This window comes from Zingiber officinale, chromosome 9A (assembly GCF_018446385.1).
Source record: "Zingiber officinale cultivar Zhangliang chromosome 9A, Zo_v1.1, whole genome shotgun sequence".
Taxonomy (NCBI): domain Eukaryota; kingdom Viridiplantae; phylum Streptophyta; class Magnoliopsida; order Zingiberales; family Zingiberaceae; genus Zingiber; species Zingiber officinale.
The window spans coordinates 135,562,288-135,623,235 of record NC_056002.1 but is presented as its reverse complement, the minus strand read 5'-3'; the positions used below and the strand labels follow the sequence as shown (position 1 = coordinate 135,623,235).

Here is a 60,948-nt window from a genome sequence, read left to right as displayed (position 1 = left end):
ATTTATGAAACCTATAACTCTTCATCTTCCTAATTAATGAAGATCATAAATAATGAATTTATTAAGAACTTAACTCTTCGTATTCTTGGGAGGCTATAAGTAGTCATCCTCGAAAAGGTGCAAGTGTGGAATTCCTTATCTCGTTTTCTCCCTCGTCAGATTCTTCTTCGTGGACCTTCCACCGGAAGAGGTCGGTAGTGCTTCCAAGACTTTGTCGATTCAAGAGGCAAGCACCTAACGGATCGTATCAAATTTGTGATCTAGTGCGCATGGATACCACTAGAAAAGTCACACGTGGGACTCTTATCTGTCTGTGACACCTATCGAAGACTCGAAGTATGTTTTTATATTATTTTTATGTAAAACTATATATACCACGAAAGATCTATGATTCATTATATGTCTTTCGGTTCCGAACCCAACGTTGTCAACTATAAATTCGCAGCCACCTTATAGCTGAGAAAATAATTAAATTTCAAGAAAAAGAAAAGAAAGGAAAAGGAGATTCAAGAACAATTGTATTTGGAATTTTTTTAGACTCTTTTTCTTTAATAATTTAGTGATTTCTACAATATCCTCCCAAGCAGACTACAAGAGAAATCTACTGCTTTCCTGAATCAAAGAAACACAGTCAAAAAGGATCTTGGAGGGAAACAAAGAATGGAATGACAATGATAAAAGAAGGATCGTCACGCGGCGGCGGCGGCTAAGAGAGCAAGTTGGATGCACTCTCAGGGCTGGTTCGAGTTTGGTCTTGCACAGTGTGATGCTTCGTCATTTGGACATCTCGTGTGAAGCGCGACTTGGCATAGGGAGCTTCCCTGGCTACAAGAGAATGAGAGATGTTTCAAGTTACAGCAAGTTTACGAAAGGCAACTAGAGAGTAGCAATCCGTTAGACACTCACAAGCAGCAATCTTTTGAGCGCGAAGGATGTTCGCCCTTCTTTTCCACCAGATAAGAACACAAAGGAGGATTAGCAGCAGTCCGAACAAAGCCCCGAAAGCAATTCCAAGTTTAGCAGCGAGGGAAAGATGAGGGCCGCAGGCTCGTAACCCAGGAATCCCACATAAACCTGCATTGCCAGTGAAACTGTACATTCCATGGTAAGCATCCAATATTGAAAATTGCATACTGTATCAATTACCACACAAACATATCGACGACTATATATTTCTTCAAAAGCTATAAAGAGCCATGTGATAGGGAAATAGCATAAAAACCGAGGAACGGAAAAGGTAGTTCATACAATGAGACATTTCAATCTTTATTAGTCTAAAAAGTAGTCATAATTCGTGCCGACCATGGAATTGATTACACAGCTTGATTCTTGAGTATTTATGCAACTAGAAATTAAGTAATGGCATTAGATATTTCATCAGCTCTTTGTCCTTTTCCAAATGAATTTGTAGAACTTTTTACTGAGATGGATTTATTTGATGACAAAATTCACCATGCCACTACCACCATACCAAGTGACACTATGCTAACTTCTGCACGACCTCTTGTATTCTGGCCTCACTAACCACCAAATTATTTTTGAAGCATAACCTGATAGTAGTGACTATTTGTGTCTCCATCATCTTCCAATGGATATCGGCCCTATCTGATGGCTTACACTTTTCTCTGCTGATTTAGTATTAATGAGTTTAGAATATGAAATCACCTCATCGTAAAACTGCCTGACAAAAATCATCTCACCTTGTTCAACTGAGAAGCTCCACCAACATACCAAAATGATAAATAGCAATACGCAAGAAAAAGAACAAAAATGATAATCTGATTTTATGCATACTTATTCCACAAGAGAAGACAAGCTTGTATAACGTGCAAGAACAATTTCAGAAAAATGTGGACAGATAAATAGCTACAATATTGTGTGCAAAATATCTCTTTCTCCTTAACGTCTTCTCTTAACACCAACAGTAAACACAAAAAAATCACACCTCAAACACTCACTCACTCACATAAGAAGTTGTTCAAATAAAAAAAAAAGATCTTTCTACAAGTTTTACAATCTAACAAACTTTTCACACACCATAAGGCGTCATCATGATTCATGTTTATAAACGTTAATATTAACTCTCTCCAATAGTTGTCACCGTATTAAAGACAGAAAACAACCCAGAATAGGGTTCTGTCATGGATATGGATAGGTCATGCCCGCAGCTCCTTTGCCATGCACAAGCATGGGAATGGGCCAAATCCAACAGGTGTTGATTTAAGGCCACTAGAATCCAATCAAGTTCAATATGTTCACCCACAAATTGCTAGAAGGAGAGTGTTCAATATAAATATATAGATTTTTGCAATTGTTAACAAGTCACTCAAAAAACATGGTACCACCACGTTAGCGGCTCCCTCACGACTACCCCGTGCCATTGAGAGAGAGTTCAACAGAAACCCAAATTAACAAGTGCATGAGCAGAGGTCCATAAAGGTGATAAAATCCCCTGCCGAGTTTTGAACTACTACCGTCATTATCCCATGCACTTACCAACTGAGCCAGCCCTAGGGGTTGTTAACAAGTCACTCAAAAAAAAGATAGATCCGCTACCGTAGCGGCCCTCTAGTGTCGGCCCCACGGATATGGAGGGAGGTACATGCAGGTAGGCCATATGCGCATGGTGGGGTAAACCTCAAGTCGTCAGTTCCTGAGAATCGACCCCTGCCATTACGCCAGAGATGTCATGCGCCCACCGTCTGCGCTACGCCCTGGGGGTTGTTAACAAGTCACTCAAGCTTCTAGGACAAGTGAATCAAATTAAGCATAGTATGGCTGGTCTTACATGACCAAATAGGGGGCATCCTAGGTCTGCTTATATTAAGAGCGTGCCCCTCTGTACTCATTTAGGGATGGAATGGGCTCCATCTCACATGAATAAAAAGGGGATTACCTAGCAATTCCATACTGAAAATGCAGGTATTTTGCTGCAACCTATTAAAGCCAATATGCAGCAAAATATGTCTCTAGCTCAAAAGAAATCAAAAAACATTTTAGACAAATTGTTTCTGAAGAATCACCTAACAGCATAATAATAACTATAAAGCATCATAGATAGATAAACATCAGGAACTAATTTTCTCAAATGGAGTTATTACTTGAAGCTAGCCCTGTGAAGTGGCCGTCCTCCAAGATTTGCTGGAACTCTTCCAGATAAATGGTTTCCATTGAGATTCCTAGAAGAAAAATACAAATTTCGTATTTAATACATTGGTGATGAACCAACAAATTGAATTATTCTTATCTTTTTACAGTATTTGTAAAGACATCAGCCGGCCAAGGGTCTCAGGAATAGATGCATTGAGTTGGTTGTATGAAAGATCCCTGCAGACAATATTCACATAAATTGATTATCAATGAATTTGTTAACCAAGTCAAAGACTAAGAAAGACATAGGCTGCTATCCTGATTACATTCTAAAAATGTCTTTGTTTCAAAGATAAACCATTTAGCAATCATTATAAGAAACAAAAAAAACAGTTATCTCAAACAACTGTGTAAACTTCCCATATAGGAGGTATTGCTCTTAATTGTAGGCAAGGTTCTGCGGCAAGAGCATAAACTACAGGAATTTCAAGAAAGAAACTGATAAAATGGAGTACTAAAATCATCTCAACAGTTCACAAGGCTTGGTAAGCATACATGTAACTATTGTAGCAATAGTTACATACTGCATGTGGTTGCATTAATGAATATATGGAATCAATTAAAAGGATCAAACCTTGCTCTTAAAAAGGCCAACAAATGTTGATGAAATTCAGCTAAATTTTTTATATACTAACATTTTCATACAATTAATTTTGCAAATATTTACAATCTATACCTAACATTTTAGGGCACAAAAAAGTTTATGTTGCATGACTGTAGGAAAACAGGTATAGGAGTATAGGAGTGCAACTGAGCTAGAGGAGACAAACTATATAGATGAAGCGTGATGGATGACATGTGAAGCAAGCCAAGGGCTCGGGTTATCCAAGAGGCGAGTAGAGAAGATGGTCTTGTGGCAAAGGAGCTACAAGGTAAACACTTGACTTGAGAGACATGTATTGATACTTAGGCGAGGACTTGACCATTAGGATGGTCGTAGCCGACGATCCAATCAATTGAAGAGTGTCATCAATAGACTGGTGGTTGAGTCAACTAAGTAGTTGACTCAAGTAGATTAGCCCACAAATAGAATGTTTTTATTCATGTCTGAGTCGGTCAATTGATGACAGCATCCATTCCACTGATTGTGACTGAATCGATCAGGCAACCAACTCAAGAATAGTTGATGTACTTGAGTCGACAATGTCATTTTGTTCGTGGATGTGTAGATTGGAAAGTGGGATTAGTCAATTAATGACAAGAACCAGTTGAGTGATGGCAGTCGACTGATGGTAAGATTGAGTTAACCGATGCTATAGCAAAAAACCTAGAGAGTTGTTGATATGAAAGAACTATGTGACAACAGCCAAATGAACTAACAACTAATGTACATGAGTTGATTGAGGGTGCATTTCGGGCGATTGATTGACATTAGCACAACAAAACACTAAACAACAACTGAAGATGAATGAAGGCTATATAAAGGGGTCAAGGAGAACGTTTGAAGGCTATCGTTCTAAGACATATTTGTGGTTAATTTGAGCCTTATCGTACACTCTTCAACCTTGAACTTCACTGGTAATCAACCAAGAGCATGTAAGAGGTTCTTCCGCCTCATAATATTGTCCAAGGAGAAAACATAATGGTGCATTCGAGAGTGATCCACCAAAGTATCATAAAGCACAGAGAAGGAACGAAGGTTCTAAGCCACGTTAAATCCGAGTGTTAGCGTGTTTGTTTTTTGTCATTTCATTGTTCGCTGCTTATTTATATTGAATTGTCCTTACTAGGTCATTAGCAAGATTTTTTACATATCAATTGGTGAAACGTTCGCTAGTCACTCCCACACCCTCTATCCGTCCTAACCAGTGTCTCATATAGCTAGTTTATGGGTGTTTGTGCCTATTTACGTGAGTACATAGCTCCACTTACATGGATAGATATTAGATTAGACAAGTTCCCTGTAATTTGTGCAACAATATATTAGTTTAATTTTTTTTAAGTTATTGGCCACAAAATATAGCAAAAATTGACAAATTTCAGGAGAATCCTATTTATCTAACCATGAAAATTTCACATGCAGTTGTGTGGACTAACTTGAGTCTTAAAATAGTACTGATAATAAAGGAAGAATCACGTATTTAACAGAATACCAAACAAAATCCAAACCAGCAATGAGAAACTGCATACACCATAATAGAAAGCTTGCTAATTCTCACATAAACCAATAAACTAATTAAAATTACATAGACTAATAGGTATCCTGTGGCTAGTTTTTAGATTGCATGGCATTTAAATTGATTATTTGTTATTAAGCAATGTTGTTTGTTTAGTCCAAGATGGAAAAGGAAAATCATTATAACTGTATATGAAGTTGAATCGAGGTTTCAAGGTTCAAAATTTCGAGACGTGCCGTGTTTTGATTTATGACCGGGATGATACGATTTTGGTACCATATCATGTTTATGCCAATAAGGTTTTAATACCTTTTCAAATATAAAATATATATTTTTTCTATTTTTCCTATCAATCTGTCTCCTACAACTTTAAAGAGGTGCTTAATCTCTATTCACCGGAGGAAAAAAAATGGGGAAGGAAGGGGGAGGGAAAGAAATTAATGGTAAAAAAATAAAAAAAAAATAGAAATAAGAAAGAAAGAAAATAAAAATATGGCACAGCTTGTCGGACTCATGGCCGGGTGAGGCTGCCACAAGATCATTCGGCCTCACGAGGTCGTCACACCCATGCCAGTGTTGGTGTCCGTCGGCATGCGGAACACTAAACTCCGTCCATGCCAACCAACACGGCTCAGCATTTGATTCCATGGTTTACCGTAGTATCATCAATTGGAGAGAGGTCATAGACTGATGGAGAAATTGGTTCATTAATACATTTCTCTGAGCTGTGTTGCATTAGGCCATATCCTGTACATATCTTTTTAATGAAATATGGCATATCTTTTGCCTTCATTTTCCTCAAAATCTATATTATTCTAAGTTGTGACAAGTCTAGACTAGATGCAATCTACTTGGAGCATCTATTGGCTGGTTATAATTGCATTATTCAAGTTTGTGCCTCCTTGGATGATGACAAGAAGAAACCTTTGATCAGCGGTGATTATCACACCCCAGTTTGTCCCAAATGTGAACTGAATGGTAGTATTATTAAGCAAATCAACTCACTGGGTAACCCTTTAGGGAAGGAAAAAAATCACAATGTGACAGGGGAAACCAGCGCAAGTTTTTGTATAGATAGGTGCATTTATGTACCACGTTTTGCAATTCTGTTTGTCAATGTAGAGTTGTTATGAGATAAGCACAAATATGAAAGAAGAACTGCGAAAAAGGCAATATTATGTTAGAATAAGTGACAAAATAAGCATGAATTTAAGAATACTTCAACATTGTTTTGAATATTAAAAACTTGGAGTTGGTCAGCCTTCAAAATCAAGATTAAAGCAAACAATAGGATGGTAAGAACAAAAACAAATTCATGACTGTTAATAGTCCCATATAAATACAGGACATGTCTTATTTGGAGAATATGTTTAATGTAAAAAACTGATAAGAATAATTGTAACAGATAGATTTAACTTACAATGTTTGTAAACCAGCAATAGTGCCAATAGAGGAGGGGATTGCTCCATACAGGTTGTTGTTACTCAAATTTCTTCAGAAAATGAAGGGAAGAGGGAAACATTGTTTAGTTTAACATCAATAAAAAATAACGCAAAAGCAGATAAAAATATTCATCTAATTTACTGATTGCCAAAGCTAATGCTAAAATAAATCATTCAACATAATCATGTGATAATGTACAACAATGAAATGAATACAAAAATAATGATCTTGAAAAGTTATATATTGAGTTATTTGGAAACAGAATACCATATGATTATAGTAATCACAAGACTTTATACCATATCATCAAAGTAAATACAAGACTCTATATAATTGATGACCTACATGCTTTGCAAGTGCCGCAGCTTACTGATGCCATTTGGCAAGAAGCCCTTTAAACCCTGATTATCAAGACCTCTGCAGAAAAAGAGAATATATCTGTTAATCTTCTCTAAAGTGCTAAAAAACAGTTTCCCATTCATAAGTTAATGCACATCAAATACATGCTCAAGTTGACATAAGCAAAATAATAATAATAATTCTTGCAAGATACAAAGGCAAATCAAACGCAAGTTATGTAAGGTGTTCATGTATGGATTTGGTTGGCAGTGTCAAGTATTTGCGCAACAAAAATGTAAAATAAAAGAATAAGAATAAAGACAATGCTAAAACATAATTTTGATACGAAGACAAACCAGACATTAGTTTTGTAGGGTGCTCGTATGTGGATTTGGTTAGTTGTGTCAAGTATTTGTGCAGCAAAAGTGTAAGATATAACAATAAGAATAAAGACAATGTTAAAAATAGTTTTACATGGTTTTAAGCCCCCCTTCTACTCTATGTAAAATTGATTCGTCAAGGTGAATCACTTCTATAAATCCTATATGAATGTCTCCTTTATCAGAGGTAAAACAAACCTCATACAAGTATTTCTTCCCTCAAAATGAAATGATCAATTAGCCCTGCCGTGCTAAACCACTTAAATTCTTATGTAGAACCGATTCTAATAGCTCTATTCATATCCAATTGACTAGTACAAGCTCGAGTCAACTGTTTAGGCAATTCTAGCCATTGAGCAACCAATGACTTTCTGGACAATCAACTAGAGAACAAGTCCAGTCTCAACCTGATCAACTGGATTCAATTCCAATCGACCAATGTCCAAACATAAACATTATTTTCTATGAACTCTGTGTTCAATCGACTATACACTCCAAGCGACGGAGACTCACCTCCAATCGGTTAAATCTGTTGAGAGATCCTAACATCACTTGGCCTATACCCTTATATCTATTCAAAGCTACATGATATAATTTAACCATCAACTACAACTCAAGCCCTATTGTCTTTTGGTCAAAGGTTCGCTCATGCCACTAGGTAGTCTATCCCTACCTAGCTAACCACATCATCCCTCGATGATGTTGCCCAAAGACTCAAATCCAAGATTAGATTCCAGTTGTAATCTCTCATCGCTCTCTTACATTTGGTCTTCAACCTTATCAATTATTTTCGTTGCCCTCGAGTTCAACTTGCATAAGGTCCTCAGTGCCTCGGATGCACCAAACCCTCCAAGCTTGCTCCACATGTCATCCTTCATTGTTCATCTACTGACTCGGCCTTTTGTCGAGTTGCCTAAGAATTCACCTCGCTAAGAATTTTTGATCCCTCGGATGCTACAAACCATCCTTCACCAATCACCTTCAAGTTTACCTCATTGCAAGCTTCTGAGCCATAGAAGACAATCCATTCAACTTGACAGTGTCCAAGTCAACCATGACAACTCCATGAGTCCTGCGAGCTACATATGCACTCTATCAAGTTTCTATGCACTTAGATGCACACATTAGTGCAACAAACAATCATAACTTAAAAATCTTTGTTAAACACATTAAAACAACCTGGCCAAACCCAACCACTTGGGAGCAATTGCACCAACACATACAAAATGGTCGCCCTCTATATTTATCCTCCTCATCAAATAAAGCATTCTATTGAGACCTCTAAGTCATCAAACACCCTATAAATAAAGGTAGGATCCTACCTTAAGAAGGAAACTTATTGACAACAAACATTTTCTAAAATCCTTGTGTCTCACTCTTTACATCATTGCTAAAAACATGGTAGTCAAAATTGCAATCCAGGCCTTAGGATCTTACTTCCTATGATCCAAATTAACTTCAACGATCATGATTTCAAAGAGGATCTAAATTAGAGTACAATCTTATAAACCTACAATTTGACCCTACATCTGGTTATCATTCCTACATAGGATTTCAATCCAAATAACCTTAGTTAGAATATATTTTCATTTAATAATTATCCACATTTATTACAATAAATATCTTTTGTGTGTTATCATTTTATAAAGTTTTTAATTTACAAGATTCTTTTTAACTCCTATGTACAAGAATCCTTATTAACTATTATTAAGCCATCTCTAACTAGTATTATCTTATAATTATCATTAATCTTATCAAAGATGCTAAGTTTCTAGTTAATATGTAAAGATAAAATGCTTTAAGAATTTATAATTATTTTATATCAACAATTTTATATTTTTATGCTTTATGATATTGGAATGTCTGGAAGTTGAAACATTCAATAAGTTACAAATGCCAAATATTTAAAATATTCTAATTAAATTAGAGGATCTTACGGTACCCTTCAATCCTACCATAAAAATCTATAGACCACTCCTCTCCTAGGTAGGATCTCTGAAAACCTTGGCTCTAAAACAAAACATATGAAATTTAAGGAAAATTCTAATGGAAAGAAGGAGAAATTATTAATCTCCAAATCCTCAATCGCCTAGTAAGTTGACTCCGAGAATTCAATTCAAATTGATTATTCAATATTGAATAAACCAAGCCACATAAGGCCTCAATGATCATTGCTTAGATAAAGGGAAAAATATGTAGATAGCAAGGAGATCGATCACCTTCCTTCTCCAAAAAGAAGATTGATTTCTTTATAGCCCGTAGAGGAATAGGAGGGAATTTCCAAACCTAAGAGAGGCATCAGCAAGACTTCCAAATAGAGAGGTGATTCCTCTTCAAATAGAAAGAGGAAGATAAGGAAAATGTTTGTTTCAAACGGCGAGAGACAAAGAGAGATTGATTTCTTTCTACATTGAGAGCAATGGAGAGCGAGAAATAAATTACTTTCTCAATAGAGAGAGAGAGGAAGAGAGACTGTTTTCTATCCAAATTGAGAGAGGAAGAGAGAAAATTTATTTTCTTTCTAAAGAAAGGGAGAGTGAGAATTTATATTATACTTAGTCTTACTTAGAAGAACCATAATATAAAAATATAACACCATAAATGTTCAAATCAATTGACTAATACTTTGTTGTCCCCCAATGTCCCACTAACCTTTACTCCTTCCACTTTATTAGAGTCATCCCTTCTAACTATATGCACAAAAATCTATTGCATTACATCTCAAGTAGATATGATTCCTACTCCTAACAAAAAAGAATTTTTTACTTTCAATTCTTATCCTGCAAGATCTCGAGCATCTACCTAAATCAACAATTTAAAAAAAATAAGAAAATAAGAAAGACAAGGATTCTTTTTCATAATAAAATATTACCTTCTTCATCTATACAACAGTATATTTCTCAAATAAATTAATTCATATGCTAAATAAAATGTTGTCAACCTTTCAAAATTTATATCAGCATAAACTATTTTGACAGACTGGTATATGTTTTCTTTGGTACATGAATTAGTTTATTTGAGGTAGAAACTCTTGTACAGATGAAAAAGGCAAGACTTTAATTTTTGAATCCTTTTCATTCTTATTTTTCCTTTTGAAGAGATGTTTTGGACAAACTCTCAAGGTCTTTCTGGAAAGAATTGAAAGAAGAAAATATTTTTTTATCAACAATATTATATTCTACTAGAGATATAAAGCAATAGATATTTGTATAATTTTTTCAACTGGCAATCATCAAAATAAGTTTTTATCCTCCTGCACTGTTATATTACCGCTTGACTGATCCTTTTGTCAATTTTAATCTATGCTAAAACCTATACACTTAATCACAAATTGATCAATCAAAAAATGTCATATATTAATTAAGGATTTTGATTTTTTTTTTTTTTTTGTTTCTAATGATTCTGTTAAATAGGGTTAAGTATTTGAGAAGTAGACCCAACATTATTATACTTTAGCTATTCTGCACAAATCTTCATAATAATTTTATGTTAGTTTAAAACCACTTTTGTCACATATTATTTTCATCATTTCATATCTAGGGATAGAACCCTTTATGTCAAATAATCTTACTCTTTAGATGGAGAATCTTCTTTCAGTCGCTTGGATGAAATGACCAAGGATGGAAGAAAAAAGATAGATTATTTTGGTTTTTTGAATATTATGATTGGTTAACTCAACAATAACTAATAATTTTATTTAAAAAATCAGAGAAGCTATGACTTTGACAGTCAACTGAGAAAAGATGGGAAAAATTATTTTGACTCTTCTATGTAGATTCTGCATTAATTATTAACAATTTATTAACATGGATAAGCTTTTATATATATTGTGTGATGCACAGGTAGGCTATCTAGTTTGTTCATTGCTAGCATTACTGACAGATATTACCTACTGAAAGGATGTCAGCTTGCATATGGTATTAACATAAAATGTGTGCTTCAAATTACTGGGCCGCATTCTTTATCAAAACTTTTAAAGACAACTATTTACGGCAATTATTTTAATTTTTTACATTATGCACAAAGTAAACACTTTAAAGCTACATGGAAACTTCATAAGGTTGAGAAAATACAGTCCATCTATGACCCAATGGCCACTTTTTCTGTCATATTGGCAATCGACTCCACTCCATGGATGTTGTTGAGGAACACATGGATCACCATTCCAGCCCAAACGGTGTGGTAATCCCAGAGAAGTCTTCAAAATTTCCAAAGCTTGCACTACAAATTGCCATAGGAAGAAAATTAGATTAACAATGAAAAACAAATATAATAGTGTATGACAACAATCAAACAATGAGTTCCACTTGGAGTCAACTACATCAATCTAACCCTGCCATTAAATTATAGATCACTAGAAATATCCAAATCTTTTAAACCACTAATTGTGTTAAGTAGGAGTTTCATTGGTCTTCATCTATTCAATACTTCTGACCCTAATTATTACAACTTGTCTAACTATAAAGTTTATTGGTTTTTTGAAAACTTAATCTATTTTGACTCATTTCATCATCTATTTAAAACTATACATAATTGTTTAGTATAATAATATTTTTTCTTGTTACCTGACAGATATAAGCATTCTCATCTCCACTATATTAAGTTACTACGAGTGTTTACTTCATAGTTGCCCAATATTTTGAAGTATAAAACAATCTTACCATGGTCTTTATTTTTGATAGGAGGACCACAATTGATCGCACAAACTTTGAAATCTCCTCCCCATTTTAACCACCCAGTCATTATTGTATTAATTATATCTTCATCAATGTTTCTTAGTAATATATTCAAAATATTTGATCCTCTCACTTGTAGGGATTTCGTACCCAGCTAACATAACTATCCTATCACTTTTTTAAGTTGAAGTTGTGTCATATATTCAACTTTAGTTCAACTTAGTTTAAAACATTTAGTTTCCAAAGTTTCTTTCCACAATTCAAGATTTATAGACTAACATCAATTAAGCATATAATATAACTGCCTCAAAATAACATACAATCAGGAGATTACTAAACAGGTGATTTCATGTAGTACTAATGGAAAAAGAAATGTTTAAAGTTGAATTTTTCATGTAAATCTTCTCAGCAACTCAAACAGTGTTTAGTCAAAAACCAAAAGTAATACTCGATAGAAGTAAAATGTTATCAGTCATTCAGATGCAATATAAAACTATTGAACCATGGCATCTCTGGCGTAATGGCCAAGGGTTGATTCTCAAGAACTGATGACCTGGGATTTACCCTACCATGCGCTTATGGCTTGTGTACTTGCATTTACCTCTCTCTATATCTGTGGGGCCGGCACTATTGGGCCGCTAAGATAACGGATCTACCTTTTTGAAAGAGAAAAGGTCACAATTGAACACAGTTTCCACAAATGAAGTCTTCTACGTAATGTCCTGTCACTGATCTTTATATCACTGTCGTCTAAAAAATCACTTAAGAACTTTTTTTGTTTTCAAAAAAAGATCATGTAAATATTGAAATAAAGAGGGGAAATATAGTTGGAAGAAAACTAGAAAAGCAATGCTGCAGGACTGATCAAAGGCTGGGAACATCCAGGAGATCTGAAATAACCCAAAAAAAGTATAGCATTGCCATTATTAAGTACTAAAGTTTACAGTATTAAAAAATTTCAGTTTATCCCTAATGTTTGCTTGTTTTGATAGTTTGCACCCTGAATTTTTCAATAAATACCATTTGATCCACATCATTTGCAAATTATTATCACCTTGGTTCATTGGCCTGGATTTTGATCATTAAATCAATGTTTAAAATCTCGACCCGTGCCGAGATTTCAATCGTGGACTGGAACAATATGGTTTTAATATCATATTGTACCGTGCCATGCCGACATGATTCCAATATTATATATATAAGGGTTTCATTAAGCCTATTTAAATTATCTCAACTATAGCTAGGAGTTGATTGAAATTATTAACGTAAGTTATTTAATTAAAAGCTAAGTTTCTTTTTCTTGTTTCGTTGTTCCGCAATCAGCCCGCGCGAGGGCTCTGCAGTAGCCGTGAGGCTTGCACAAGGGCTCCGCAGTAGCCGTGAGGGCTATGCGGTAGCAACGAGGCCCGCACGAGGGCTCTGCGGTGGTTGTGAGGCCTGCACGGCACCTTCGCGGCCCCGGTACATCAAGCATGCTGGTGCTAGTTTTTGTCGACGGGCAGAACAAAATGTTTCGCTCGTACCGAGCGAGACAACATGATATTTTAAATAATGCATTAAATGTCACTTGAACATTGAGACACCAATAGACCAATATGAGTGTCAAACTACCTTTGACCCAAAATTATTATAAGATCCTAATGCCTCTAAATGGAAATATGAAGAGTATTTGCAGACAAACAAAGAAAAAAATCACCTTTTTCAAATTGTCAAAATCATTAACTTTTATACTTTTTGAAACTTTTAAAAAGTTATTTTATTTCTTTGTGAAAGAGTTAGTCAAGTTTTATTAGGATAACTAGAGTTTTTTAGAAAAGGTCTTTATTGTATAAAGAATAGGTAATGTTTTCTAATTATAAAAAGGGGTAGGATCCCATGTAATGAACAAGTTTTTGAGTTAATACAGTTTCCAATTTTCTTTTGCTTGGATGAGGGTCGGTAACTTTGCTCTAGGTGAGGATCGTATCTTTATACTTCTGTTGTGTTGTGGCAATAGTTCTCACTATATCAAGATTGTTAATGGAACTTCAATTCCTATTGAAACCACATTGTTTTGTATATCACACTTCCCAATTTTTGCTTGTAGGTATCAATTTTGATATCACCTTGAAATCAATTGACCATTTGCTCCAATTAAAGATTTGATAGGCCAACCAATATTCCCAAAGGTTTGCTAAATTAACATTTTACTCTATTAACTACCTTGTGAAGTGAAAATATACCATTGGACATATATCTGACTATCTGTCTTATCTAAGGAGCCAAGGTCAATGTCTGACAAGTCCAATCATATATTAGCTAGAAGACAGATATTGTCAAAACACACACACACATTTGTGTCCTAGCACATCAGAGCTAGATTTGACTCAATTTCTTGTCTTTTACCTTCTGCTTTACTCAAGTTAGCTTACTAAATTTACAAAATAACACTAAAAAGAAAAAAGTCAGAAGCCTTCGTGCATTTGTATATTAAATTTAAGAGGTTACTACCATTTCATGCAAATAAAGGATGAACTTGACCAGCAGAAATTTAATTAACTCCTTGAAATTCAAATATTTATAGTGCATTAAAGCACCAAAAATCTGTGACACTTCATGTGAAGAAAAATATTACACAATTCAATAAAGCAAGGACTCAGAATAACCTAAAGCTCCATCAGAAAGCAACTGAAATAGATATAAACTTTAAACTTAACTTAATGGAGTTAAATACAACAGAAGCTCTCATGTATGGAAATGTGTCCATTACTACACTATTATTTTTTTGATAATCCAGGTGTCCAGGCTTCGCCTGACTAATCCTGGAGGTAGGCAGCCTTCCTCCTGGTTCACTTAGCAGATAAATCCGGACATAGCTTATGCACACTCAGTAGCCAACCTCTAGGGATATTCATCCCTTTTGAGATTCGAACCTTGTTCGTCTTATTGTTCCTCTAAGAGTTTTACCACTACACCACACCTGTGGGAGCCATTATTATATTATTATTTTATGGCAAAAGGTGATAACGCTCATTCCAGGCAGGCCAGTATCACCGGCCTCCCGATATTGGTATGAAGCATCACTTTTTAATGTATCAGTTCATGTTGACTTCTTGATTGAAAGACAAAATTGTTTAGGCCAAATCAAATTTGGTTGCGTGAAATTTCTTAAAGCATCCACAATAACACCAAATATTTCTCCTAAATATTTGTGGTCTCCACATCCACATCGTCAATCAAATACCTCACTCCTCAAACATCTCAAATCCCACAATCAAATATCCCACAAAATCAAATATTTATGGGGTCCACCTATCAAATATCCCAAATTCCACCATTAAATTTTTTTTTTATTTTTTACTTTTTTTGTTAAAAGAGAGAGAGCTATGCCCGGTGATTTCAAATCCCCTCAACAATATCCCATTCCAACACGGGAAATATCTCCACTGTGGATGCTCTTGCTCTTATACTTCTAATCGGGTCACGAGTAATCATTTGATCCTGAGCTTGACCTACTTCAACAGAAATAGGTACGATAGCAATTAGCATATGATAGTGAGTTGCTAACCATTATGTTTTAGGTTACCCAATAGTAACTTCTTAAGCAGTGGCGGAGGTAAGGGGGTGTGAGAGTGTGCGGAAGCACCCCCTTGCTCCCGAGCTACAGCCCGAGGGGCGAGGTAGTGGTGAGCAGATGAGGAAGACGAGCTCGAGCAGCACCATCCACCCGTCGTCCGGCGTCATAGACTCGCAATCGCACTCGCTGTCACCTGTCGACGTCGTGCACATTTTCTCCACTGCAATCTGCAAAAGAAATCAAAGAGTCGTAAAGAAGACGACTCTTTTGTTGTTTTTTTTAAATTTGTTTTTCTGTTTTTTTTTAAATTTGTTTTTCTGTTTTTTTTCCAATAACACTTGTGCTTAAGTTACGAAGGAAATAAAAAAAAAACGTTAATAACTTATAACCCTATTCAAACATTTGTTCAATTGCCCACCTCGACCGCCGCTACCGCAGTGCAGCCTACCGTAGTGTCGCTCGCCTCTGCCTGCCTATCTGCTCAGCGCCTGCTCGCCCGCTCGCCCGCTCACCTGCGGTCCGCCTGGAAGTGGTTCGCCTACCTGTCCGGTGCCCCCTCGCCCGCAGCTCACTTGCCGTAGGCTACAGTGCTCGCCTCGACTGCTATTGCCTATCGTAGCCTGTGTTGCTACGGTGCCGCCGCCGCCAGCCGACTTGCTGCCACAGCAAGTTAGCGCGCAGCCATCCCCCACTGAGCCTCTAAACTTAGCCCTTGCCCCTTCCTTAGAGTTGAAAAGTATTGATTTATCATTAATTTTATTTTATTGTGTGTTTGTGATGTTTTTTACACATAATACATATTATGTTTATTTATTTTATATATTATTTTTATTCAATAATTCAATAGTTTTGATGAATTGACATATATTATGGAGAAATTTTTAAAACAAAATGTTGAGTCTTCTAAGGAAGAAATAGTAAGAAAAAATATTCTCGCGTTGAATTCAACCCGAATGATGTTGTTAGTGATCCAGGGATACAAAAACCAATTAATGAATTTGATGTTTCAATTAGAGATCAGATTAGAAGAGAATATTTGATTAGAGGATCTTGTCAACCATTTGACCATAGTTATCCCCAAAGATATTTTGGTAAAGAGCATAGAAGTTTCCAAGTTACTTGGTTCAAAAAATTTCTATGGTTAGAGTACAGCATATCAAAAGATGCAGCTTTTTGTTTTTGGTGCTATCTCTTTAAAAATTCTCATAGAGGATGTCGAGCTGGAGATGAGGCATTTACTAATTCAGGGATGAATAATTGGAGAAAAGCAATGGAAGTATTTAATACGCATGTTGGTGGTGTAGCTAGTGCTCACAATGATGTAAGAATACAACTTGAGGCTTTTCAAAATCAACAACAAAGTGTGTCACGTTTGCTACAAGCACAGGGGCGTGGAATGGAGGTTGCATATCACACTCGATTAACGGCAACTTTGGATGTTACACGCTTTCTTTTGAAACAAGGTTTGTCATTCCGTGGACATGACGAATCATCAAGTTCCTCAAATAAAGTTAACTTTCTTGAATTGATTAAGTGGTATACCCAAAGAAATGACGAGGTTACCAAGACAATGAATGACCTGGAAACAATCAAATGAAGTCTCCAACAGTTTAAAAGGATTTAACATGAGCTTGTGTTGCTGAAGTCACAAATGTCATTCTTAATGATATAAAAGATAATATATTTTCTCTTATGGTTGATGAGTGTCGAGACATTTCGGTCAAAGAGCAAATGAGAGTTGTTTTAAGATACGTGAATAAACATGGATGTGTTATTGAAAGATTTCTAGCTATTGTGCATGTATCTGACACTTCTGCTATTTCTTTAAAGAAGGCTATTGATGAATTGTTTGCAAAACATAAGTTGTCATTATCGAGATTGAGAAGTCAAGGATATGATGGAGCTTCAAATATGCGAGGTGAGTATAATAGATTAAAAGCTCTCATATTGAAGGAAAATTCATCTACAATGTATGTTCATTGTTTTGCTCACCAACTTCAACTAGTTTTTGTTGCAGTTGCTAAAAGCTAAAAGCAATCGAATTGTGAGTGATTTCTTTCAATATGTTACTATGATTGTGAATATTACCGGTGCTTCATGTAAAAGAAAAGACACGTTTAAACAACTTGAACATGACAGACTTGTAGAATGTTTAGAGAAATGAGATATTGTTAGTGGTAAAGGAAAAAAATCAGGAAATCAGTTTAAAACGACCAGGAGATACTCGTTGGGGTTCACATTATATACTATTATCCGTTTGATTTAGCAAAGCTCATTCAGAGAATGGATAATTCTGAAAAGCATCAAAAGATCCAGGATAGTCAAATTGCCCAACTAGCTTCCTCATCATCCAGAGCACCAGGACAACTTCCAGGAAAACCAGATGTGAATCCTATGGAGCATTGCAATAGAATTGAGCTTAGGAGCGGACGGACCTTGGGAGACTCCCAAGTGACTGCTCCAAAAGGGATACAAAAAGAAGAAGAGCTCTCTCCTCTTATACCAAATCAGATTCAAGCTAATGAGGAGAGTACCATTGAGGTTGAAGAGACTCTTCCACCGAACCATCAGAGCAAAGCTGTCCCTTTTCCTCAGAGACTTACAATGCTCAAGAAAGATGAAGAATTTGGCAAGTTTTTAGAAAAAGTTAAGGAAATTTGTGTAGAGGTACCTCTTATTGATGCTATTCTTCAAATGCCTAGATTTGCCAAATTCCTGAAGGATCTCATGTCAAACAAGAGAAGAAGAGGAGAGGTTGAGACAATTGCGCTTAGTGAGGAATGTAGTGCTATTTTGGAGAAGAACACTTCCCCAAAACTAAAGGACCCAGGGAGCTTTTATATTCCTTGCAACATAGGAAAAGAATTTTTTGAAAAAGCTTTTTGTGATTTGGGGGCAAGTGTTAGCCTCATTCCCTATTCAATTTGTAATAAATTAGGTCTCAAAAACATTAAACTTACTACTATGGCACTTCAACTTGCCGATCATTCCTGCAGGTACCCTTTGGGTATTATAGAAGATGTGCCAGTAGAGGTGGATGGGAATGTTATTCCCACAAATTTTGTCGTGTTGGACATGGAAGAGGACCCCAGGATTCCTATCATATTAGGAAGACCTTTCCTTGCTACAGCTGGAGCTATAATTGATGTCAAAAATCATAAGCTTTCTTTGGTAATTGGTAAGGAAAGGTTGGAATATGATTTATCTAATATCTCTAACCATGTCTCGTCTCTTTTAAATGCTTGTAGCAGGACAAGCATTTATAAACTTGAGGAATGGAATTTCCATCCTTATGGAAGGCCACCAAACGAAGGAGACAATGTGGTGGAAGATGTTGGGAGAAGATCTCCCAACAAAAACGAAAAGTATATCTGTCCTCCAAGGGCGAGGAAAAGAAGTGAATGATCAAGTTTGGTCGAGCTAAAGACCTTAAACAAGCGCTTCTTGGGAGACAACCCAAGGGTTCTTTTAGTTAGTTTTAATTTGTATTTTAATTTCTTTTAGTTTGATGCATTCTTTTGATTTTGTTTTCAGGTTAGGTGCAAAACAGAGCCCGACCGTGTGCTATACACGGCCAGGCAAAGGTTGCAGAGAAGGGAAGTGCTTGGGCCGTGTCATCCAGACACGCCGTGTAAAGAATCCCGAGGAGAAAAAGGTCTAGGCCGTGTCCCAAACACGGCCGTGCAAAGAATTCCGAGAAGAAAGATGGAGAGGCCGTGTCCCAGACACGGCCGTGCGAAGAATCCAGAGAAGGAAGAGGGGGAGGCCGTGTGGATCTGCACGGCCCGTGTAGGAGAGTTATTAAAGTCTTCTTTCTACCTTACACGGCCAGATCTTGGACGTGTTCCGCACACCCCCAACTCTCCAAAACATCTCTTTCTCTCCCAATCTCTTAAAAACTCCTCTCTAATCTCTCAAGATCTCTTAAATCCGGATTCTCCTCCTCTCTAAGACTTGGACTTTTTGTTCTCCTAACCTAAGATCTTTGCTCTTTGAAGTTTTGTTCTTTGAGTTCCATTTTTCCAACCCTAGATAATTCTTCCCCTATCTAAACTCATCAAGATGTCCAACATTTTGAAGAAACTTTGCAAAGGAGGTGGTGGATCCAGTGGAGACAAAGAGAAGGAGTCATCAAGGGACAAAGGAAAACAACCAGTGAAGGGCAAAGGCAAAAGGACTTCACGTAACGAAGGTAATGACAATGAATTCAATATTGTGTTTAGAAATGATGATCAAGTAACTAGATTTGCAATTCTTGTCAATAGAAAGATAGTGTGTATTAGATATATGGACCCAACTGTTCTTGATATGCTTGGAATTAGGGAAGATGTAGATTTGATGATTGGGTTTTTGGATTGGAGTGATATTATGTACACACATTTGCCTACATATCCTCGTCTTGTTTTGGAATTTTTAAGTTCATTGGATGTCCATTTTACTAATGAAGATGATTATTTTGGAAAAATCTCATTTAGACTAATGAATCAAGAATTTCTATGGGCATTTAGTAACTTTAATTCTTGTTTTGGATTAACCACCGGTAGCCCTCGTAGGTTTGATCCAAGGTTTAATTGGAATCATTTTTGGAATGCAATAACTGGGTTAGATCAATCTTATGAGCCTTCAAGAGCTAAGGCCTCCCATATGCAAAACCCCATCTTTAGGTATCTACATAGAGTCATGAGTAAAACTATTTTTGGTAGGGGAGAGAGTGATGGGGTGGTTAAAAAGATAGAGCTTTATACTTTATGGGCTATGCTTTATAAGGTTGAATTTGATTCTGGTTTTCATTTTGTTCAAACCTTATTAAGATCTGCTAGGGCATCATCGGGATCAATTGTTTTTGGTGGTTTGATTACCCGAATAGCTTATAATTTAAATCTTGATGTTGATGGGTTGGAAATAATTCATAGTAATGACATGATTGACATTGATGCATGTCTTGCTATGAAAATGATCGTTCGGGATGAGAATGGTTTCGCGTTTCCTAGGAGGAGTGGTTCTCCTTTACCCCTTCCTTTTCCTGAACGAACTACTATTCGTAACCCGGCTAATTGGGTAATTTCTGAGTTAGATTTTGAGGATAACCCTTCTATACCTGGAGACACTGAGCCACATCATGAGCCCTCGTCATCTGGACACCCGCAGCCTTTTAGTTTTATGGAGCCTGCTAGGCCTTCTTTTGCATATGGCACGGGATCTTCTAGGTTTGATTTTTCAGATTTTCGTACGTCTCTAGAATCACTTCATGAGCAGCAAGATGCCCAACGAAAAATGTTGGAGGGGCGCTTCTCTTTATCTGATGATCAGTTTAGGGAGGTACAAAATCATTTTCAGTTTACGAGGAATTTTCAAGGTCAAGTGGCTGAGTTTGTGCAGGATTATGATACTAATCAGGCTAGGATGAGAGATTTTATGCAGAGCATGATGCTTACTAGCCAACAAGTAGATGCTTTATATGAGTATCATAGATCCTTGGGTGATATTCCAGGTTTTCCTAGTTTTCCTATTGGTCAACCACGTCGTAGACCTCCTTTCCCTCGTCCACCTCCACCTCCACCTCCTCCACCATATTGATTTCATCGGGACGATGAAAAGTTTAAGTCGGGGGGGTGTCATGTACTGTTTAGTTTGGTTTTCAGTTTTTAGTTTTTGTTAGTTTTTCATGTTGGTTCTTATTTTCATTGCTTGTTGCTTTATTTTGCTTGTTTTTGAAATAATCATGGCAAAAAAAAAAAAAAATTTGAGAACATCAAATCTTCACTTATATGCTTTCTTGGATTCAAGTGAAATGTTAGCACGATTATTGTCTTGATTCATGATGTTCGAATGATGCTAGTAGTAAACTTTGTGTAGTTCTTTTTTCTATCTTGGGAAGCATTAATAAGCTAAAAATCTTATGGTGATGAGTTTTAGTTTTGGTTCAACCTTAAGGATTTTATCTTCACTACACTTGTGCTTGATGCTTGAATAGTTGATGTCATTGAAATAGTCATGATTCATCTTGTTTGCTTAGTACTTGGTTTCCATGGTGATTTCTTAACTTTCATTTTGGTTATTGGATGAGGCTCAAATCATTAAAGCTCATTTGGAAAAATCAAAATATCCCAACATGTGTGCTAAAAGTACATTTGTGAATACGTTTTGCACAATGCAAAAACTTATAAAAATAAAAATTAAAAAAAAAATAAGGGATATAAAAAACAGTTGTCATGAGTGGAATCTAGCAAGTCACCCCTTTGAGACCGAGTTAGGTTACTGGGGAAATGACTGTCTAGCTTCCCTTGAGATTGAGAACACCTTTGAGACCTTGGGTTAGTTGAGAAATATGAACCAAGTGAATGGTGAGTAAGTGTCTATCACTGGTTACTTGTCTTTCACTGGAAACATTAGGAATTCAAATTTGATGACGACTTGACTAGGACATGGATTGAAACTTGAAGGGTGTTGAGTTACTTTTACACTGTGCACAAGATTCTTATGCTTGAACCATACTTTACTTGTTTCCATGATCACGCTTGTTAATGAAACTTTTTGATAGAGTTAGGAAAGTGCACTAGGTTTTATGAATGTGTTATAGAACATATGAATTTAGACTGCAGCATTTTGCTTGAGGACAAACAAAGGTTTAAGTCTGGGGGTGTGATGTGCGTAGATTTTATATACTTTTATGCATGTTTTGACGCACATTTACATACTTTGAGCATGCTTGATCTATGCACTTTTATACTTCCAACTTTCCTTTTAGCATATTTACTCTTTTGGTTCGGAGATCCGCTTTTTTCTTTTCACAGGAGTCGAAATTGGTGAAGATTATCGTCCTCGGGCAAGCTTGGAAGGAATTGAAGGGAGAGAGCATCAGGCGTGTACCACACACGGCCATTTAACAGGAAGGGAAGAGGACATGGCGTGTGAATCTCACACGGCCGTGTCTTGAGTGTAGATCTACACGGCCGTGTGAGGTTTCCAGAGGCCAAGCAGGTGGTAGTCGTGTGCACCACATGGCCGTGTAGCATTTCCAGAGAACAGAAGGGTCATGGCCGTTTGAGTCACACGGCCGTGTAGCTTTGGCAGAGAAGGAAGAGGACATGACCGTGTGAATCTCACACGGCCGTGTCACAGGGCCGTGTGGCGCCCGATTTCCTCCTCTATTTAAACCCTCCTTCATGAATTGAAAGGGGATCTCTCCCCCTTTGGGAGAAGGCAAGATTTGGTGGTATCCTCCCATTCTTGGGAGGATTTCTGGGCGATTCGAGGGGAGTTCTTGACGATTTCGACTCCGGAGCGAGGATTGGATCCGAAGACGAGGCTTCTTCGTAGATAAGTTTTCTCTTTTCCCCTTTTCTTGGTTTCTTGGATTGGGGATTTAAGAAATGCTTGTAATCTTTATTTCTTCGGGTATTCTTCCTCGATTCATGGAGTAGATCTTGTATTCTAGGATTAAGGGAGTATTTGTATGATGGATTGATGTAATCTCTTATGGATTTGCCAATTTCTTGTTTCAATGACATTGTCTTGCTTGTATCAATTAGATCTTGAATGATTAATGGTGATTTGTGCTTAATTCTCATTCTTGATTGATTGTTTGGATTTCTTGTGGACTTTGTAAAGATAAACTCTCACTCGATCATCCGAGGGATCCACGTGACAGGTGCAAGCCCGTGTAAGGACATTTGAGAGATAATCTTGAAGAGGAAATAGGAATATTCAAGAGAGTAGGATGGATCTTGTGATTAGTTTCTTGTATCTTGATAGATTAATAAGTTGTGGGCTTCTATGTTGATATCCGAGGAAGGCATAGTAATAGGTGCGCTTCTGTGTAAGGACAACGTAGGTTCACGTCTAATTGATCATATTTAGATACATTTCTCAGTCCTTAGCTGGTTATCTATTGCAAGAGAGAACCGGCAACTTTCTACAAGTGTTTGGCAATTGAGGGATAAGAATTGGTGAACCATTTACATTCAAGAAATCTTACAAAGAAACCGAAACTCCTGAATCTCCCTTTATCATAACCCAAAACACTAAACTCTTGTTTGTTGATCTTTAATATTAGATTTGTTTACCTTCACTTTGCATTTGAAACAATTGGATAGTTGTTTAGCTAATTCGCATTGAGACATTTCTAGTGCTTATTCCAGTCCCTGTGGATACGATAATCTTTTATATTACTTGCGACATTTCCGTACACTTGCGGAGCGTAACACTATCGTGTTGAAATTTTTTGCGAGGTATTATTTCTAAATATTTTATTGAATTTAATTTTCTAATAGTATTTTTTTATTCACTTTTTTATTGTTACAATATTAGGTTCTTGATATGATGGTTCAAGAGATGAATAATCATTTTTCATAATCAAGTACAGAGGTACTTAGTTGCATTGATTGCTTAGATCCAAAAGACTCTTTTTCTCAATTAACATTGGTAAGCTACTCCAGCTTGATGAACTTTATCCGGAGGACTTTTCATTGATTGGTCGTGTAATACTTGAGGGCCAACTTGAGACTTACATTCAAAATGTACGAGGTGAATTTTCTATGATTGAAGATTTGGGAAGTCTTGCTAAAAAAATGATTGAAACTGGCAAGAATACAATTTTATTATTGGTATATCGTTTAATCGAGTTAGTATTGATTTTACCAGTTGCAACTACTTCTGTTGAAAGGGTTTTTTCTGCGATGAAAATTATCAAGACTGAATTACATAATAGGATGGGGGATGAGTGGATGAATGACAGTTTAGTAGTATACATTGAGAAAGATATGTTTGCGATAATTGAAAATGAATAAAGTTTACAACATTTTCAATAGATGAATACTCGTAGGATACAATTGTCTCCTCTTGTTTGTATGTCCAGACCTAGTACTAGTAGTTGAAGTGTCAAGAAATAATTAATTTATTGGTATGCACATATTTTTATATCTATTTCATTATAGTTATCAATTCAATACTTTTATTTTTGATATATTTATTTGAAAGAAAAAAAATATTTTTTAGTTCATTTTTTGAGCACCTCATTATATTTGTATCTGGATCGTCACTATTCTTAAGTATGGGCTAAATGTGCCAGGAAAAAATTAGACAGGCATAATTAACTAAACATGTAATTCATAGCTTGTAGTGAGAATGAAAAACAAATGTCAAACAACCATAGTATCATTTACTAAGAAAAATTAAATGGGAAATAAGATGAAATGTTTAATCAGATCAACATGATTAGATGACACAAAGTAAGAATCAAGCAGCTAAAATTGAGTTTTCAGAAATTCAGTAAACACTACCTTCCTCCACTGAAGTTCTAGACTCAGCTAGAATCAGCTCAAAAATCTCAATGGCATTTATTAGCGCATGACTTCCATGTATAGTACGCAACGTGATTATTAAGGTCCTTCCAGTTACTTCAACAGTTTTGTTCAGCACAAGAGCTGCATAATTTCCTCCCGTCGTATGAAAAATGTCAACATTCTCAAATGCTATATCACCGTTTATTAATATGTCAAAAACCCTCTGCCCTCCACCAGTTATATTTGGATCAATTTCAGATAAATGAAACCAGATTGAATAATTTCTGTTCGGATTCACCTCCATTTGGAAAGACAAATCAGGCTGTTCATCATCGCCCACAATCGCTGACTGATAAAGTTTCTCTGAATAGAAGTTGGGAGAAATAGCTGTCTGACTAATGCTATGATTTGTTGATATAGGTTGACCAGAATCTGGAAAAGATGAAGTACCGAACCAGATTCTATTCCCACCCCATTGGCTGCTACCATATTCTTCATCAAATGCTGATTTACCAGAACCACACGTCAATCTTTTGGCTGTCCTAAGCACTGTCCATTTACCCCAGGGGGATGCAAAAGAGTATGCGTTGTCATCAACTTGAAGAATTTCAATTGAGAGAACAGATGGATCACCGTGACCAGTGCTATGGAAACAAGCAGCTAAGGATGAATCAGTAACAAATACGAACGCCTCCACAAATGACTGGTCATCAACATTGCTCCAGCCAGGCTTCAACGAATAAATTTGAGTTCCCTTAACAGAGATGTCAAAAATAGGTTCATTGCCAAAACCAGGATCTGCAATGAGTGCAAAGAATAGCCTCACTTGATAGTAACCTCGAGGGATCATGCTAACAGTATAACAATTCCCCAGTCCATCAGACAGAGGGAAATAGCGAAGCGTTTTCAGCAGAGGCTCAACGAAACTGGGGACTGTTGCATTAGTAAATTTTCCACCACTGTAACCAAAGTCCCTGTACCATAAAGTATCGGAAGGCTTAGTGGTGACATCCTCTCGAGCTCCGCAGCTTATGCGCATTGCATAGGGTTCTGCTTAGAAAAAGAGGCCCGTCAGAATAGTAATCACAACCATAACATGCATAATACTCTACTAAAGATAAAGCAAAATCAGCATCACCGTCCTCTTGCGACTAAAATACGAGATTAGGTTTTTCACTCCATTCAATTGGCAAACGAGAAATGGCATGTGCAGAACAACACCTGAAATCGCACAAATACGAGCAGGAAAAACAAAACCTAACGCCGAATTGGGGGAAAACAGGGGCATCAGAGACGGAGATGAAGAAAGATCACCGATATAAAAGGAGAAACAAAGATCGAAAAGAAAGAAGAAAAATCCTACTTCTCCTTTAACCAAAAACAAAAAAACAAAAGGAAAACAAAATCACTTGTTCGAGAATTCATCGTACCCTTGTCGTGCGCAGCCGCTAAAATCCCGAGTAACAGAATGCCGCAGAGAAGAAAAGGACGGTGATGGATTGGAAACGGCAGCATCATCCCGCTGGCTCACTCTCCTCTCTCAGGCCTCAGTTCTTCCTTCGACTCTCGCCCCCCTCTGGCCTATCTCCGACGCACCTGATCAGATCAGCAGCGCAGCGCTCTCTCATTCTCTCTCCTCGTCCTCCTCCACCTCTTCCTCCCGAAGCTGAAGAAGCCTAAGCACCTAATTAATTAAATCGGCGATAGAGATGTTCTGTGTAGCAGTAGTAGGTGGCGAGTGAGTGAGCCAGCAGAAGAAATTTTAAAAAATAATGCAAAAAATGAAAGCGCCTTTTTTTTATTAAAATTGTTAAAGGGCACCTTTTAATTAATTATTAAAAAAAATCTAATTATTTTTTAATCATTGGCAATTATGATTCATATTGATATAATATAATATAATATTAACTAATATTTATTTAAATTAAATAAGATTTCAATTATGTACGTATTATAGTAATTATTAGCAAATTGGTCCATATCATTGGCCCACGGTAAAATAAAAGATATTAAGAAGAAAATCATTTGTACTGGAATGAAATTGACCCCAAGAATATATTATATTAATTATTAATATTAGAAAAGAAGAATAATTGGGACTCATGAGGTTTTTAATAATTGGATAAAAATAAAAAAAATACTCCAAATTACACTCTATTAAAAAAATCCAAAAGTTCATTAGATATTTTATATCCAAAATACCTGAAATTCTAAGGTTGTTATTACAGTTATTTGGTAACGCCAGTAATAAGAAAAATTGACTATCTCATTTTTATCAAAATTATTATACACAAGATATTCTTCAACATTTTAATCAAAATTATTTTTTAAGTTGATCAAAATTATTTAAAATAATAATAACATGTACAAGCGTAATGCAGTTATATTTAAACTCTAAATTTTAAAATTTTAAATTTTAAATCATAAATACTAACACTATTATATAAAAAAATTCGTCAAGATAACAATATTTAAGTAGTTGCTGCGATATTACAACATTATTATATTAGTTTTTACACATTATAATAATTATTTTTTAACTATTATACATTGTAGCGGTTAATTATAGATAATATAATAGTACTAAAAATAAGGACAATGATAGATAGTAATTATTCCATAGTTATTTTAAGAGCATCCGTATTGGATGATTAATACCACGTTCTAACGTGGATGAGGATGTTAATATCAATGCACGAAGCTTTATAATATGCATGAGCCCAAAAAACATTGTATGCGTTCGATGAAATTAATACGTTTATTGATTTTTTTTTTTTTTGCACTTTTTTTATTCATGGTCCGTGCGTGCGGGTGGATACAAGGCTAGCCCACCCTCACATAGGTCAAAAACTTTTTTTTATTTAATATATATATATATATATATATATATATATATATATATATATATAAAGTTTTGATATCCTACGGACCTTTTTTCTACGGAACCATACGGACCAACTCACGTGGCATATTTATCTCGTTATTTTTTATCACGGCTTCCTAGTTTTCCTTATTTTCTTTTCCTCTCGTCACCGAAGCAAGCCGCGATCCTCTCTCTCGCCGAAGCCGCGATCCTCTCCTCTCGCCGAGGCCTCGCGATCCTCACCTCTCGCCGAAGCCTCGCGATCCTCTCCTCGCCGCCACAGCAGTCTGCGCCTGCTCTCTCTCTCGCCGCAGCGGAAAAAAACTCTACCCTAGCTCGCCACAAACACGACAGGCTCGCGGCATCGTGTGCCGCCCTCTTTCGAGGTCCTCCCGGTGCGCCAAGACTCGTGGCGACAAGCTAACAGAGTCGCCGACGAAGCTAGGGATCGCAGAATCACCTTGCCCTCTCCTGTTGGAGTTTTTGTGAACAATCAGAATATTGAATTAGGTTTGAGATTTTCTTTGTTGAACAATCTGAATATTGAATTAGGCATTCTGGATTTTCTTTGCTATTAGGATTTCTCAACACCACCAAGTTCCTTCTCATTTGATGCATACACATCTTTTTTTCCTTCCCAATATGCTATAATGAAGATTGATTGAAACAGAGACCCATGCTTGCTAACTTGTATATACTACATTGTTGCATTTAAATCTACTAGTACACGGATAGATATTCTAATAACATAGAGATATTTTTTTTTTCATGCTCTTTGTTGATATCTTTAGGCATATGGTTCCCATTTGTTGCATTTAAACATAGACCCATCTTTTTTTTTCACTATGCTAAGTGAAATGGTTTCCTGAAATTTGATTAATGTAAGCATATTATTTTGAAAATGCCTGATTGAAGTACAACTAAGGGGCCAACCATAATGATATTTGTAAAACATTTCCTTCTATATCATGGTCCACCAAGTTATTGTTATTACTATTTGATTTGGTCATCATTTTTCTAGAAGTCTGATAGTAGTACTGATTAGATATTTTTTATTGAAGCAGCTAAAAATTTGACAAATTATTAAATATTAGAAATTGAAATTGAAATAAGTTGTATTTTTTATCAAATGGTTCAATACTTGCAATTTTGAGTTTAAATTGAAATAAGATGTAGTTTTTATATATTTATCTACTTATCTGTTCTCAAATATAATGTGACATTCCCAGAACTCATTGATGGAAGAAAATAGAGTTGATGATCAAGAATATATTCCCCAAGTTGCAGATGATCGAAAACCAAAAGTTGGAATGGAATTCTCATCACTAGAGGAGGCATATTCGTTCTATAACCAATATGCACGAGAAACCGGATTTAGTTCACGGATAACACACAAGGAAGAAAAATAAGATAACAAATAAAGTGATGTGGAAACAAATTGTATGTTTTAAAGAAGGGCATACAAATCTAATACGCAATGTTAAACATACAAAATCTGATCAACTGATAAGGGAAAGAGCATGTGACACAGTTAGAACGGGTTGTAAATCAAATATTGCATTTGTCAAGAAACAGACATGACCTAATTGGGTTGTAAGTAACTTCGTAGAAACCCATAATCATCCACTCTCAACTCCATCAAAGGTGCATTTGCTACGCTCACATCGTAATGTCTCGGCAGCAAAGAGAACATTGACTAAACAATTTTCAGAGGCCAATGTAACAACTTGTCAACAAATACGAAGAAATTTTAAAAAATAATGCAAAAATTGAAAGCGCCTTTTTTTTTTTATTAAAATTGTTAAAGGGCACCTTTTCATTAATTATTAAAAAAATTCTAATTATTTTTTAATCATTGGCAATTATGATTCATATTGATATAATATAATATAATATTAACTAATATTTATTTAAATTAAATAAGATTTCAACGTATTATAGTAATTATTAGCAGACTGGTCCAGGATCATTGGCCGACGATAAAATAAAAGATATTAAGAAGAAAATCGTTTGTACTGGAATGGTATTAATTAACCCCAAGAATATATTATAGTAATTATGAATATTAGAAAAGAAGAATAATTGGGACTCATGAGGTTTTTAATAATTGGATAAAAATAAAAAAAAAATACTCCAAATTACACTCTATTAAAAAAATCCAAAAGTTCATTAGATATTTTATATCCAAAATACCTGAAATTCTAAGGTTGTTATTACAGTTATTTGGTAACGTCAGTAATAAGAAAAATTGACTATCTCATTTTTATCAAAACTATTATACACAAGATATTCTTCAACATTTTAATCAAAATTATTTTTTAAATTGATCAAAATTATTTAAAATAATAATAACATGTATAAGCGTAATGCAGTTATATTTAAACTCTAAATCTTAAAATTTTAAATTTTAAATCATAAATACTAACACTATTATATTAAAAAAATCATCAAGATAACAATATTTAAATAGTTGCTGCGATATTGTAACATTATTATATTAGTTTTTACACATTATAATAATTATTTTTTAACTATTATACATTGTAGCAGCTAGTTATAACTAATATAATAGTATAAAAATAAGGACAATGATAGATAGTAATTATTCCAAAGTTATTCTAAGAGCATCTGTATTGGATGATTAATATAACGTTCTAATGTGGATGAGGATGTTAAAATAAATGCATAAAGCTTTATAATATGCATTAGTCCAAAAAAACATTGTACGCGTTCAATGAAATTAATACGTTTATTGATTTTTTTTTACACTTTTTTGATTCATGGTTCGTGCGTGCACGTGGATACAAGGCTCGCCCACCCTCACATGGGTAAACTGAAAAAATCTTTTAAACATATAGTTTTTAATCTTTCAATGGATAATTTTAATTTTTCAACGGCTTTATTTCAACTGATAGTTTTTAAAAAAATCTATAAATACTCTTCACCTTTTTCAATCTTTTAAACATCTAAATCCTATAAGTATCTCGTCGTAATTTTTATGTGATCTACCAAATTAAATTAAGTCTTATTATATTTGATGTCTTATGTCTAAGTGTACAGAAACTTAGGAGCACAAGAAGTCGAGTGGACGAGAAGGATGGCATGGGAAAGGAGTCGATAGACTCGGTGCATCCGAGGGACGAGGAGTTGTGGAATAGTACACCGGTGGATAAGAATGACGTGTGTGACATTCGAGTGATGAGAAGCCGGGGAGGAAGCGTACTCGTGGAGAAGGTCGAAGTTAGCTCGGGTGAACTCAACTCCGGATAACCAGAGCATCACCCACGTGACAAAAATCAACTAAAAGACTATCTGCCTCATGGAGAGCGTCTTCAATGGCTTGGAAGGCACCTCGCATGAGCAGTGTCGAAGGTACCTTCTAGCTTATTAAAGACGCCTTCATTAACTGTTAGTCGAAAATAAAATTTTATCTTCGGTGAATAAAAGTTATCCTATTGAAGGCACCTTGGATCACCTTGAAGGTGTCTTCAAGCTACGAATAACATTTTCTAGTAGCTAGAAAAAGACCCTTATGTTGGTGCAACCTTAGGTCAAGGTTGACATGGTTGACCTGACTCGAGTTGACCTGACTCGAGTTGTGTTTTGATGTTTGACGATGTTTGACGAGAAGAGAGTTGTATTCTTGATGTTTGACAAGAATAGGTGTTTGGGAGATTGTAGGTGCAACCTTAGGTCAAGGTTGACCTGGTTGACCTGATTTGGGAAAAGTCCAAGCAGGAAGCTTGGCACGCGAAAAGTCCAAGTACGGAGACTTGGCACGGGGAAAAGTCCAAGCAGGTAGATTGGCACGCGGAAAGTCCAAGTATGGAGACTTGGCACGGGGAAAGTCCAAACAGGGAGTTTGGCACGGAGAAGTCCTGGTGAGTGAAGCCATGCAGTGGGAAAGTCCTAACTGGGATGTTAGGCAGTGTGGAAAGTCCTGGTGAGTGAAGCTAGGCAGTGGGAAAGTCCTAACTGGGATGTTAGGCAGTTGGAAAGTCCTGGTGAGTGAAGCCAGGCAGTGAGAAAGTCCTAACTGGGATGTTAGGCAGTTTGGAAATCCTGGTGAGTGAAGCCAGGTAAAAACCCTAGTAAGTGAAGCTAGGTGAAAGTCCTGGTGAGTGAAGCCGGGCAAGGGAAAATCCAGATGGATCAAGGGTGATCAGGACATCTGGTGTTGAGAAGGTCAAGTAGGTCAAGGGAGTGATCGGATACTTGACACAAAGAGGAAAGCCCAAGTGGGTCAAAGGGATTGACCGAACACTTGGTGGAGAATTTTAGCAGGTCAAGGGAGTGACCAGATGCTAGGAATGATGAACCAACATGTCAAGGTTGACCGGATGTTGGTGTAGAAGCCTGAGAGTTTGGATCGGTCTGGGGACCGATCCAGTGATACACTGGATAGCCCGATCGGTCACCGGACCGATCGAACTCATCTAGTAGCCTCATGGGTTATCGATCGGGAGACCGATCGACAACGATCGAGGCGCAGAAGTTCGGGAGAAGAAGCTGATCGGTCTACGGACCGATCGGGAGGTTGATCGGTCCATGGACCGATCGAGGAAACGAAGCGAAGGCTAGGGAATGGATCGGTCCGTGGACCGATCCATATTGCCCGATCGGTCCACAGACTGATCCAGGCACTAGCCGTTGCGACGCAACGGCTAGATTTCTTCTGTGTTTCTTCGTTTTCTTCGCAGGTTATAAAAGGAGGGCTGCTGCTGCGAGCCTACTTCTTCTTCTTCTTCTTCTTCCATTGGATTGAAGCTTCTGCTTCTGTGTTTGAGCTTCTCGCTTCCGAAGCTTCGCGTGAGCTTCCAGTCGTCGATCAGCTGCGGCGTTTGGGCTGTGAAGTTGCTGCTTCATCGCCTCCGATCGACAGAGAAGGCAAGCGAGTGTTGCATTCATATTGTTGTTTGTATTTGCTTCTTGCTTTTCTTGTACTCCTTTCTTGTTGTTACAAGTATTGTGGCGAGGTTTCTCCACCCACAAGGAGCATTTATTAGCCGGTTCTCCGGGGACTCATCCACCGACGGATTGATAGACTTCGTCCACCTTACGGACACGCCGAGGAGTAGGAGTTTATCTCCGAACCTCGTTACATCGGTTTGTTTGAGGTTTGTCTTCTTTCCCTTTCGTTTCTGTGTTTATTTTCCGCTGGCTAACACATTTTGTAGAAACGCGACGATTTGGGGTCGGCTATTCACACCCCCCTCTCTAGCCTCCGTACGAAGGATCCTAACACCTTAGACTTAGAAATTCAATTACAACTTATGTATTCGATTTTTAACTAATTAATATCTGAGTTTTCCAAAGAGTGTGAGACTTTTTCGCCTTCAACGAAGGAGATATTTTTAGTGGAGCTTTACAACTGTCTTGGATTAAGAACCATCTAGGTTGTAACCAAGTAAAAATTTCAGCTTTCTTACTTATTGTTTTTATAAGTTGTTATTGTTTTTATGTTAATTATTTTTGTTTAATTAAATTGTGCATCATTGCTAAACAAAAGTAATAGATTATTTCTAACTCTTATTTCAAACTCTTCAACCACCCCTCTAGCCGGGCGCGCCAGGATGAACAAATTCGTCTAAAAATGTTCACTTAATTTTCCTCTGAAATAGATGAAAATAATCAAGGATTTTTTAGAAATTTTGTGAATTACCCTCAGTTTTCGGAAGAAAATTCTTCTTCTTAAAATTCACAAATTCTACCAAATTATCCATATTTTTCATATCTATCAAATTATCCACATAATTCATATCTACCAAATCTATATAATTCATATCCATCAAATTATCCATTTATTACACATGCAACCGGTATACCTTTTATATCTTCAGCAGAAAATAAACTGTTTACTCCATCTTTTATTCCAGAGATTCAACTGTTTGACGGTTAATCCATAATTGAACTTGCAAATTTAGAGGAGGCGGATTTTGACATTACGGGTAGAAGAAAGCGGTCGACATGGAGTAAGGTTGAAGATGAGATTTTAGCGAGATCGTTTGTTACTATCAGTGCTGATCCAATCATTGGCAATGATCAGAAGGTGGATGCTTTCTGGAAATGTATTGTAAGCTACTATAATGAGAATCGTCCTCTAGGTACACCCAATAGAATTGCTAGTGTCATATGATTGTACTAGTACAATACCATATAAAAAAAGATATATCGCTTCAACGCAAATTACAATAGTATTTATAGTGTGTATCGTAGCGGCCACAATGATGAGGACATATTGTGGCTTGCGTATGAAAAATATCATGAGGAAAATAATGACATTGTATTTAATCTTGAACATGTATGGAGAATCGTAAAAGATCACCCAATGTTTACTCCACAGTTCGTTGATCACCTTTTTGCATGAAAAAGGCAAGAACCTTAGAGTCGGGGCAAGCAACACCTTCTTTAACCAAGATGCAAGTCTACATATAGACCTAAATGAAGAAAACACTCGTCCAATGGGTCAAAAGGCAGCAAAAAGAAAGGAAAAAAGACAAAATGAAATCATACATTGAAGGTATGACAATAAATTTGGACAATATGCTTGCAAAGTTTACTAAGTATGCAAACATAAAAATGACGGAAGTTGAAATGAAAAAAAAAACAAATCAAAATTGAGGAGATCAAAGCAAACACTGCTAAGATAAAAGCAAAAGCTATCTTAGTCAAAATTCAATTAAAGAAATATGCAATCCTTTCGAGGGACACTTCGCAAAAGATAGAGGAGTAATTTATCATCCAGGAATATCTATGTCAAGAGATTAGGGGGAGATGGAATATGTAATTTTTATTTTTTTTAATGTTCAATTATTGTAATTTATGATTATTGAACTTTTCAATTAATCTAATTTTTTATTATTACAATTTTCAATTAATCAAATATTTTATTAGAAAGAAGAAATAAATAAATTAGGTGACCTACCCAAATAAGTATATGTTGGAATATATTTTCAATTAATCAATTGATGAGAATCATTATATTATAATCATTGTAATATATGTACAATTAATGTACAATTTGATTATTAGAAAGTAGTCGTTGGAATATATCCGTTGATAAGAAAAAAAATAAATAGACACTTTGTGTTCTAAAATTCTTCATTCTAAATATAGACTTTAATTAGTTTCCTCCAAAATGTCTCAATATTCAAGTAGCACCAGTTCTACCTCGAAAAGTGAAAACAAAGTCCTAGTGGAAGTTGTTAACGAAGGTTATGATCCAAGGAATAAGCTAATGTCACTAATACTTCAACAAAGCCGACAAATGTTGAAGCATATCAAAGTAATAACGAGATGCGGTGAAGAAGAAGGTTAATCCAAAGAAATCTTGAAGTCGAGCATGTGAAGCTCTTCAATAATTATTTCTCCACAAACCCAATATATCCAGATCAAATATTTCAAAGAAGATTTTACATGCAAAGAGATTTATTTTGTCGCATAGTTCTTCGTATTTTCAGCAGAGGGATGATACCGTGAGAAGAAAAGTCTTGTCACCACTACAAAAATGCACGGTTGTGATTTGCCAATTGTCTTATGGTGTCCCAGCCGGCCATCTTAATGAGTACTTATGCATGGGTGAATCAATGACCATCAAGTGTCTTTTCAAGTTCTCCGGTTATGTGGTTGAATTATTTGGTGATCGATATTTAAGAAGGTCAAATGTTAATGATGTTCAATGTCTTCTTCAAATGCATGATAAGAGGCATGACTTCCCTGGAATGTTGAGCAACCTTGATTGCATGCATTGGGAATGGAAACATTATTTAATTACTTGGAGAGATCAGTTTACAAGAGGCCATGGATCACCAACAATCGTGCTTGAAGCGGTCTCATCTCAAGACTTGTGGATATGACATGCATTCTTTGGTGTCGTAGGTTCACATAACGATATTAATGTGTTGTACAAATCTCTCATATTCAATAGTGTCTTGCAAGGAAATGCCCCGGAGATTAATTTCACGGTCAACAATACTCAATATACAAAGGGGTATTATCTAACAAATGGAATATATTCGGAATGAACTACTTTCGTAAAGGCTTTTTCCTTGCCCGAAAAATCCCAAGAGGAGGATGTTTAAAGAAAGACAAGAGGTTGTAAGAAAAGATGTTGAACAAGCATTTGGAGTGTTCAAGCTTGATGGACAATTGTTAAAGGTCCAGCTCATTGTTGGTACAAAAAAAGTTAAAACATATTATATTAGCATCCATTATTTTACACAACGTGATTGTTGAAGATGTGAGGTCAGGTGACAAATTAGTACAACGATTAAGGTGAAACATCCGCACAACCCGTTCAGGGTTCAAATCGAGGATTTCATGATTATCTTCCGACAAATTCCGAACTAGGTGACAGTCATGTGCATCACCAACTTCGTGCATACTTAGTTGAACATATTTAGTCATAATACAATAATAATCATTAAAAGTGTTGTATTTTAATTTTATGCAAGTGTAATTTTTTAATATATTGTACTCTTTCATTTCAAATTTATAATAATATTTAAATTTTAAATAAATATATTTTAATTTTACGTAAAAATATATTTAAAATTATTATTATTATTTATTTTAAATAATAATTATTTAAATTGGATAAATATAATTGAAATTGTATTTATTGAATGTATAATAAAAATAAAGTTAAATGAATGGACAACAGTATCTGTAAATAATAAGTATTAATGTTAAAATGAATGTGAGAAAATAAAAATGTTAATATAACGTATATATGACATGTGAATCTCATGCTTTTTAATCGGATGGTGAATATTATAACACTCATCAATATAGATGTATAACAACATTGAAAGTAAAGATATACTTGGGATCAATGGCGGAGCTAAGTGAACAAGTACCCCGGCGGTAGCTCGGGTCCAACGACGGTAAAAAATAGAAAAAAAAAACTTGGTTTTACGATAGAAAAATGGGGGGAAAAAAAGTGAACAAAAGTGGAAGGTAATTTGATGTCTATGTCAAAGTAGCTCATAACTCAAGTAGATCATCCGGATTGACTCCAACCGTGCTTAAGATAAAATATAATAGGGTATCTTAAAAAGAACAAAGTGCCGATCATAATTTTTTATTTATATTTTATTAAAAATGTTGATACAGTCTGACCTGGCTGTTGTTTTGATGTTGACACTGATTTAAGTTTGCATCAGATGTTAATTAAACTCGGTTTGATTAATGATCAAGGTTGATCAAGTGAAAGGGAAAAGTCCAAGTTGGAAACTTGGCACGCGAAGTCGGAGAGGGCTCGGTAGCTCGTTCTCCGGACTAGGTCGGAGAGGGCTCAGTAGCTCGTTCTCTGGACCTGACGAAGTCGGAGAGGGCTCGGTAGCTCGTTCTCTGGACCTGACGAAGTCGGAGAGGGCTCGGTAGCCCGTTCTCCGGACTAGGTCAGAGAGGGCTCGGTAGCTCGTTCTCTGGACCTGACGAAGTCGGAGAGGGCTCGGTAGCCCGTTCTCCGGACTAGGTCAGAGAGGGCTCGGTAGCTCGTTCTCTGGACCTGACGAAGTCGGAGAGGGCTCGGTAGCTCGTTCTCCGGACTAGGTCAGAGAGGGACCTAAGTGGACATTCCATGGTACATTGGATCGGTCGGCAGACCGATCCAGTGATACATAAGACAATGGATCGGTCGGCAGACCGATCCAGTGAAACTAAGTTTCCATGGATAACACTCAGTAGCACACTGAGTGTAATCTGATCGGTCTGTAGACCGATCAGGAAACACTCAGTAGCACACTGAGTGCAATCTGATCGGTCTTGTAGACCGATCAGGAGATGGTATTGCAAAGAGAAGAAGGCAGGGGATCGGTCGTGGAGACCGATCCACCTGCAGTCTGATCGGTCTCCACGACCGATCAAACAGGCTGCGGACCGATCAGGATATGTCCTGATCGGTCCATGGATCGGTCTGGTGACCGATCCACACACACAATCAGATTTGTTCACTGTTTCTGCGATTCCTCCACTGCATTTGATCTGCCTGATTCATGTGATATAACCCTCTGTGCTGTTAGCTTTTGAGTTTGCAGGATCACTGGTATCATTCCAAGCCTAATTTCAAATTAAGTCCATAAGAGGAATACGACAAATGGCCTTTCTGCTGTGATTCGCGGCGCATGGTGCATTTGAAGCATCAACGGGCTACTGGTGTGATCTGGCTGCGATCCGCTTGACTCCTGGTGATTGGTTCGAGCTCAGAAGACACCAGTGAAGACTGTGATTTCATTGGTGTGAGTTCAGAGAACCAGGTAAGGAGGAAGAGGGATTGGCTGCAGCGATGATTCTGTGCAGTTTGACCATGATCCGTGACAGCAGAGAACAGGGGCTTAAGAAGCAGTAAAAAGCGAGAGGAAAGAACAACAAGAAAGCAAGAAAGTGAAAAAAGAAAACGTTCTGTTGATCGTTGAGGTGTGCTAAGTTCTTGAGCTCTTGGGTGAGAAACTGCTATCTGTGAGTTCTCTGTTTCCACTGATCCTCGCGTGGTTGTAAGCGTTAGTTCATTCTTCTTTGCCACCGAGATCTGTAAGTCTTGTGCTTTAACATATATATTTCTTGAGACTTTGTGGAGAGGTTACTCCACCGAGAAGGAGGATCTTTAGCCGGAATTTATCCGGGGTGCGATCTACCGAAGATCAAGGGGTCGTCCACCTTACGGACACGCCGAGGAGTAGGGGCAAGTTATCCCCGAACCTCGTAAATCCGTGTGTTAGTGTGCTTGTTTCCTCTTTGTTTTAGTTTTCTAATTCCGCTGTGCTAACAAGTTTCTTTGTAGAAATTTGTGTTTAAGTTTTTAAGAGGCTATTCACCCCCCCTCTAGCCATCTAAGATCCCAACAAGTGGTATCAGAGCCTGGTGCTCTTCATCTGGACTAACATCCTAAGGAGCAAGAAGATGGCCATGAAGGAAGGATTCAGCACCAATAGACCACCCTTCTTCGATGGAGCAGATTTCCAGTATTGGAAGAGCCGCATGGAGTATTACCTCAAGACTAATATCTCCATGTGGTTCTCGGTCAAGGAAGGATTCACACCACCGAAGGACGAAGAAGGTAAGGAACTCGATTCATCAAGGTGGTCTACTGAACAAACTCGTAAAGGGCAAGCCGATGCCAAGGCGGTAGTCACCTTACAATGTGGGATTGCCAAGGACCAACTCGTCAAGGTAGGTCCATTCTCGAGTGCAAAAGATTTATGGAACAAGCTTATCGAGCTCCAAGAAGGAACTCGTGATTCTCGGATAGCCAAGAGGGACCTATTCTTGAATCAACTACAAAATCTCACCATGAAGGAAAACGAAACGGTAAGTGAACTACATGGGAGGTTCAAGGAAATCATCAATGGTCTACATTCCGTAGATGAACGCGTGGAGAATCGTGATCTAGTAAGGTACGCTTTTAAAGCCTTTCCAAGGAATGCCTTGTGGTCATCTATGGTAGATGCCTACAAGGTTTCCAAGGATCTTTCCATTGTTAAATTAGACGAATTCTTTTGTGAAATGAAACTTCATGAACTTGCTAACAAAGGTCAAAGAGAGAAAGGTATTGCCTTAGTTGCAAGACCAAAGAACAAGGATGGGAGAAGAAAGAGGGAAAAGAAGAAGGAGAAAGAGATTTCTTCATCTACATCCTCCTCCGAGTCTGATGATGAAGGCGGATCATCATCAAGCGAGATGGCCAACTTCGTGAGGAGAATTATGACAAGAAACCTAAGATACAAAGGAAAAGGTAAACCAAATGATCAAAATATCGATAAGACTAATGTTACATGTTATGAGTGTAGCAAGAAAGGCCACTACCGGAGTGAGTGTCCAAAACTCAAGAAGGAGGAACGGGCCAAAAAGAATGAGGAAAGAGCCAAGAAGAAGAAAGCTCTCAAGGCCACTTGGGATGAATCTTCCTCAAGCTCATCGGAGGAGGAAGAGAAGAAGGAGAAGAGTACTCGGCAATTGGCACTCATGGCAAGGGAGGAGTCCGAGTCCGAGAGTGATGACTCAAGCACTTTAGCCGCGGCTTCATCATCTTCGGATGATGAAGAGGTAACCTCTTCTCACTTAGAAAAATGCTATAAGACTATTACACATTTGTCTACCTTGCTTAAAAAATCAAAAACAGAAAATAAATCATTAAAAGAAGAAGTAAAAAACTTGAGGGCCCTTAGGGAAGATGAGGTTGATGACCTACATCTAGAGGTCCTTGAGGATGAGAACAAGGCCTTGAAGGGTGAGGTTGAGAAACTCAAGAAAATGCTTGAAAAATTCTCAACTAGCTCTAAGACCCTAGACATGATTCTAAATGCCCAAAGGGCGGTCTACAACAAGGCTGGATTAGGATACCAACCTAAGGAGTCTAGCTTTATTTCTTTAGTGTCAAGAACCCAATTTCATAGATCGCATGTTTCTAGGGTTCATGAGACTAGGAAGAAGGTAACAAAGGCATGGGTGCCTAAGTCTTTCATTGTAGATGCATTAGGTCCCAAGATTTGGGTACCTAAAACATCTATCTTTCGTGTCTTGTAGGAATTGGTAAAGGGGGAGCGTCTATCAACTTGGTTTGTTGATAGTGGATGCTCCAAGCACATGACCGGGGACAAGTCACTATTTTCTACCATTCAAAACAAAAATAGAGGTAATGTGTCCTTTGGTAATAATGGTAGCCTTAAGGTTATAGGGGTTGGAGACATTCATATATCCGAATATCTCCAAACCAAGAATGTCCTTCTAGTCAAGGGGATGACTTTTAATCTCCTAAGTGTCAGTCAATTGTGTGATACGGGTTACACAATTGAGTTTCATTCGAGTCAATGTCTAGTCAAAAACATTGACACACTTGACACGGTACTAGTAGGCACAAGGGTAGATAACATTTATCAAGTTTCTTTTAAAAGTGCTACTAATGCTCTTGCTAAGTGTTTCATGTCAAAAGAAGAAGAATCGTGGCTTTGGCATAGGAGGTTGACTCATGTGAACATGAAGAATATCCGGAAGCTGGTCAACAAAGGGTTAGTGCGAGGCTTACCAAGCATCAAGTATCAAAAGACCAAATTGTGTGATGCATGTCAGAAGGGTAAGCAAACTAAAACGTCTCATAAAGGTAAAAGCATTGTAAGTACAACTACTGCCTTAGACTTATTATATATGGATTTGTTTGATTACAGTAGTGTTATTTCATTAAATGGAAGTAGATACTGTTTAGTGATTATTGATGACTTTACTAGGTATACATGGACCTTCTTTTTGAAAACTAAGGATCAAACCATAGATATTTTTATTTCCTTTTGTAGAAGAACTGAAAATGAAAAATCAACAACAATTAAAACCATTAGAAGTGATCATGGTGGGGAATTTCAAAATCATAGGTTTTTAGAATTCTGTCAAGAAAAGGGATATAGGCATGAGTTCTCTACTCCAAGGACCCCACAGCAAAATGGGGTTGTGGAGAGAAAGAACCGAGTCTTACAAGAGGCTGCACGAAGTATGCTCAATGAGTACTCACTACCGAGTTACTTATGGGCTGAAGCTGTAAATACAGCTTGCTATGTGCAAAACCGAATCCTGATACATAGGTTTTTAGGAAAGACTCCCCATGAACTTTGGTTTGGAAAACCCCCTACAATTAAACATCTTAGGGTGTTTGGTTGTAAGGTGTTTATTTTGAACACCAAGGACCATCTTGGAAAATTCTCGGCCAAGGTTGATGAAGGGATACTGGTCGGGTACTCGCTCACCAGCAAAGTCTATCGAGTCTACAACAATAGGACTAAATTGATTGAAGAGTCCTTTGATGTAGCTTTTGAAGAAATCCCTAACTTAAATGATCAATCAAGGGATGTAGGAGAAATTCAATTTGAACTTAGAAGGCTAAGTTTGAATGATCGAAACATAGAAAGAGTCGAAGTTGACTCTGATGATGATGAGCAAAGGCAACAAAGATCTCAATCTGATCCTTTGCCTAATATTGAGTCCTTACCTGTGCCTAGTGAGACCATTCATAAGGCACCATCAATACCAAGACAATCTAGGATAGCCACTAGTCATCCCCAAGACCAAATTGTGGGAGACATCCAACAAGGGGTTAGGACTAGGTCATTCTTTAGAAATGAGTCTAATGAAGTCGCATTGATTTCAGAGATTGAACCAAAATTAGTTGATGAGGCATTGCGCGATCCTGATTAGATCATAGCTATGCAAGATGAGTTAGGTCAATTTGAAAGGAGCCAAGTGTGGGACTTAGTTCCTAGACCTAAAAAGACCACCATTATTGGAACTAAATGGGTCTTCAAAAATAAGTTAAATCAAAAGGGAGAAGTTGTAAGAAACAAGGCAAGACTTGTAGCCAAGGGCTATAGTCAAGTCGAAGGTCTCAATTATGATGAGACTTATGCTCCCGTGGCCCGATTAGAGTCCATTCGTTTGATGCTAGCTTTTGCTGCACATAGAGGTTTCAAGCTCTATCAAATGGATGTTAAATCTGCCTTCTTAAATGGCTTTATTAAAGAATAAGTCTATGTTGAACAACCACCCGGGTTTGTGGATACCGAAGCTCCAAACCACGTGTACAAGCTCAAGAAAGCACTTTATGGGCTTAAACAAGCACCACGAGCTTGGTACGAAAGGTTGTCAACATATTTACTAGAAAAGGATTTTGTAAGAGGCCAAATAGACCCAACACTATTTCTGTGTAGAGATGAAAACATTTTTGTAGCCCAAGTGTATGTCGATGACATAATTTGTGGCTCAAATAACAAGGGCTATTTGAATGAATTTATTTCTCACATGGAAAGTGAGTTTGAGATGAGTCTAGTAGGAGAATTGACATTCTTCCTTGGACTTGAAATCAAACAAACTCGAGATGGAATTTATGTCCATCAGACGAAATACACTCAAGAGATGCTCAAGAAATTCAAAATGAGTGACTCTAAGGAAGTATCCACTCCAATTGCGACAAACACTCGTCTTGACAATGATGAGAGTGGAAAACCAGTTGATCTAACGCAATATAGAAGCATGATCGGTAGTCTTCTATATCTCACAGCTAGTCGACCGGACATACTTTTTGCTGTGGGCATGTGCGCTAGGTATCAAGTTTGTGCTAAGGAATCTCATTTAACTGCAGTTAAGAGAATTCTAAGATATCTCAAGGGCACAATTAGAGTAGGACTGTGGTACCCTCGTACGGAGTCTTTTGATTTGATAGGCTATACCGATTCCGATTATGCTGGATGCAAATTGGATCGGAAAAGCACTAGTGGGGGTTGCCAATTTTTAGGTTCATCGTTGATTAGTTGGTCAAGTCGGAAGCAACATTGTGTTGCTCTCTCCACGACCGAGGCTGAATACATTGCCATGGGAGAGAGTGTATCACAATTGTTGTGGATGATTCACACTCTAGAAGATTATGGACTTTCATATAAAGGAGTGCAAGTGTTGTGTGACAACATTAGCACAATAAACCTAACGAAAAATCCAGTCCATCATTCAAGGACCAAACACATTGAAGTGCGTCATCACTTCATTAGAGATCACGTAGCTAGGGGAGACATTACACTCACATATGTTGAGTCAAAGTCAAACATAGCCGACATTTTCACCAAACCCCTTCCGGAAAATGAATTTAGTCATTTAAGGAGAGAATTGGGGATGTGTTTGGCTCAATAGGCCATTAGGATTTCATCATGATCAATAAGGACAACTAAAACTACAAGAGAAATTGGGAATTAATTTGGGCAACTTAGGGACATCTCACACAAACTATAAGGTTTAACAAATTATTTTTGTTTGCTAAATATGGGGTGAGATGCTAGGATCAACCAAATTATTCAAAATGTATCATGCATCCCTTGAATAATTAGGTTGAAGAGACATAAATTGAGTATGGGGAAGGCCATTACATAATTCATGTGTATTTGGCTCCTAGATCTTACTCATATATTCCAACCAAGGAATCTTGGTTGGACCTGTGTCTATAAATCATCTAACCTTCTTGATGTGTTGATTGATACCCTTGATTGATACCTTCCTGATTTTGATTGAAAATAGGACAAGTTGGTGAAGAAATTTTGACATATTTTGACAAACTTGTAACTACTCATAGCAAGGATATATTTTGAACCGATAGCCTGAGTCAGTTTTATTACCTTGGTTCACTATAGACCATAGTTTCAGCAAACAAACAAAACAAACTTCTCTGATTTTGAAACTTTGAGATTCAACACATTTGTTATGGAGTGTCTGAAATTTTCGAGCCCTAAATAATTCCAAATCATTAGAGCTCATCATTAGGAAATATTCATTGGTATCACTGAATATAATCTGTGGGCTCTTCAGATCCTAGGTTCTGAACTTGGAAGTTGTTGAACCAAGTTTCAAAGCTTTCGATACGAATTTCAGAGACTGAAATCACTGATTATCAGACACTGATCAGTCTAGGGACCGATCAGGATGCTATCTGATCGGTGTCTATGACCGATCAGGAGAGTTCCACCTCTCTGTTCGATATCTGATCGTTCTGCAGACCGATCAGGCGTTCTGACACGTATCAATAGTTACTGATCGACCTCTGATCGGTCCGGGGACCGATCAGGAGGTTCCCTGATCGGTATCCACGATCGATCAGGAGGCTCTGGCACGTTGATCCACCTCTGATCGGTCCGGGGACCGATCAGGAGGCTCCCTGATCGGTCTCCACGACCGATCAGGACACTCCCTGACCGATAAGGACGTTCCCTGATCGGTCAGGATTTCTCCTGTTCGGACAGCCGTCCGATCTTATGACCAATCCGATCCTTAACTTTCCCCAATCCTTCGTCCTCTCATTTCACGCCGAAAATCCTATCCAAACCACTCCTCAGTCTCGACTCTTCTCTCCATCTTCTCCGAAAGCCTCAAATGGCGCCCAGGTAACTTCCTTTCTCCCCGAAATCTGTTCATTTTTGGCATTTTAGTTTCTTTTCACAGTGTATCTCTGTGTGTTGTCTCGGTTCTCGACTCTGTGGCTCCCGTGGACTCCCATTTGCCCCGACCATGTCCCATTTTTGACCTATTTAGGAAGAAATCAGCCGGTGAGGGTACTTCTAAGTCATCTGCTGAGAAATCCAAGTCTCAGGCACCCTCCCAACCTCAACCTTCTTCTTCTTCGAGATTCCCGAACCGACAGTTTGAACAAGCATTTCAACAGAGGACATTCTAGCTACTCCCATGTCGATCTGTGGATCGAAAGTACATGGATGAATTTTGTCCCTCTGTATCCGAAACCCTGGCTTATTATAAACTTGACTCGTTAGTCTACCTAGAAAGGGACATCAACTATGACCTAGTATCTGAATTCTACAACAATCTTCATCAGGCCAGTGATGGTGCTTATAGAACCAGAGTCGCTAAGAGAACTATCGATTTCTCCGTCATAGAATTCTTTGGGTATCTAGGTTGCCGAATGTGTTCAGGAGATCCTTTTCCCATTTATCCTGATTTACCAGAGTCATTACCTCCTCCACTTGATGTATCACCTGACATTATCTATGAGTATTTCTTTGGACACCCTAGACCGGATGGACTGGATGAGTTGGATGTTGATTTTCCCACCTTTGCCGCCCTACGACTATCTGCCCCTGACTATATTCTTTTTAAGATAGTCACAAACTGTCTTCTTCCAATCACATCCAAACCTCTAGTAGAGATCCGACCCTATCATTGTTTGATGCTTTATGGGTTGCGTCGGCGTCTCGACTTTGACATTATGTCCAGCATCTATTCTTCGATCATCTCATATACTCAGCCTAGCAGCTCCACTATTTATATGCCTTATGGGCATATAATTACAGATTGGCTCGAGACCCTTCTGATAGATGTGTCTAAGGGTAGGATAGTGAAGATGGTCAGACAGGATTGCAGACTTGGGAAACGGGCATTTTCCAAGTCCAGTATCTTGGGACAGAATGGGACTGTTCGGTGGAAGGATGGGAGAGGTCTGGGAGAGTTACCACGGGCACTTCCTCGACAGGTTGCTGCTCCTCCTCCTGCTGCTGATGAGGCCGATCCTGATCTGCGCTGGCAGATCGCTGAGCTAGAGAGCCGCTTTGACCAGCACGATGAGCTGCTGTCTGCTGAGCTCCATGGACTGCGTGTTCGGATCGACCAGCGCTACGGTGACCTACGCAGTCAGCAGTTGGTGACGCAGCAGCTGCTTCTGGGCTGGATGGCCAACTACCCACCTCCGCAGCATTTCTCGGGCCATCCACCTTCGAGCTCCAGCATGCCACCTCAGGGTTACGTGCCTCCCACAGATGATGATGAGGTTCCTCCTGTTGAGGATATTGATTGATACATTCTGTGTGTCACTTTACCTGTCTGTATTTTGGACGCTATTTTCTTGGATATCTTTGTCTGACCTGGATACTTATGCTACTTATATATTTTTTCTATTCATTTGTCTATTTCTTGCTTTTCCTTATGCTTCAGTTCATATTAATATGTTGTTCCTATGCCATGACTTGATTGTATCTTATCTCTTTCTTACTGCCATATAATACACTTAGAGGGAACTCTAGGTGCATTAAGAAAAAGACAGTATGGGTTAAGGGGGAGCCTTTTGAGTTTTGTCACCTCATTTGCACCTTTTCGGTGTTTGACAAAGGGGGAGAGGATACCTAAGTTTAGAGATGTATGAAGGCTTGATTTTAGGGGAGAGGATAACGGGAAGGATCTTGATTTCCGTTATTGACTTAGTGATGTATCCATCTTAGGGGGAGGATCTTGATTCCCCTAAAATTATGAAAATAAGAACATTTCTGATCTAAACTTAAATCGTGTTGTCAAACAACAAAAAGGGGGAGATTGTTGATACAGTCTGACCTGGCTGTTGTTTTGATGTTGACACTGATTTAAGTTTGCATCAGATGTTAATTAAACTCGATTTGATTAATGATCAAGGTTGATCAAGTGAAAGGGAAAAGTCCAAGTTGGAAACTTGGCACGCGAAGTCGGAGAGGGCTCGGTAGCTCGTTCTCTGGACCTGACGAAGTCGGAGAGGGCTCGGTAGCTCGTTCTCCGGACTAGGTCGGAGAGGGCCTTGAGCTCGCTCTCGGACTGTCGGAGAGGGCTCGAGCCTGCCTCCGGACTAGGCCGAGAGGGCCTAGCTCGCTCTCGGACCCGACGGAGAGGGCTCGGTAGCTGCCTCCTGACTCAGGCCGAGAGGGCTCCTGGCTCTCTCGGACTGACGAAGCCGAGAGGGCTCGGTAGCCCGCTCCCGGACTAGGTCGAGAGGGCTCGTAGCTCGTTCTCGGACTGAGAGGGCTCGAGTCTGCCTCCTGACCAGGTCGAGAGGGCTCGAGCTCGCTCGACCGACGGCCAGAGGGCTCGGTAGCTCGCTCTCCGGACTAGGTCGAGAGGGACCTAAGTGGACATTCCATGGTACATTGGATCGGCCGACCGATCCAGTGATACATAAGACAATGGATCGGTCGGCAGACCGATCCGGTGAAACTAAGTTTCATGGATAAGAGCCACTATCGATTCCTGATCGATCGCCAGACCGATCAGAAACACTAGTTCATGAGTGCAATCTGATCGGTCTTGTAGACCGATCGTGAGATGGTATTGCAAAGAGAAGAAGGCGGGGATCGGTGGAGACCGATCCACTGCAGATCGGTCTCCGACCGATCGACAGTGCGGACCGATCAGATATGTCCGATCGGTCCATGGATCGATCGTGACCGATCCACACACAATCAGATTTGTTCACTGTTTCGCGATTCCTCCATTGATCTGCCTGATTCATGTGATATAACCCTCTGTGCTGTTAGCTTTTAAGTTTGCAGGATCACTGGTATCATTCCAAGCCTAATTTCAAATTAAGTCCATAAGAGGAATACGACAAATGGCCTTTCTGCTGTGATTCGCGGCGCATGGTGCATTTGAAGCATCAACGGGCTACTGGTGTGATCTGGCTGCGATCCGCTTGACTCCTAGTGATTGGTTCGAGCTCAGAAGACACCAGTGAAGACTGTGATTTCATTGGTGTGAGTTCAGAGAACTAGGTAAGGAGGAAGAGGGATTGGCTGCAGCGATGATTCTGTGCAGTTTGACCATGATCCGTGACAGCAGAGAACAGGGGCTTAAGAAGCAGTAAAAAGCGAGAGGAAAGAACAACAAGAAAGCAAGAAAGTGAAAAAAGAAAACGTTCTGTTGATCGTTGAGGTGTGCTAAGTTCTTGAGCTCTTGGGTGAGAAACTGCTATCTGTGAGTTCTCTGTTTCCACTGATCCTCGCGTGGTTGTAAGCGTTAGTTCATTCTTCTTTGCCACCGAGATCTGTAAGTCTTGTGCTTTAACATATATATTTCTTGAGACTTTGTGGAGAGGTTACTCCACCGAGAAGGAGGATCTTTAGCCGGAATTTATCCGGGGTGCGATCTACCGAAGATCAAGGGGTCGTCCACCTTACGGACACGCCGAGGAGTAGGGGCAAGTTATCCCCGAACCTCGTAAATCCGTGTGTTAGTGTGTTTGTTTCCTCTTTGTTTTAGTTTTCTAATTCCGCTGTGCTAACAAGTTTCTTTGTAGAAATTTGTGTTTAAGTTTTTAAGAGGCTATTCACCCCCCCTCTAGCCATCTAAGATCTCAACAAAAAATACACACATAAAAAACATACAGCAGTGTTGTTAATTCATAGTTGGATGAAATTTAGTTGTGTGGGGTCGGTGGTCTCGAGAGGACCTTAACCAACTAATATGGAAAATAATCATAACTTTTTAATAGATTTTTTATGATTTTTTTTAATTTTAGTATTTATAATATATTAATATAAAAAAATATACTTTTTATGATAAATAAAAATTAATATAAATTATAAATATAATAATAATGATAGTCGAGTTTGCTTAAAATCTTTAAATGGTCAGGGTGTAGCGCATACGATGAACGTATGATATCTCTGGAGTAATAGTCAGAGGTCGATTCTTAGGAACTGACGACATGAAGTTTATCCCGTCATGCACTTATGATCTGTGTACCTGTATGAACCTCCTTTTATATTTATGGGGTCGATGCTAGAAGATTGTTAAGGTAGCGGATCTACCTTTTTAAATAATGTTAATGAATTTAAAGTTAATAGTCTGAGAGACTTATTGGGCACGACATTACAAACAAACAGAATGATTAAAACAATCTAAAATACTAAAAGACCGTAATAAGTTGATCAATTTTTTAATCATGAGTGCGCCCCACAGGGTGGACCCACGATTTCATTTCTTTTATATAATTTGTGACTGAGATTGTTTTAAAAATTTTCCCTTAAACTTATTATTATTTAATTTAGAATCTGGCTTTTAATAGTTAATTTTGAATTTAGGGGTGTAAATGAGCCAAGTCGCTCGTGAGCTATTCAAAACTTGATTCGATAAAAGTTCGTTTGAGCTTGTTTAATTAGGCTTGTTAAGATAAATAAACCAAGCTCAAGTTTCACAATATTCGGCTCGTTAGCTCGTGAACATATTCGTGAAGCTCATGAATCAATTTTTAAATAAAAAAATAATAATTTTGATACTGAATTTATAGATTTTACACTTTACTTATAAAAAATAGACAAATATATTAAATTTATTTATTAGAATAAAATTATAAAATTTAACAAGAATATTATAATTTTTTTAAAATATATAATTTAGTTTTAATGAATATTTAAATTTATAATTTATATTTATTAAGTTCGTTTAGGCTCGATAAAAGTTCGAGAGTTATAAATATATTCGTTAAATAAAGCTCGAACTCGGTTCGATTATAAACGAGCCAAACTCAAACATCCAAAAGTTCGGCTCAGCTCGGCTCGGCTTGATTACAACCCTAATTTTGATGTAGTTAAAATTAAATTATGATAATAATTTTTTATACTAAAAATAATTTTAAAATTTATTATTATTATTTTAATTATTTTTTATATATAAAATATAAATGACCATTATTTTTTTAATCTTACATCTTAATATTGATAACGCCGATAAATTTCTATAAATAACTTGAGTTGGTAAAATTAGAAAATATATCTTTATCAATCTTTTAATTAAGATAAATAATATCTATTTTTATCAATTTAATATTATATATATATATAATAAATTAATACTATATATATATATATATCTTACTATTTTATTAAAAATCTCCCCCCTTTACTAACTAACTTTGGTGAAGTTTAAAATGAATTTACGTTATTATCCTTTTTTCTATTCACTTTAAAAATAATTCCAAGGTTTATTAGTAATTCCACAAGTGAAACAATCATTGATCTAGAGTTCGAGACTCAGCTGCGGCGTATTATTATGAATTTTTCTCATCATTAATTTTCTCTAGTTGTTTTATATAAAAAAAATATAATTCTCTTTAGTCTCACATCTTAGAATTGACAACACTAGGATCAAAGAAATTTCTATAAATATTTTAGGCCAACGATGTTAAAAAATATACTTTTCTTTATTTTTTTACTAAAATAAGTATAATATTAAATTAAATTAATTTTTTACATAGGAAAATCCGTTACATTAGTTTGTTGTTGGGATTCTCTAGCGTCACTATTGTATGAGTCTGACGAATCTACGCAAATAATTAATTCTTGGTTTATAAGGGTGATATTAGAAAATCCAAATAATTCAGATTTTCAAAGATCCAAATAATTTATATATTATTATATTACATACGTATCGTGTGCACGATCACACTAGTATATATAATAAATTTGGTACCATAGTTTGCTTTGCTTATAGAGTTATGGATGGCTAGTTATTAATTAAAAAACATCATGTTAACCACAACAATTTAATAATGGGCCCACTTAAAATTAGGAAATATTTAAAGGATACATCTAATTTTAATATTTTTACCCACCTCAATTACTATAATATTGTATTAAACGAACAATATTGTATTTCAAAATGATTCATCGGATAACATGGAGATCAATCCCATCATACATAAGTTTTCTATGTTGAAAAATGTTTATAAGTATTTTGAGTCGGTAAAATTAGAAAACGCCTACTAATAGAAAAAAAATTAAATTAATTTTTTATGAAAAATAATTTATTAACATAGCTCGCTGCTAGAGTTATGAATGGCTAGTCATTAATTATGTTAAAAGCAACAATTTAATTATGTGCCCACTTAAAATTAAAAAATATCTAAAAGATATCTCTAGTTTTAATAATTGTATTAATCATGTAATATTGAATTTGGCATGATTAATCTAATCTTACAAAAATTTCCATCTAAGTAAATAAAAAAATACACAGACTCATCCAACCAACCTTCTCAGGTTAGCTAAAAGAAAAAATTTCTAATAATACTGTAATTAAATTTTAAACTTTAAATCCCTAATCTATTATTCGGAAGTCTAACCATAAAATCCTATAGGGGTATGATATTATATTTCAAAAATAATATCATATTGATTTTTAAAAATCAACAGTATAATAGCTAGTGTTGATTTTAAATATTATGTAGATTTTTGAAATACAATATGATTGTGGTATTATTCTTTGAAAATTAAAATTAAAAAGCAGTATGATATTATTTTTTGAAAATAAATCTAGAATTTATGTTAAAAATTTATTTATTCATAAAATTTATACTATTTTCTATAATTTTTAAGATATTATAAATATTAGATTTGAAAGGAATATTAAAAAATCTATAAAATTATTCAGGAATATTTTTCATATATATTATTTTTGATAATTAAATTATTCATGTGACAAAAGGCGATTCGCTCGCTCCCCAGCACCCCCACCAATCCACAAATGGCCAAGACATGGAGGAGATTATGCTCGGTCACATCGAGTTTTGACCCCAAGACCTCATGTGATAACACCCTATGTCTTAGTCATCGTACCACCCCGAAAGGACAATAATTAAATCATTCATGAACATTAAATTTTTAGTTCAAATTCGATAATATCATGAATATTATTTAAATCCTTAGTCGTGAAACTTCCCAAGTCATCAGCAAAGTTGAATAGCCAAAGATACCACCAAGTAGTCAGCAGTCATCTCCGATTCCCCTATTCTTAGCAAAAGTTCCCGATGCCACGACATAAATGATATGGGCTAAATACCTCATTGTTAAGTAATTATATTAAAAAAATGATGAAGCACCTCAGAAGATTGATAAAAATTACGGAAGTGAAGGTAAGGCTCCCGGTCACATCTTCAATTGGCAATTTTAAATCTATAATTTCGAGATAGGATATTCATCAAAATTCACATATGTGTCTATAAATACTAAATACCTAGAGTATATAGTTTTTTTTTTCTTAGGGGGTGTTTGGTTTTCTCCTAGTAATCGGAATGAGAATAGGTATCATAGTATTATGAAATGGGAATAGATATGAGTTTGTGTATCATTCTTAAAAATGATGTTTGGTTAATTAAATATTTTCAATCGGAATGAACCTAAATTTCCTTTTTTATCCTTACAGGAAAATAAGAGAAAAAATTAGATGAGAGAGAAAATTAAATGTGAGAGAAACATATGATGAGAGAAAATGATGAGAGAGAAAGTGTGATAAGAGAGAAAATGTGTTGGGAAAAAATGAAGAGAGAAAAAGTATGATGAGAGAAAATGAGAAGAGAGTGCATGATAGGAGAGATTGAAAAGAGAAAAAGTATGATGAAAGAGAAAGAGTGATGAGAAAAAAAACGAAGAGAAAGAAAGTATTATGAGGGAAAATGAAAGAGTGAGGAGAGAGAAAGTGGATAAAGAGAGAGACATTGTGATGAGAGAAAATGAGAAATTGGGGAAAGAGAAAGTATGATGAGAGAAAAAGAGTGATGGAAAAAATGAAGAGAGAGAAAGTAGTATGAGAAAAAATGAAAAGGCGAGGAGAGAGAAAGTATGATGATAGAGAAAGTGGGTTGAGAGAGAAAGAGTGATGAAAAAAAATGAAGAGAAAGAAAGTGTGATGAGAGAAAATGAGAGACTGGAGAGAGAGAAAGTATAATGAGAGAGAGTGTGTTGAGAGAGAAAGTGTGATTAGAGAAAATAAAGAGAGAGTGTGTAATAAGAGAGAATGAAGAGAAAGAAAGTGTGATGAGATCTAAAATGAGGAGAGAGAGTATGCTAAGAGAGAGTGAGGAGAGAGAAAGTACGATGAAAGAGAAAGTACGATGAGAGAGAAAGTATGATGAAAAAATAAGGAGAAAGTGTGTAATAGGAGAGAAAGTGTGATGGAAGAGAATGAAGAGAGATAAATGAGGAGAGAGAGTGTATAATGGGAGAGAATATAGAGAGAAAATGGTAGAGAATGTGTGATGAGAGAATGAGGAGAGAGAAAGTATGCTGAGAGAGAAAGTGTGATGATAAAATAAGGAGAGAGAAAATATTATGAGAGAGAATAAGGAGAGTGAGTGAAATTAAAAAAAAAATTGAATACATATACTAAGGATATTTTTGTCTAAAACTTAATTCACATTCCTATTCCATCAAAACCCAAAGGAGGGTGGGTTTTATCCATACCCAAGTTTTTGGATTTCATTTCAAAATTTTGATTTCATTTCCATCAACAAAACATAAAGTTTAGGAATGAATCCATTTTTTCATTCCCAAACTCGTAAACCAAACGTCACGTTAATATATTTACCTTACTTATAACGACAGGGGTATAGAAGAGAATTGGCAAATTTAGAGGTGTCCTTTGATAAAATTGCCGGTCCACTTAAGCACTTACGCCATGCATTTTACCTTCCGACGGGTCCGACCTTCTTCCTCGTCCGCCTCCGCGAAATATCCCTGCGTTTTTTTTCCTATTTTTTAATAATTAAAAAAATTAGCTTGTGGTGTTGCCTTTTTCGAAAGGTCGCCTTTCTCAGATCGAAAACGAGCACGGCCGCAGGATGCCCTAGTGGGCATCGGCCGCAATTCCGTCCAGATTCATTGAATCCAAACCGCCCTTCTTCTTCCGTGGCGAATTCCTATTTAACTCCTCCCTCGACCATCCAGTTCTCCGTGGCACGAGCGCAAACAGAGGAGCTTCACAACCCTGCTTCTTCCTTGTTTTTTTAGGGATTTCGCTACTACAATGGCGTCTGCTACCGCTTTCCCCAGCTCCATTTCCTCCTATTCGATCGTTTCCCGAGAATCGTCAGGTACGTGCGCCTCTGTGCGTTCGTGGATTCCCTCTTTTCTTCTCAAACTCTTGATTTTTTTTTTGTCGGATCTATGTAGTTGGATCCGTCAAGCGGCAGGATGCATCGGTTGTGGCGGCGGCGGCGGCGGCAGCTCCCGTCCGTCCCAGGGGGCGGCTGATGCTGGCGCGGCCGTGCCGTGCCTTGGAGCCTACCAACAGAGCTGATTCGGCCGTCCGCGCCGCGGCGGCGGTGGAAGCGTCCGGCGCCGCAGTGGGAGAGGAAGACACCGTCGATTATGAGAAGCTGGATAAGGAGCTCGAGATCGCTTCTCCGCTGGAGATCATAGATCGGGCTTTGGAGATGTTCGGCAATGAAATCGCCATTGCTTTCAGGTTAAGAGGCGTTATTTCTTATCTACTGATCTGGTTTTGTTTTGGATATTGATTGTGTTTGAATTTACCACGAATTACACAAGCGTACTATTTATGAAATTCAATACAACACTTGTTTGATTGTTTGTAGTTTGCACTAACAACATTATTTTCCCTTCTAATTCATATTTTTGTTTTTGATAAACTATGATACTGCAATTTAAGTTTTAAGGCAGGGGTGAGAATGTCTGTAAACCAACAAATCAAACACTTTGAGAGATTAAACAGGCAGCATAGAAGAACTCTTAGATTCAGATCACCTTGGTTAAGAGCTGAGAATGCATAGAGGCGACTTTTTCAATGAGTCCTCTTCCCCAGCTGTCTTGCTGAAGACTATAGTATATATGAAGGTTTTAAAGCATGATGCGTCTGTTTATGATTTAAGGTCTTTCACCGTAAAAAAGTATGATTTGTTTATTTATGATTTAAGGTGAATCAGGATAACAATTTGTTGGATAAGCATAAGAAGGTTAATCTTTTGCTTTTGATTGTTATGCTCTTGTGTGAAGCATAGATTATTCTCGTTTTTGAAAACCTTTAGACAGACGATTGTAACTGACACGGGAGTTTTTTTGAAACAGCGGAGCAGAGGATGTAGCTTTGATAGAATATGCAAAATTAACTGGTCGGCCATTTAGAGTCTTCAGCCTTGATACCGGGAGGCTGAATCCTGAGACATACAGATTCTTTGATACCGTAGAGAAGCACTACGGGATCAACATCGAGTACATGTTTCCTGATGCAGGGGAAGTACATGCCCTTGTCAGAAGCAAAGGCCTCTTCTCCTTTTACGAAGATGGGCACCAGGAATGCTGCCGGGTGAGGAAGGTGAGACCTCTAAGGAGAATGCTGAAAGGCCTCCGCGCGTGGATCACTGGGCAGAGAAAGGATCAATCCCCTGGCACCAGAGCCAATATCCCTGTTGTTCAGGTAATCACTTTGTGTTTGATGTATCTGCTACATGCTTGTTCTGATCAGAGTTTGAACTTATCGAATTGATCTGTTTGTGCATACAGGTTGACCCTGTGTTTGAAGGGGTCGATGGTCTCGGTAGCCTGATAAAGTGGAACCCTGTCGCAAATGTCGATGGAAAAGATATGTGGAATTTCCTAAGAACCATGGACGTTCCTGTAAACACATTGCACTCACAGGGGTACGTCTCTATCGGTTGTGAGCCCTGCACAAGACCAGTCTTGCCGGGTCAGCATGAGCGTGAAGGTAGGTGGTGGTGGGAAGATGCCAAGGCCAAGGAGTGTGGACTCCACAAGGGAAACCTCAAGGAAGAGGGAGGAATTTCGGCTGCCAATGGCAATGGAGTCGTAACATCTAACGGTGTTGGTGGAATACCAGACATCTTTGAGACGAACACCATCTTCAATCTCAGCAGGCCTGGCATCGAGAATTTGCTGAAACTCGAGAAGCGAGAGGAGCCATGGCTGGTCGTCCTTTATGCCCCTTGGTGCCCATTCTGCCAAGTAAGAAACACTGGTCTACTTTTCTTCATCAAGTTCACGATGTTAGCTCAAGGTAGCGATCACTGACTGACGTTTGGTTTCTAATTCAGGCGATGGAAGCATCGTACGTGGAGCTGGCGGAGAAACTCTCTGGCTCGGGCATCAAAGTAGGAAAGTTCCAGGCTGATGGTGATCAGAAGCCATTCGCAAAGGAAGAACTGCAACTGAAAAGCTTCCCTACAATTTTGTTTTTCCCAAAGACGATGTCTAAACCAATCAAATATCCGTCGGAGAAGCGGGACGTCGAGTCGCTCCTAGCATTTGTGAATGCTCTCAGATGATGAACCCCCCTCCTAGTCTTTTGCCAGTAGTTTTTGTTGTATTAGATTGTGTGTTATGCTGGATCCTAGCTGTTGTTCGAGTGTCGACACTCGAACTCTGATGATGATATAGAAGATTGTGGTTGCCACCGAGTGGTGGTAGTATGTTACTTAGCAACTTCATTGTTGCCAGATACATAATTTGTGGGTGATCGCCCACTGCCTACTTCATTTTATCCATGCTCTGCTTTGACAACGATTTTAAGGTTGAAATGGTAGAGTAAATTATTATTATAAATATGATATAATATTATTATAACTATAATATACATCACTAAATATCATTTATATGGTAAATTCTTATAAAATTGTCATTGATATTTGCATAGTGTTTTGTTGTAATGAGCTTTCCTTCATCCTGTATTACAAGGAGTAAACAACACAGAAAACTAAAGCTAGCTATCGTATCAAATATAAATCTACACAATAAGCACTATATATATATATATATATATATATATATATAACATTTTACAAACCCTCAACTATTTTCCTCTCTTTTTCAGCATAACTCACCTTGAAATTAAGCCTTTTCAAAGCATTATCAATGGTGACGACGAAGACAACCGAACGTGTAACCTCCAAAAAATAAAATCATAGTCGCCCTAAATGACAGCACTTCCTTCCCTTTTCACCTGACCAGTAGAGCATTCTTCTAAAAAGAAATAAATGTATGGCCATATTATTTTCTATCAAAAAATAAAAGAGAGCTCTCATTTGTTACCAACTATCCGAAATATATTTCTCCTTCCTCTACATCGGCAATTGCAGTTTCCGAGATCCAGTCATCGACCTCGTCAATGTCATCCTTCTTCATAAACAAGCCCAGCTGCTCCAATGGATTCGAATGACAAGGCGGCGGTACTTCACGATCAAGAACGAAATTGTAGGACTTCTCGTGAGGCATATCAGACAGGCGCGGTAGATACCAGCCAAATTTTTCTAAATCTTGTAGTAAATGACTGTTATCGATCTGAACAGTCTTCTCCATCTGACACAAAAGATGGTGTAAATGTAGCACAGGTGAAATTACTCGAAGTTCCTAATAATATACCTTTTGCAAGGCCAAGCGTGCTGCTTCTCTTTGAGATTTCACTTTGGCTTCTGCCTTCATTTTTGCTGCGAATTCGGCGGCTTTAATTTTTGCCTTGATCCTGGCTTTCTCTGTTCCAAGGAATAGGACGATTGCAAGAGTGAATTTTACAAGAAAAAACACCAAATAAAAACAAGCTACACTAAAGGGATAGTATATTTCACCAAAAATACTTCATGAACTTTTCAGTATTTGGTGCCATTGAAAATGACCGTCAATGGAATTTTTTTTTCCAAGCCAATTGAAAATACACTAATTTTATGGGGAAATGATTTACACTTGATTTTTTTGGGGGAAATTTTAGTACTTGGCATGATGAAAAATTATGGTTGATGAATTTTTTTTCCTAGTCAACAAAATATATGGGCAGTTCAGAGGAAAAAGACTCCCGCTGTAAACAAGAAAAGAAATTCTCTCCCACTCCTTCATGACCCCTACTATCTCGAGCTTCCCCTCTATGAGGGGCACCTCTTTCCTTTGGTCCGTCATCCCCGAATAACCAAGGTTCGAGTCACCAAAGTTTAAAATTTCATCTAGTGCAGACAAAACGAAAAAAATTTATCATTCTGCCCACACCCACCGCCCAACACTGGCACCGTGGGCTGCCGTGGGATGGAGGCGCCCTCACAATCCGGCAGTCACCTTTGCGATCTTACGAAGGTCACCACAGGATCACATAAGCCTCTGTGACCTTGCGGCATGGGATCGCAATACCCTCGTGAGCCCACGGAGGTGATCACGGGGTGCTGCGATCACACATTTTTTATTATTATTATTTTATTTTATTTAATATTTAAGTTAATTTTTTTTAATTAATATATTTAATATTAAAAAATATCAAAATTATATTGACACGACACAATATGGTACCAAAACTCCCATACAAGTCACCCTCCTTCATTTGCAAGTAAAGCTACGGGAGAAGACGGTATAGCTTTACCCATGTAGCACCACCAACCAATAGAAAAAAAAAGAACTAATAAAATTTTTCTAAAATTGTTTTAATCATGTAAGTTATCTTCCATCTTCTAAGATAAACGGACACTAATGTTCACTCAAACATACAAATTAAGATAACAAATAAAAAAGATGTTACAGAAGTAGAATTTTAGAAGGTAAATGGAGGCTGCTAATGAATCTTAATCTACATGTCTTTCATAGGAAAGGTACATAAGTATTTATTTTAAAAAATTTACCTTGTTGCTGTAGCTTTTCTATCTCCTCTCTTTCTTGTTGCAACTTAACTGGGTCCACCTTTTCACCCTAATGAAAATTTTGTAGATAGCAACCAAGTAATGCATCAAACTTTTCAAAAGGTAGGATTCTACATTAGTCCAAACAAAATGAAAAATAAGAAAAATTAAAACATCCGAAAATCTAGAAAAGAATAAAGGTAGTTGCGTTTACAAGTGACTGATGCTGAGCTTTCAGAATAGTGTCTGCAAAACGGCTCCTCAATGATGCAGCACGCAGAGCTTTGCTTGGCGACCATTGTTCCTCATAAGGAAAACCAATGTCTGCTTGATGGGAAGAAAAACAAAATAAGACTAAGAAGAGCACAAAAATCAGAAGGAAATCTATTGGAACCTTCTAGAACAATACCAGGTGTAGTTAAAGGAAGAGGATGGGAGTGTACAGTATCTTTCTTTCTGAGATCAACACCTGCAAGTTCCACATAATGGCCTAAATATGGATACACGATTTAAACTCAAGCAAAGAGACACCCTTGAAGTAAGATTATAAAATTTGCATAATGAATTCGAGATTAGGAAAATCAATATGCATACCTATTGATGTTCTTCTACAATCCTGTGGACAGCAGTTAATAAAAACGTATGGCAAGAAAATCATTAGTTGATTTGTTAAAAGAAGTGACAAATCAATTAACCCAAGTGGCAGATTCATACTACATCATATGTAGGTGAATGAGGAAAGAAATGCCCTCCTGAAGGTCTTTCTGAACCAAGTTCTAAACCAATCAAATAAAAGATGTCAAAAGACCAATAATAAAAAATTAATAAAATGGAGATTCCAACAAACTGGAAACTCACCGCTTGATGATGGTCGACTGAAGTGATTACAAGGATTGCAGGTGGGCCTGTTTACACATCTCTTGCAGGCTGAAGGGCTCATGGGCTTATCAACAAGATTAGCTTGAGGTACAGCATCATGTGTGCCTACATCAGATCTTTCAATTAGCTTCAATGAGCCAAAGTGAAGATGATGTCAAAAGAACTGACAGCCACACCTTTGTAAGAATCTTGCGGTGGTCGACCGGCACATTTCTTCATCTGCTCAGTAAATGGGAATATTTTAGTTTTTGTTTTATACTGAAAATAAAAAAAACAACCAACTTGTGTAAAAAAATAACAGAGAAACTTGGGCATGATAATAATAATTAGAGACACAAACAGCTTATTACCTCAGTTGCATCAAAACAACTCTTTGTAGCTTGATAAAGCTCCCATAAAGTCCCTTCATCAAACAGATCAACGTCTACCTCACCTAAGTCTCTAACTTGTTTGATTATATGTTTGCTTCGAAGGAGAGTAAGCAAACGAGGTGGCACTTCTTTTACTGATAATTTTGATATTTCTTTTTTCAACTTAAGTTTCTCTGCAGATGTCATGGTCCTTTTCAAAAAAGAAATTGTGCTGGACCTTTTCTGGAGATCTTGCTTTCTCTCCATGATACTTGTCACTGATAGTGGAATATCCATACTTTCTTTTTTCCACTTTGCTTCCAATAATTTCCATTTCACATTGAACATCTTGTTTAATTTCTTAGCCATGATATGAACCTCATTTCCAGGTGGATTATACCGCATTGCATTAGAAAATGTCAGTCTTACATCTGCTGCAAATTGTGAAGTGCTCAAATACTGCTTGCTTCCAAGTCTATGTTTTATTGTACCCAAGTCCATTGGCTTGGAGATAATAGAAAAATAATCTGGAATTTTTAGTTTCACTGGATCCACAGGTTGGTTAAAGACCCAGCCAACAGGATGATTCATCAGCACCTTCAAAGTAATAGCACACTCCCTAGTCTTGGTGGAATCCATTTTCTCACATGTACCTTCATCTTTGGCATCCCAAATTCCTAGTGCGGCCCCTTTGGATACACCTGTTATGGCAGATCTTGTATCAGATTTCTCAGGCACCATGTTTATTTTGTTGCTAGAGTACTCGTCACAGTCCTTAAGACTTTGGATTGTCTTCAGGCACTATTTTTCTCTTTCCCAATACAGCTTGATTCTCCAAAGTGAAGGATGGTTGCTGCAAAGGACTGCAGAAGGAATTGATTGATACAACACTTTCAGATGCACATTCAGGTCCAGATTCTTTAGCTCGTTCTTCAGAATTTGATACAGCCTTCTCTCTCTCTCTCTTCTTTGCAATTTTGAACTAAATGCACAGGAATAAGATTCATTTATAACTTTTTTAGCACTACTTTTCCAGCAAGACGCATAGCAGAGAGCTCAAAGAACTAAGAAGTAGCATCCAAAAGATTAACTGTTTCCCTGTCAAATAAAATGATGACCTAAACAACTTGCAATCACTCCTCTGTATAAAGTAGACATCAAAGACCAAATAGTGTCCATAGAGGCATAAAGAGTTTACAACTCAATCACATGTATATAGAAAGCAGAACTGGTCGAAGAGTCACAAC

General features: G+C 37.4%; 3 protein-coding genes across 7 annotated transcripts in view; 1 reads left to right on the top strand and 2 right to left on the bottom strand.

The window, feature by feature from the left end:
- Positions 1–505: 505 nt before the first annotated feature.
- On the bottom strand, positions 506–26,668 carry LOC122020140 (receptor-like protein 4). Its single transcript, XM_042577922.1, has 9 exons — positions 26,376–26,668; positions 24,943–25,995; positions 11,503–11,650; positions 7,056–7,127; positions 6,688–6,759; positions 3,256–3,327; positions 3,102–3,179; positions 907–1,091; positions 506–825 (listed from the first exon to the last, which is right to left on the bottom strand). Exons 1-9 carry the CDS (start codon positions 26,461–26,463, stop codon positions 707–709), a joined length of 1,887 nt encoding a protein of 628 aa, XP_042433856.1. The 5' UTR covers positions 26,464–26,668; the 3' UTR covers positions 506–706.
- A 26,984-nt stretch (positions 26,669–53,652) lies between these two features.
- Positions 53,653–56,382, top strand: LOC122020514 (probable 5'-adenylylsulfate reductase 1, chloroplastic). Its single transcript, XM_042578471.1, has 5 exons — positions 53,653–53,939; positions 54,019–54,313; positions 54,934–55,282; positions 55,369–55,827; positions 55,917–56,382. The coding sequence occupies exons 1-5, from the start codon at positions 53,873–53,875 to the stop codon at positions 56,145–56,147; spliced, it is 1,401 nt and encodes a 466-aa protein (XP_042434405.1). The 5' UTR covers positions 53,653–53,872; the 3' UTR covers positions 56,148–56,382.
- Positions 56,383–56,698: 316 nt separating this feature from the next.
- The window catches only part of LOC122019722 (transcription factor GTE9-like), a 7,995-nt gene continuing 3,745 nt past the window's right edge, over positions 56,699–60,948 (bottom strand). For 2 of the 5 annotated variants that reach the window (XM_042577211.1, XM_042577214.1), the window contains 10 exons: positions 59,702–60,799; positions 59,528–59,570; positions 59,331–59,456; positions 59,187–59,248; positions 59,067–59,088; positions 58,882–58,941; positions 58,687–58,796; positions 58,476–58,542; positions 57,241–57,350; positions 56,699–57,177 (listed from right to left, as the gene is read on the bottom strand). In XM_042577211.1, coding sequence (XP_042433145.1) covers positions 56,914–57,177; positions 57,241–57,350; positions 58,476–58,542; positions 58,687–58,796; positions 58,882–58,941; positions 59,067–59,088; positions 59,187–59,248; positions 59,331–59,456; positions 59,528–59,570; positions 59,702–60,442 — 1,605 coding nt within the window. In that variant the 5' untranslated portion in view covers positions 60,443–60,799 and the 3' untranslated portion in view covers positions 56,699–56,913. Of the gene's footprint in view, positions 57,178–57,240; positions 57,351–58,475; positions 58,543–58,686; positions 58,797–58,881; positions 58,942–59,066; positions 59,089–59,186; positions 59,249–59,330; positions 59,457–59,527; positions 59,571–59,701; positions 60,820–60,948 lie in introns of all 5 variants that reach the window. The other 3 variants (XM_042577215.1, XM_042577212.1, XM_042577213.1) reach the window with 3 other exon arrangements.

Bases quoted from the DNA above. Each gene is read 5' to 3' on its own strand.
- LOC122020140 (XM_042577922.1), bottom strand. From the start codon at position 26,463: ATGATGCTGCCGTTTCCAATCCATCACCGTCCTTTTCTTCTCTGCGGC. The intron at 1,092-3,101 runs GTAATAACTCCA...TGGAATGTACAG, and splicing joins CTTCACAGGGCTAGCTTCAA to TTTCACTGGCAATGCAGGTT. The intron at 826-906 runs GTGAGTGTCTAA...ATTCTCTTGTAG, and splicing joins CGCTCAAAAGATTGCTGCTT to CCAGGGAAGCTCCCTATGCC.
- LOC122020514 (XM_042578471.1), top strand. From the start codon at position 53,873: ATGGCGTCTGCTACCGCTTTCCCCAGCTCCATTTCCTCCTATTCGATC. The intron at 53,940-54,018 runs GTACGTGCGCCT...GGATCTATGTAG, and splicing joins CGTTTCCCGAGAATCGTCAG to TTGGATCCGTCAAGCGGCAG. The intron at 55,283-55,368 runs GTAATCACTTTG...TTGTGCATACAG, and splicing joins CCAATATCCCTGTTGTTCAG to GTTGACCCTGTGTTTGAAGG.